General features: G+C 44.1%; 1 protein-coding gene across 1 annotated transcript; it reads left to right on the top strand.

Moving 5' to 3' along the window:
* Positions 1-27,408: 27,408 nt before the first annotated feature.
* RGMB (repulsive guidance molecule BMP co-receptor b) lies at positions 27,409-71,391 on the top strand. Its single transcript, XM_044275978.1, has 3 exons — positions 27,409-27,797; positions 45,374-45,882; positions 68,513-71,391. Exons 1-3 carry the CDS (start codon positions 27,698-27,700, stop codon positions 69,176-69,178), a joined length of 1,275 nt encoding a protein of 424 aa, XP_044131913.1. The 5' UTR covers positions 27,409-27,697; the 3' UTR covers positions 69,179-71,391.
* The last annotated feature ends 698 nt before the right edge of the window (positions 71,392-72,089 follow it).

Raw genomic sequence — 72,089 nt, 5'->3', positions numbered from 1 at the left:
ACATCCCCTCCCGCCTTCCCAGTCTTTACCTCCCCATTGTCTGTTTCTTGAGTCTCCTTCACCTCCACCCATGCCTCCCCCTATCCTCTCTACTCTCTTTGTCTTCTCCACTCTTGCCTTCCTTTCTTTGTATCCAACTTTCCATTCTCTCCCTCTCCTTACGATCAATTATATAGATTTTTTGGGGTAGTGTAATAATCAGCAACATGTGAAAAGTTACACAGATTCCCCTGGAAAGATTTGGTCTTGTTGTATCTTTCTCCATGGGATGACCTTCCTCTGAGCAGAAGAAAGTCTTGGTGCTTCACACATGGCTTCCGGAAAAAAAAGGGAGAATTTATTCCCTTTAAAATCCATTAATGCGTCTTGCATGTGTTTGAGCACATCCCAGCTGTATATCACTTTTGCTGTGTTCCCGACAGTCCCTAGGCAAAACTAAGGAAATGTAATGCGGCCACGAGATCATTGTTTTAGCAATATCTGCCAAGTGGCACAGCCTAAAGATGTGTTGAACCAATAAAGGGAAATAGAAAAAATATTAACATAGCTCGGGGTCACAGAGGCTTATTGCTCGAACATGGGTAGAGTTAATCAGCTAGAAGATTGTAAAATTATGTTTCTTTAATAATCTGCCCAGAGTGTCACAAAGAGCAATAGTGTAATTGCATTGTAAAAACTGTGTAATCTTGAAGTATAGCTATCAAAATTAATATTTTCTAACAGGGCAGTAAATGCATAATAACCATAAATATTCAAATACAAACACACTGAATGATTGCCAGCCGCTCTCCTCCAGATGCACTCAAGCTGAGTTGCTGCTGTTACAAATCTTATGACTCAACACTGCCCTCTGTTGTTTCTAGATTGAAAAAGCACGTCTATCCATTATAAAACAATGGATCAGAGCTCATTCCGCAATTAGATTTTTTAGGTATATCCAAACAAGATGGGGATAATTATACGAAATATATGGGAAAACTGTGCCGTAAATTATTATACTTTGTGAACCAATTAAAGAAATCCAGGGACACATGGGAGTCCTGTAAAAGCATTCCAGTTTATTTTCCATGCATTAAAAAGTCCATGTGCAGAATGCACAGTATAAAGGACTTTGCCTAAGGCACCATGCACACGACTGTGCCGTTTTTTTTAGAAATGCCTATTCTTGTGCGCAAAACGGACAAGAATAGGACATATAGGTTATAATTATTTTTGCGGGGCCATGGAACGGAGCAACGGATGCGGACAGCACACGGAGTGCTGTCTGCATCTTTTGCGGCCCCATTGAAGTGAATGGGTCCGCACCCGAGCCGCAAAAAATGCGGCTCGGATGCGGACCACAACAACGGTCGTGTGCATGAGGCCTAAGCCGTTGGTGCTGGACATCTTCCACTGTTGCGCTGTGTACAACCTGTGTGTTGGAAATGAAGAAATCCCAGCTGCTGTGTCTTTGTGAATAAGCCTCTTTTTATTTTCTCAAAGTAGAATGTCCTACAACCAGGACCGGTTTCGGCATACAAGCCTTTCTCAACAAATACATCCAAAACAGAAAAAATCAAGCTATATATAACATATAGTACCGCCTATCTAGGGACGTCTCCACCCATTCTAATGTGTGGTATTCAATTATTGATCAATCAAACTAATTAAACAAGGTGAAACAAAGTAACATCTTGAAACAAAGTAACATATAACTAAAATTTATATTCTACCTTATTGCAGAATCTAAACATTCATATTTATTCATATTTCCATCATAAGGCTGAGGTCTAGAAAAAAATGCATAAAAGTGTATATCAATCATCTATAATAAATATATTAAATCTGTTCACAACAATCTTATAAATGTATAACCTCATAGTCTCTGTTTAGACCCCTTGGATGCAGCGTATCTAAGGTGTGTATCCAAAAGGCCTCTCTTCTAAGGAGAAGTCTTTTGATATCACCTCCTCTTCTAGGTCTCTTTATTTGTTCCAACACTTGAAACCGCAGTTGTGCAACTGTATGTTTAAATTTTTCAAAATGATATGGAACCGGTAACATGAGTTTTTTTGTCCTTATATCGGATTTATGCTTACTGATACGATCCCTCACTGCCTGCATTGTCTCGCCCACATACAAAAGGCCACAAGGACATTAAGTACATTAAGTATATCACATTTGCTGAGTCACAGGTAAAAAAACCTTTTACTCCAAAGCTTTTCCCAGTATGTGGATGATAAAATGAAGGGCCCTTAATTATATGTGAGCACTGTAGACAATGCAGGCAGGGGGAAGTACCCATCCGTGGCGTGGATATCCGTTGTTGTTTCAGTATAGCTTTAGTACTACCTAAATCTGCTTGTACTATTTTGTCACGATAACTAAAATTCTTTTTATTACAAATCAAAGGTTTTTTTTTGAATTCCTCAACCTGCGGATACGATTTATTCAACAAATGCCAATGTTTCCTGACAATATTGTCAATGCCCACATTAAATGGATGGTGTTTATGTATCAAAGCTATTCTAGACATATTAGCCCGATCTTTTAGTGCCCTATCAGCCTGTATCCCTTCCCTAGCTTCATTAAGAACCGTCAGTGGATAACCACGTTCCAAAAATCTTTCTGTCATTTCTGCTATTCTTATGTTTTGCGTAATAGGGTCTGAAACTATTCGTTTTACCCTTTGATATTGCGATCTAGGAATCGCTTTTTTTAAGGACACAGGGTGGGCACTCTTAAAATGGAGAAGACTATTTCTATCAGTATCCTTGCGATAAATATCAGTGGACAAATGACCACCAGGGTCCTTAACGACCATAGTGTCTAGGAAACTCACCATATTGGTGTCACTAGTAACTGTAAAATGCAAACCATCAACAGCAGAATTGAGATGTTCCATGAAACTGGATAGGGTCTCACGCGGCCCCGCCCATATGCAAAAAATATCATCGACAAATCTTTTCCAAATGATAACATTTTTTTTAAATAATTCATTATTGTATACATTATTTTCTTCAAATGTCGACATAAATATATTTGCATAGGGTGGAGCCACGTTCGACCCCATCACGGTGCCACGCCTCTGTAGGTAAAATGTATCCATAAATAAAAAATAATTTTCATACAGGACAAGATGTAATAAATCAAGAAAAAATTCTTGTTCTAATGTCGTATAATTGGTTCCATTCAATATAGTTGAAACAGCTTGTATACCCTCCTGATGACTAATGGAGGTATACAAACTGACAACATCAATGGTCACCAGGAGGCTATCAGGGGGAACTGGACCTATTTCAGCGATAATTTTAAGAAAATGTGGTGTGTCCCATAAAAAGGATTTTGTAGATTTTACCAAAGGAGTTAAAACCTTTTCTAGGACAACCGCTGGAGGGGATAAAATAGATCCCACTGAGGACACTATCGGGCGTCCAGGGGGATCGATTAAGGTTTTATGGACCTTTGGCAAAATATACAGGACCGGAGTCCTAGGCGTATGATTTACCAGAAATTTACTTAAATGTTGATCAATGACACCCAAGATTACATAACGTTCAACTATTGCCATAATCTTATGTTTAATTCCAAACAATGGATCAGTATTCAATGGTTGGTATGTGGACTGATCTGATAACTGTCGCATTACCTCTTGTATATATTTCACTTTATCCATAATAACAATGGAACCACCTTTATCAGCGGGCTTAATTATCAGATCTTTATCCTCTACCAATAACTTAATCGCTCTTTTTTCAGAAACAGAAACATTATGTCTTAGGTGCAATTCACCCCTTTTAATAGAGTCCAGTTGTTCCCGTACCTCCCTGGTCACCAATTGTATAAAGGTTTCTACCGGATGATATGTCTTTGGAGGCATAAATGTAGATTTATTCTTAAGACCTAAGTCAGACAGACGTAGGCCAGATCTTATCTCCATAGATTCAGTATTAGGCTGTTCTCCAAGGGGTCCAGAAAAATGCGCTTTTAATCTTATTTTTCTAAAGAACTGTTGCAGATCAATGTCCATTTGAAAAGAATCAAAGTCCGCTGTTGGACAGAATGATTTTAAAAAAAGCGATTCCTAGATCGCAATATCAAAGGGTAAAACGAATAGTTTCAGACCCTATTACGCAAAACATAAGAATAGCAGAAATGACAGAAAGATTTTTGGAACGTGGTTATCCACTGACGGTTCTTAATGAAGCTAGGGAAGGGATACAGGCTGATAGGGCACTAAAAGATCGGGCTAATATGTCTAGAATAGCTTTGATACATAAACACCATCCATTTAATGTGGGCATTGACAATATTGTCAGGAAACATTGGCATTTGTTGAATAAATCGTATCCGCAGGTTGAGGAATTCAAAAAAAACCCTTTGATTTGTAATAAAAAGAATTTTAGTTATCGTGACAAAATAGTACAAGCAGATTTAGGTAGTACTAAAGCTATACTGAAACAACAACGGATATCCACGCCACGGATGGGTACTTCCCCCTGCCTGCATTGTCTACAGTGCTCACATATAATTAAGGGCCCTTCATTTTATCATCCACATACTGGGAAAAGCTTTGGAGTAAAAGGTTTTTTTACCTGTGACTCAGCAAATGTGATATACTTAATGTACTTAATGTCCTTGTGGCCTTTTGTATGTGGGCGAGACAATGCAGGCAGTGAGGGATCGTATCAGTAAGCATAAATCCGATATAAGGACAAAAAAACTCATGTTACCGGTTCCATATCATTTTGAAAAATTTAAACATACAGTTGCACAACTGCGGTTTCAAGTGTTGGAACAAATAAAGAGACCTAGAAGAGGAGGTGATATCAAAAGACTTCTCCTTAGAAGAGAGGCCTTTTGGATACACACCTTAGATACGCTGCATCCAAGGGGTCTAAACAGAGACTATGAGGTTATACATTTATAAGATTGTTGTGAACAGATTTAATATATTTATTATAGATGATTGATATACACTTTTATGCATTTTTTTCTAGACCTCAGCCTTATGATGGAAATATGAATAAATATGAATGTTTAGATTCTGCAATAAGGTAGAATATAAATTTTAGTTATATGTTACTTTGTTTCAAGATGTTACTTTGTTTCACCTTGTTTAATTAGTTTGATTGATCAATAATTGAATACCACACATTAGAATGGGTGGAGACGTCCCTAGATAGGCGGTACTATATGTTATATATAGCTTGATTTTTTCTGTTTTGGATGTATTTGTTGAGAAAGGCTTGTATGCCGAAACCGGTCCTGGTTGTAGGACATTCTACTTTGAGAAAATAAAAAGAGGCTTATTCACAAAGACACAGCAGCTGGGATTTCTTCATTTCTGATATATTGGAGGTTGCTCCTCTCCCGTGCAGCGTGCAACACAAAGGTGAAGTGCTGACCCATTTTCTTTTTCTACTACAACCTGTGTGTTGACCTGTGTACTCCAGGTCTATCTGTGCCCCCATGGATTGTACTGGGATGGAGAAGTGAGCTGACATCATACAACTTTTTGCTATAATAATATATGGGTTGGTATAAACTCATTCCCATGTGGCTTACAATATTTATCAGGTTATTCATCTGCTCCTGACATACAATCATATATATTTTGGGAAATCCTTTAGGATTGCTTTTATGTATTGGCTCAAAGGGAATTTTGTTGGAGGCTTTATAAACTAGGGCAGTGGTGGCGAACCTATGGCACGGGTGCCAGAGGTGGCACTCAGAGCCCTCCCTGTGGGCACCCACATCCTGGAATATGTCTGTGGTGTACCAATATGCCATAGACTTTTCCTGCCATTCTTCAGCGCAGGGCGCATTATGAACAGTGCAGGCAGCGCACTGAATGTAGGCAGGGTATTATAGCTAAATGATAAAGTACATGGAAGATACACTATACTGGACTGTAGTATTCAGGGTGAATTACCGTGTCGGCAACTGGGGTTGCAGTTTGGGCACTCGGTCTCTAAAAGGTTCGCCATCACTGAACTAGGGTATATTCACAAGAGGCAGTCATATTGGGGAAGAGGCATATAAAACCTACATAGATCCTCCAGCATATGTACCGGAGGTCCTTCATCACTATATAGAATATGGCCATCAATACTACAAAAATACCAACGTTATTACAGGTTCTCCTATAATCCCTTTGTCTTCTAACCTGTAAAAACAAGATGGTTTCAGCAGTACTGACCCTTCTGTCCAGCCACCGCCATGTTCACGTGAGCCTGGACTGGTGGCAGGCTCTTCCATTAAGGTCCTGACCAGATGTGGCGAAAAAGAAAACTCAAGCACATATCTGGTCAGAAACTCCTCGGAGCAGCCTTAAGCCAGTCCAGGTGGTCACGTGAGTTCAGCAGAATTGGCAGTGTGATGCAGGAGCAAGTACTGCTGAAACAATCGTGCTTCCACAAGTTAGAAGAGGGATGTTAGTAAAAGTCTACAGAACCTCTCAAGGCCTCTTGCACATGACAGTATGTATTTTGCGGTCCGCAAAAAATACACATGACATCTGTGTGCATTCCGCATTTTGCGTAACGGAACAGCTGCACCCTAATAGAACAGTACTATCCTTGTCCGTAATGTGGACAAGAATAGGATATTTTTTTGCGGATCCGAAATAGGGACATACAGAAATGGAATGCGCACGGAGTACCTTCCTTTTTTTTTGCAGACCCATTGAAATGAATGGTTCCGTATATGGTCCACAAAAAAAACTGAATAATCACAGAAAGAAAATACGTTTGTGTGCAAGAGGCCTTAAACAGATGAAATCCATGTTAAAAACACAGAAACAATCCCAGGCACAATATAGGAAAAGTATATATGGTACAAAAAGTAGAAATACATGGTGGCTGGTATTCTATTCATTACCATCTCAGAGCAGAGGGGGGGCTGTGGAGTAAGTCAATGAGGAGAGCACTTCACTGTCAAGCTCCGCCTCATGGGCACTTAAGGAGCAGAATCTGGCCGAATTAAACTTCATATTCTCATTACTCCCAATAATAAAATCTCTACAAAATGTATGTTTATATTGCTCTTCTCAGCCCCTACCCAGTTCTACCAAGTGCTGTCAACAGTTTAGCATGGTCACAACTGCTGACAGATTCCCTTTAAACTGTTTTTTTTTTTTTTTTTTAATTAAGCATATTGCTGCGGGTCTTATTTGAATGTCTGTAGTGAAATATAAAACCCACCACATACAAAGTGTTGGTACTTGGCATACTCAGGGTATAACATTTTTGGGGGGCAGTTTCCCCTTGAACATAATGAAATACACTAGGAACACATGGCCTTTTTTGCAAGCATTTAAAATGAAGCAAAATTGCAAAAAAAATAGTGTGTGTAAAGTTGACCATGCATTAGATAGTTGGTTGATGGTTGAACAGCAGCTGAACAAACAATCATCTGGTGAACTTTTGCTTTGCACACACGGCCATACAAATTTTAAGGCCCGTTTACACTACTCAATGGAGCAGTCGGGAAGGAAGAGTTACTTCCCAACAATTGCCTGCTTGTCAGTGGAGGAGACCACTGAATTTACATGGAGAAATCTCCTCCACAATATCACTAATGCAATCACTTGTTCCCATACAAAATCGTTGTTTGCCAGCAGCAGAGCATATTTAGACGGCACAATCTGCTGCCAGCAAATGATGATTTAGGTGTCTGCAGAAACGATCTTATTACCTGATGAATGGTCATTTTGCAGCACCTTTAGACATCGCAGTCGCAGCATTTCGCAGTGTGACACCATAGACTATCATTATAAAAATTGTCGCGCGACAAATGTCGTTGTGTAGCCCTAGCCTTACACTGGCAGGTTATCGCTAATGAGCTTTCGTATGAATGCTCATTAGTGATAATCTGCCAGAATATCAGGCAGTGTAAACGGGCCTTTAGTCCATTACAGCTGTTCAGATTGCCCAAACACATTAAGTGGGATCGGAAGATGGACAAAAGATCTTTCTGGGAACAATCTTTCAAAGAAAGATCTTTCATTCAACTACTGGATGAAAATATTAAAATGGACGACTTTTGACCAGGGGTGCACCACCAATGAGACCAGGTGAGGCAATCGCCCCAGGCAGAAGGGAAAGAGAGGGGCAGCCGAAGGGCCATGGGCTGAAGGCAAGGGTTAGGTCAAGAAATTGGCATTGGGGAGGAAGGGGCGCCATTTCAGTTATCGCCTCAGGTAGCAGAAAGGATAGATGCACCAATGCTTCTGACGATAACATTCAGTCATCAGTCGGCTAAATCATCATTCATTGTTAAATTTCAAAATATAAACCTTTGTTTTGGTTGAAATCGTTCATTTTGATTAATGTTAGACTAATGTATATGCCTATTATAGGCATCCTCTACAACTACTCCCCAACTTCTAGAATGATCTCCTAAATGAAGGGCATGGGTCCATGTAGAGACTGCTGGCAAAGGACTCCCCCCCCCCCCCCCCCCCCCCCCCAAAGTGAGGGATGCGCTTCGCCTCAGTAGGGCCATAGAGAGAGTTAACAGATTTTGCAATGTGAGGGATGACTGTGGGGGAAGGGCACTGGCAATGTGTATTCAAGTGGCAGAGACCATTCATGGAGATGAGATGGCACTTCACACTTACTGATAGCAAACCTCTCTAATCTGCCTTCACCACCACTTAATAAGATTTGTGATTTATTGTAATGCATTATTTAGAGGACATTTCCATAGGAAGCAGCCTGCGCCAGTACCTGAACTTGAAGCCTACAAAGAAAAACCCTACTAGTCGTCAGCAGAGCAGTGTCTTGTGAGCCCCTTCCCCCTCCCATTACATACACGTTGTCACTACATTCCTCTCCCTTTTGGCTTCAACTAAAACTGTGAAGTAATTAGGTGAAGACAGGCGGCAGATAATAGAGGCTGAAGGGCCCTGAAAGTGCCGAGTAAGCACAAGTGACATCCAACTTGTCTTTATATGATGTTATAGCAGCAGAAGTGGAGTGTACCACATCTGGTATTTTCTATCTTCTCAGCAAATGTCTTACAAGAGAAACAACCCATTAGAATAAAAAATACTCAGCCATAAGATGTGATAAAGCGGCCAAAATACACATAAAAACAACAATGCAATCACCAGCACCACGAGAAACGAAACTGGCTGATCGGAGAGTAAGTATTAGAAAAAAACTGACTCCCTGTGGCTTAGGGCTCATGCACACGAACGTATATTCTTTCGTGTCCGTTCCGTTTTTTTTTTTTTTTGCATACCATAGACGGAACTATTGATTTCAATGGGTCCGCAAAAAAAAACGGAAGTTACAGTGTGCATTCTGTTTCCGTATATCTGTATTTCCGTTCTGCAAAAAAATTAAACATGTTCTATTATTGTCCGTATTACGGACAAGGATAGTACTGTTCTATCAGGGGCCAGCTGTTCCTTTCCGCAAAATATGGAATTCTCATGGACGTCATCCGTATTTTTTGTGACATATGACATACGGGCATGTGTGTGAGCCCTTACGCAGAGGGGCAAATGACAGGATGAAATCAGGCGATGACGTCATACTGATGTCCATTCAGCTGCCCAAATTTTCCAACTTGGTCATGGGTTTATTTTCACCTTTTGTATATGGGTAGCTTAAAAGGGTTGTCCGAGATAATTCAAAATCTTGGACTTCAGGATAAGGCCTCTTTCACACTACCGTATGGCTATTTCAGTGTTTTGAGGTCCATTTTTCACGGATCCATTTGGTTTCCGTTGTGTTTCCGTTTTTCCGTATGGCATATACAGTATACAGTAATTACCGTACATAGAAAAAATTGGGCTGGGCATAACATTTTCAATAGATGGTTCCGCAAAAAAACGGAACGGATACGGAAGACACACGGATGCATTTCCGTATGTGCACCGTTTTTTTGCGGACCCATTGACTTGAATGGAGCCACAGAACGTGATTTACGGGCAATAATAGGACATGTCTGTGAAGGTTCTCATTTATCCAGGTCATGGTATATCTCTAAAGGATAAATCAAGGCAACTGGACGTACTGTAGATTTCTTGAAAACGTTTCACTCGTTCTTCCAACGAGCTTTCTCAATTCTGAGTGATTGTACAAGAATTCTCTGGGAATAAATATGTAACTGAATCAACATCTGGTAATTATACCCAGCATGGGGTCAGAGGTCATTATACCCAGCATGGGGTCAAAGGTGTTGATTCCATTATCCTAATTGGAGTCGGTAGGTGATAATGACCTCCCAGAAAAAGATGGAGAAGGAAGGAGAAGAAAGAGCACCAAGACTACCAGTAAGGGCGAGAAGCATGACAGACGCAAGAATATGGTTATCCCATATGTAGCTGGGGTGTCTGAGAAACTCAAAAGGATTTTTAATAAACATCACATCCCTGTCTGCTTTAAACCTAGCAACACACTGAGGCAACAACTGGTTCACCCCAAAGACCCAACACCTAAACACAAGATGGACAACATTGTGTACGCAGTCCAGTGCAATGAGGAATGCTCAGAACTGTATATCAGCGAAACAAAACAACAACTACATCAGCGTATGGCTCAGCATAGAAGACCCAAAACCTCTGGTCAAGATTCAGCCGTGTACTTACATCAAAAAGAAACAGGTCACACCTTTGAAGACAGTCAAGTACGTGTTTTGGATAAGGAGACCGATTGATACAAACGAGGCGTGAAGGAGGCCATATACGTAAAAATGGAGAAGCCAAGCTTGAATAGAGGCGGGGGGGTTCGACATCTATTGTCTGCCACATACAATGCTGTCTTGACACCTTTTTCTGGGAGGTCATTATCACCTACTGACTCCAATTAGGATAATGGAATTAACACCTTTGACCCCATGCTGGGTATAATGACCTCTGACCCCATGCTGGGTATAATTACCAGATGTTGATTCAGTTACATATTTATTCCCAGAATTTTTGTGCAGTCACTCAGAAATGAGAAAGCTCGTTGGAAGAACGAGTGAAACGTTTTCAAGAAATCTACAGTAAGTCCAGTTGCCTTGATTTATTCCTTACAGATAATAATAGGACATATTCTATCTTTCAACGGAACGGAAAAACGGAAATGCAGAAACTGAATGCATACGGAGTACATTCCGTTTTTTTTTGCGGAACCATTGATTGGCCACATGGCCTATGAGCAGTTCAGCTCTATTCAAGTGAATAGGCCTGGGCTGCAATAGCAACACAGCCACAGGGGAGTAAAGATCACGGTCGCAGAGGGTGTGGGGAGGGGGCTCACATGTAACGCGGCCCGGCATTTTCACTGTACTTAATGCCAGGCCCCGTCAGAGCGCTCATCTCACCTGCATAATATGCACTTCTCTAGTCTCTAGGCCTCCAGCATTAGACCCCGGCGCTGCCACACTAAAACTAGTCACACATTAAGCAGGTGGGTGGAGCCTAACCTATGTTAGTTAGGCTCCGCCCACCTGCTTAATTTGTGACTAGTTTTAGTGTTGCAGCGCCACTAGGGGCTGTGGGGGGCACTACTGGGAACATTACTGAGGGCAGTGAGAGACATTACTGGGGGCATTACTGGGCGATCAGGGACCAGGGGTGTGACAATTGCAGACACAGATGGTGCGACCGGGCCAAAGTTTGCCATGGAGCCCATAGCACTCTAGTTACGCCACTGCACATCCACAATACCTCTTCAAACAGCTGATCTTTGGCATTGTCAGGAGATAGACCCCTACTGACAGGGTTGCCAAGCGGCCAGTATCACACCGGCAAGGCCGGTAATTTAGTGGCCCTGACGGTGCCGGTGATTTTTTCCTACCGACAATTAACATTTTCCTACAAAGACTGCTACTAATGAGCGCTTCCATTGCGGAGCACTCATTAGTTCACCCTTTAACCCCCCCTTCCTTGTGTTAATAAATAAATAAAAAAACACTCACCTCCTCCATTTGCTCGCACTGCTGACTGGAGGACAGGACCTGTGAGGCATCATCACGCTGGAGCGCAGGTCCTGTCCTGCACATGCAGTCAGCAGTGAGCATTTACTGCAGCACGAGCAAATGGAGGAGGTAAATGCTTTCTTTTTTTGCAGAAGCAGAGAAGGGGACACTAATGGGGGGCATTATTCTTCCTGGGGGGTACTAATGGAGACATTATTCTTCCTGGGGGCACAAATGGGGGCATTATTCCTACTGGGAGGTACTGATGGTGAAAAAAATAACAAAATAACGTGGTCATAAAAGGCAGAAAGATGCTCAAAACCCCATATGCTGTTGCGCATATATAATCGGGGGAGCAAATCCTGCCCATATGATCAGTTGCTAACAGCAATCCCCAGCAATAATGTATACAATGGAGGATGCCAGCAGCGGACCACATGTACCACAAAAACATCCTACGCAGGAGAGCCAAATGTGTGGATGTAATTGGCTATATAAAGCAAACATTTACAAAGAAAAAATGCACTACAATGGAAAATGCAATATATGGCTAAACCCTCACACTGATATTAAAATGAGACTTTTGCCAATATATCGGAGCCCGCACACCTCATCAAGGTATCTCAAAGTGGTACGGGACCTAACGCTAACCTACCTGTGCCGTATGGGCAATTATAGGGGCCGTAAGGCCAATTACAGGGGCAAAAGGTCTGACACACAGCGAACAACTTTTAGTTACCTCCAGTGTGATATCACACATACAATGGGAGGAGGCTGTGAGTCCCACCTATTACTGACTCATGTGACGCAGGCAATATCAGTGTGAGGGTTTAGCCATATATTGTCAATTGCACTTTCCATTGTAGTGCACCATTTTTTCTTTGTAAATGTTTGAGGTACTGATGGTGGCATTATTTTTAATGGGGGGGCACTAATGGGGCAATTACTCTTACTGGGGGACACTAATGGGGGTATTAATTCTGGGGTGCAGTAATAGGAGCAATACTATTACTGGGGGCACCAATGGGGGTATATATATATTACTGGGGGCACTAATGGGTACATTATTAATGCTGGGGGGCACTAATGGGGACAGTAATAATTCTGGGGTGTGCTGATGGGGGCATTAATATCACAAGGGGGGCATTAATATTATTGGGAGCCACAGTATGACAGAAACTTAGCACCCCGTGTTAAGCCACACACCCACAACCACACCCCTTTGGGGTGTGACTTAACTTGTCCAGTATTTTCTGTTGGGAAAGGTGGCAACCCTACCTACTGATCAGGTATTAATGAGTTCTCCTGAGGACTGGTCACCAATATCCAATATCTTACTCCTATAAAATCCCTTTGAAAAAAAAAAAAGTGAGACCTGCTTCTCCAGCGCTATTCTCTGCAGCAATGGTACGGTACAACTTGCGCTGCAGCGGTAACACGCCTGGATAAGGGACATGCAGCCAATCACTGATCACTATCCTCAGCTGTAGACCACTGAGAACAGTGATTGGCCGCAGCATTCACAGGCCTTATCCATGAACGTCACATCCTTACCACATACCCGAGAGCCCCAGAGGTGGGATCTTCATCTGTCACGCACCTTTTTCAGCCATTTATGGTCCATCCTGTGTTTGATGATGGAATACCCCTGTAAATAGAGAAGTAGGATGGCTGCGTTAGACAAATTTATATTCCCAGATCAGGAGCATACATAGATTATCATCATGGGCGTAGCTATAGGAGGTGCAGAGGTAGCAGTTGCTACCAGGCCCAGGAGCTTGAGGGGACCCAAAGACCCTTGTGCCACATAAGAAGATGGCGGTGTTATAGTAAGTGCATGCTGGTCAATTTTTGCCTCAGGCAGCAGGAAGACTATGTGCTTCCCTGCCCCTGGGCACAAAGCACTAAGAGAAGGGGGGCCGAAGCTGAACTCTTGCACCAGGGCCCATGAGCCTTTAGCTACGCCCCTGATTAGCAGCCAGCTGAATAGCAGAGAGAAAATTGAACCCTCAACCCTATGCTGGTTTCTACCACTACACCCTATTCAGTCTTCTCATGTAGGAGGTTGGCATGATCCTTGGGGCATTTCACCCTTTGCCTTGTTTGCAAATCTTACAGTACCTGAATAGAGAGGGAATCCTGGACATTTTGGGGTTATTTATTGAGGAACTCGCGACTTTAAATTGGCCCAGGCCCCCTTTTTGACCAACCATGCAAAAATATTAAGTCATATGGCCAGTGTCGAAAAGTTTTCGATAGTTAGGTGTGTCGGGGGCAGTGCAGAGTTGGGGCATGTCAGGGGCAGTCCTGGCCCTGGCAATTTACTAGCATGTACGCCTGGAAATTGGCGTACATGTTGGCTGAAGCATGTACGGCTGCCTGGGGATTCGCCAAATGTATGATGAGTTGTACACCTCGTCATGAACTAGGCTAATCCTCCGGCAGAGCAAGGGGCAAACAAAGACCGCCGTAAAAACGCTGGTCTTTGTAAATGTGCCCCATTGTGGCTAATCTGGGAGTTCAGATGAGTGGCTTCCAGCGGCCAGTTACAATATTTAAAAGATTCATCTATACTGTACGTAATCTTCTTTTCTATTACAAAAGCAGATGACCAATCTTTATCATATGATATATCGGCGATATTTCACTATACTGAGCATTCTGCCGCTTCACAGTCTCATTTAGTGAACACTGGGATATCACTCACCAAAGCTATGACAGCAAGATAATCTATTTTTAATTTATCATTTTTAGATACCAAACCTCATGGCAATTATTCTTGTGTTCACATCCATTATAAGGTTATTACAGTGGGTTTATGAGGGATGACCTCTGAACTTTAAGAGTCGTTACTCGGCTATTAAATGGACATCAGAATATTGACATGAAATGCTGGACATTTGTCACACAGCGCCTTTCTAAGTAGCAATAAATGAGAAATGAGATGGTACTCGGCAGCATATTGGATTTTCACGTTGACCAAAACATAGTATAATTTATAATCCCAGAGCCTTGAACATGAACCACCAGAAGATCTAAGGACTGCAATGAGGCAAGAACGAGGTAGAGCGGCACCTAACCAGTTTGCCATTTCTAGCCTGGTAAACTAACCACAGACAGTTCAGCCACCATGTCCTTGTAAGTCCAGCTATACAATACCCTGCAGTGGAGAATACATGGTTGTAATCGGAGTAGACCCCCTCTATGACCTCTATATGCTCTACTAAGGCATATGAACAAAGGTTGACTGAACATCGGAACGCAATCGCAGTCAAAACTGACTGCAATTGAGTACCTACTCGCACGATTTTCCCTGATCGCAGACGCAACGCATGCGGACCCAATCCGGACACGCTCGTCTGCAAGGGGCCTTAGGCCTCTTTCACACGAGCGTGAGGCCTCTTTCACACGGGCGTCGCAAGATGCAGGTGCGTTGAGGGAAAATGCGCTATTTTTCCACGCAAGTGCAAAGCGTTTTAATGCGTTTTGCTCGCACGTGAGAAAAATCGGCATGTTTGGTACCCAGACCCGAACCCGGACTTCTTTGCAGAAGTTCGGATTTGGGATCAGCGTTCTGTAGATTTTATTATTTTCCCTTATAACATGGTTATAAGGGAAAATAATAGCATTCTTAATACAGAATGCTATGTAAAATGTCCACCCCTGTTTATACAGAATATGATATAATAATCCAAGGAGTGATCAGCTACACCCTGAATATACAGAATATGATATAATAATCCTAGTCATGATCAGCTACAGCCCTGAATATACAGAATATGAAATAATAATCCTAGTAGTAATCAGCTACACCCCTGAATATACAGAATGTGATATAATAATCCTAGTAGTAATCAGCTACAGCCCTGAATATACAGAATATGATATAATAATCCTAGTAGTGATCAGCTACACCCCTGAATATACAGAATATTATATAATAATCCTAGTAGTAATCAGCTACACCTCTGAATATACAGAACGTGATATAATAATCCTAGTAGTAATCAGCTATACCCCTGAATATACAGAATATGATATAATAATCCTAGTAGTAATCAGCTACACCTCTGAATATACAGAATGTGATATAATAATCCTAGTAGTAATCAGCTACACCCCTGAATATACAGAATATGATATAATAATCCTAGTAATGATCAGCTACACCTCTGAATAGAGAGAATATGATATAATAATAATCTGTATTTGTATGGCACCACCATATTTTTCAGCGCTTTACAATTCAGAGTATTCATGTACAAATCACATCACAAAATTACAAGGTAATATACAACTAAAAAACTAGGAGCGAGGGCTCAGCTCTCAAGAGCTTACAATCTATAAGATGTGATGATTTACGCAGTCTTTGGCTCTAACAGGCATTTAATGTTAGAATGGGGTTTGTGTCAAGATAGACAAAAGTAATACAAAACCATATAAAAATACAAGTGCAAGCATTCAGGACTAACATTCGGGGTGCTGCATTATTGAGAGTCCTTTCCCTGGTCCGTAAACAGGCATCTGGCAGAGAGAATATTAGTCTGTACTGGAGCACATTAAAAGGAAAAGGAGGCATTGTAGGTGGCAGATGTCAACACATTCCTCGCCAGCCCTGAATGGGGGCTATTATAAGAGGAGCACATAGCTGAGTTCACATGGTTTACTAGTGGCTTCCTCTTGGATGCTGGATAACATGGAGAAGCATTACTCTCAGATAGCTGCAATATGCCAGAAAGTTGTCAGTAAAATTAGATGCAAGACCACCCATAAATTCTGGTGTTCGCACTCCTCCACCACCACCAGGAGGGACTACAGAAACAACCGGCCGCTTCAAGATTTTCTGCATCTTATGTTACTTCTGTCTCATGTCCTAATGTGCAGGGACATCCCAATCTGTACCATTATTCAGTATATCATTTAAAGGGGTACTCCCGAACACACCACAGCCATATATATGCATGGGAAGTCTGTTAAAGGGTTTTCCAGGAGTTCCCCAGGATAGGTCATCAATATATGATTGGTGAGGGTCTGACTTCCGGTACCCCCACCAATCAGCTGCGGCCTCCTCGCAGCTACCCAAGCACAGTGCCATACATAGCATTGTGGCTATGCTTGGTATTTGCAGCCCATTCACTTGGAAGGGACTGAGCTGCACAAGACACTGGCCTAGGAAGAGACTGCGAGGCTCTCTGGAGCACCATGGCCTCTTCAAACAGCTGATCTATTGTGGTGCTGGGAATGGGTCCCCAACTGATCAGATGTTGACAACCCATCCTGAGAATAGGCCGTTAATATCAAACTCCTGGAATGCCCCTTGAAGTTTTCATCTACAAGCTCCAATTTTACAAACATCAGTAACAGTTCCTGGTTTACATATGGATGAAATATACGGTCTCTTTGTCAACGAGGCGTGTCTACCACACTCCGACTCTGTCAGACAGTGTAGGGACACCCCTTGCTAATGCCTGCTGTTAATTCACTCATACATTTCCAGGGTGAATAATAGAGGAACGGAACAATGCAGAGTTCTAAGAAAAGGAGCTGTTCTTTCATGAGGAACATAAGTAATTACTAACACAGACATGAATGGACATCTGACGAGTCCTTTTTAAAAGAAGATGTCCACTTTAGACAACCCCTATTCATCTAAGGGGTGGGCTCGTTTTAATTAAACAATACCCTGCGGCGATTAAAAAAGTGCAGCGCCTCAGCTATTCTAGCACGGTGGGGTGGTAAGATTATTTTTTACTTCATCTGTCTAAGGTGAGATGAAGGGAGACGCCCCTTCTAAGGGAGACGCCCCTTCCCGATACTGGAGCTGGCAATGGTGACACAAAAATTCCCTTACTATCCAGTGCACCAACCTCATTGTGCCACATTGCCTCCTCTCTGGCACAACAGAAGTTTCCCCTGAGTATGACAAACATTTGGGATTTCTGAGTGGGAATATAGCACCACAAGAGTGGCTACTTCCATGGAAAATCATGGACATCACCGGAAATATACATGTTTTCCTTGGACTATTCTATAGATCAGGGGTCAGCATAATTTGGGCCAAATTTATCATACAGCTCGTGGATGAGAGATTTATCAAAACTGGTGCAAAGGAAAATTGGACGTAATAAAACCCAAGCTAGCTGCATAGTGCGTCAGAGGATACTCCCGATCCTCACAAGTCCACTCCATGTACATGACACCACAACAACTTCATTTAAGGGCTCATGCACACGACTGTATGTACTTTGAGGTCTGCAAAAAAAATCGGATGGCATCTGTGTGATGTCTGTGTTGCATCTGTTATTTTTTTACAGATCCACTGTAATAATGCCTATGGACAAGAATAGGACATTTGCTATTTTTTTTTTAAGAATGGACATGGAATGCACACAGTCATTTCCGTTATTTTTCAAGCCCCATTGAAATGAATGGTTCCGAATACGGACCTGTAATAAAACCATAATGGAAATTGAAGAAAAATACGTTTGTGTGCATGAGCCCTAAAGTGCATTTACTTCTTCATATAAAGCGCATCATCACAGTTTCACAGCATAAATCCATGCATTATCCATCACAATTGAAAAAACCTTAGCGTCTGAATACAGTCCAAGACACTGCATTAGTACTTATCCATTCAAGGTGCCTGAGGAAGAGGTTGTGTAACCGCACTGCCTCGCCACCTGAACTGGCTCGTTAAATAGATATGTACTTATGGAGTGTCTTGGATAGAGATGGCCTTGCGATTCGCCCGGCGGTCGTTTCGCGGCGAACTTTGCGCTTTTGTGATTCACCGAACATGAAAACATATGGCGATCTCCGCCGGCGCCATATTATTTTGCATTGCGCCGAACTTTGACCCATGACACATCCATCAGGTGGGACAGGACAGACAATTGGGACGTTTCAGCACATGGACACACCCCCACCCTATCACAGAACCCGATCTGGCAGCCATTTTACATTCTGTGTTTTGCCAGTGTAGGGAGAGGTTGCTTTGTGGAGCAGGGACAGGCTGTTAGAGACACAAAACTCTAGCTAGTAGGGCCACAAAAGTCCTTTTAAGGACTGGTATAGGTGTGTTATCGATAGGTGTGATATACTGAGGGTGTGTGATATACTTATAATATACTTTCTAACATAGAAAGTATATTATAGTGCATTTGTATTGTGCAGCAGTTGTGTGCGGTTCTGCTGCAATACTGCAGGTATATAGAGGGACAAACGCTATTGGAATAACTAATTGCAACTGGTGTGATGTACCTGTTGCCCCAAAATAAACTGATTGAGGGGTGTGATATACCAATAATATACTTTCTAACATAGAAAGCATATAGTGCGTTTGTATTGTGCAGCAGTTGTGTGTGGTTCTGCTGCGATACCGCAGGTATATACAGGGACAAGCGCTATTGGAACAACTATTTGCAACGGGTGTGATATACCCGTTGCTCCCCCCAAAAAATTATTGAGGGGTGCAATATACCTACTTCCACAAAATACTGATTAAGAGGTTTGATATACCTGCTTCCACAAAATACTGATTGAGGGGATTGATATACCTGCTTCCACAAAATACTGATTGAGAGGTGCGATATACCTGCTTCCACCAAATATTGATTAAGGGGTTCTATATACCTGCTTCCACAAATTACAGATTGAGGGGTGCGATATACCTGCTTCCACAAAATACTGATTAAGGGGTTTTATATACCTGCTTCCACAAAATACTGTTTGAGGGATGTGATATACGTGCTTCCACAAAATACTGATTAAGGGGTTTGATATACTTGCTTTCACAAAATACAGATTGAGGGGTGCGATATACCTGCTTCCACCAAATATTGATTGAAGCCTTCGATACACCTTCTTCCACAAAATACTGATTAAAGGGATTGATATACCTGCTTCCACCAAATATTGATTGACGCCTGCAATACACCTGCTTCCACAAAATACTTAAGGGGTTTGATATACCTGCTTCCACAAAATACTGATTGAGGCCTGTGATATACCTGCTTCCACAAAATACTGAGTAAGGTGTTTGATATACCAGCTTCCACCAAATACTGATTAAGGGGTTTAATATACCAGCTTTCACCAAATACTGATTAAGAGGTTTGATACACCTGCTTCCACCAAATATTGATTGAGGCCCGCGATACACCTGCTTCCACAAAATACTGATTAAGGGTTTTGATATACCTGCTTCCACAAAATACTGATTGAGGGGATTGATATACCTGCTTCCACAAAATACTGATTAAGTGGAATGATATACCTGCTTCCACCAAATATTGATTAAGGGGTTCTATATACCTGCTTCCACAAAATACTGATTGAGGCCTGCGATACACCTGCTTCCACAAAATACTGATTGAGAGGTGCGATATACCTGCTAACACCAAATATTGATTGAGGCCTGCGATACACCTGCTTCCACAAAATACTGATTAACGGGTTTGAAATACCTGCTTCCACCAAATACCGATTGAGGCCTGCGATACACCTGCTTCCACCAAATACTAATTATGGGGTTTGATATACCAGCTTCCACAAAATATTGTTTAAGGGGTTCTATATACCTGTTTCCACAAAATACTGATTGAGGGGATTGATATATTTACTTCCACCAAATATTGATTGAGGCCTACCATACACATGCTTCCAGAAAAATACTGGTTAAGGGGTTTGATATACCTGCTTCCATAAAATACTGATTGAGGCTTGCGATATACCTGCTTCCACAAAATACTGATTAAGGGGTTTGATATACCTGTTTCCACCAAATATTGAGTGTAAAAAGTTGATGACGATGGATAACCCTCTTGTCCTTCGGCTGACCGCTGGCTTGTCGGAACCACTAGCACAACTACTGCCATATAAACTGGTGGACTCGGAGGCCTTTAGAAAATTTGTGGCCATTGGCACACCGCAATGGAAGGTCCCTGGAAGGAAATATTTCTCCCAGAAGGGCATCCCAGAGCTATATGGCCCAGAATCGGCAAGTGAATATGTCTCTGGCACACAGTGTCGGTGCCAAGATACATCTGACCACAGACATGTGGTCTAGCAAACACGGGCAGGGAAGGTTACATAATTTTTACTGCCCACTGGGTGAACCGTCTGATGGCTGTCAAGCATGTAACCCTTGGCTCCAGTGTGGATTTGGTGTTACCGCCAACAATTGCATGCAGGCCTGCCTCTTCTTTTCCTCCTCCTACTCCATCCTCCGTCTCCTCCTCGGCTGACTCCTCCTTTTCCACTGCTACCGCCTTTTCCGCTCCGCCCCCCAAGCTCCCCAGAACCTATTCGACGTCCCAGGTGAGACGTTGCCATGCTGTGCTGCAGCTGTTGTGCCTGGAAGCCAAGAGCCATACCAGTCCTGCACTGCTTTTAGCTCTGCGGTCACAGGCCGATCAGTGGCTAGCCGTGCTCAATTTGACACTTGGTACTGTACTGTGCGACAACGGTGGCAATCTGCTGAGCGTGCTGAACTTAGTCATGCAGCAATTTGTTGCCAAATACCCCGGGGTCCAGGACGTCTTGCGGCAGGCCAGGAAAATCTCCTGGCTTGCCTTGCTGGCGTTCAGCGGCGACACCACTTGCCCGTCAGACGTCTGATTTGTGACAGCCCGACTCGCTGGAACTCTACCTTGTATATTCTTGATAGGCTGCTCCAGCAGCAACGTCCTGTTAACGACTACCTGTACGAACTCTGCAGCAGGACAGGTCCTGGGGAGCTTGGTTTCTTTTCAACGCGCCAGTGGCTGCTCATGCGCGACTCATGCAGACTTCTGCGGCCATTTGATGAGATCACTAAACTGCTCAGTCGCAGCCAGGGCGCCATCAGTGACATTGCACCTTACGCATTGTGTCGCGTCACTGATCAAGCCGTCAAGGAGCAGGAGCCGGAAGATGAGGAAGTCGCAATGCTGAATGAATTCCCAGGGGGGCTACTCCATCTGAGACAAGTCAGCAGGAGTGTGAAGAGGAGTCAGAGGAGGATGGTGGCTGGGGGGAGGAGGTCCAAGAAGAGCAATCTTTGAGGGGGACCTTAAACTTTTCGGGAATCCCTGGTGTTCGTGGCTCGGGGAAAGAGACCGAGGACAACATTCTCCTGGGCGATGAGCAGGAGCCAGGCCGCTCTACCACTTCCAATTTAGTGCAAATGGGGGCCTTCATGCTCCAGTGTTTGAAGAGGGACCCCCGTATAAAAAGAATAAATGGCAAGGACCAATACTGGGTGGCAACGTACTTAGATCCCCGGTACAAACACAAAATGGCGGACATGTTACCAGCATCACAGAAGGCTGGCAAAATGCAGTATTTCCAGGCCTTGCTGCGAAACATGCTGCATTCTGCTGTTGCGGACGCTGATGGAGGAATTTCCACCCACAGCAAAACAGGTGCGGGTACAAATCCTTCTGAGCCTACAAGAAGAGGGCGGTTTGAAGATGTGTTGGTCACTTCGGATGAGATCATTCTTGAGGCTAACCTATCGACAGCTGCCCTCCGGATCCAGCCTCAGGGAACGCCTAGACCGACAGGTGTCCGACTACATCGGGTTAACGGCCGATGTGGACGCTCTGAGAAACGAGGAACCCCAGGACTACTGGGTGTGCAGGCTTGACCTGTGGCCAGAGCTGGCACAACTTGCCATGGAACTCTTGGCTTGCCCCTCGTCGAGTGTCCTGTCCGAAAGGACGTTCAGCGCAGCAGGGGGGATCGTCCACTCGCCTAGATCACAGCAGTATGGACTATCTCACATTTCTAAAAATTAATGAGGCATGGATCTCGGAGGAATTCAACACCTGTGACGACCACATGTAATTGAATTTCCTCATGCCAGCCCACACATATCCGCCACCACCCAGAGCAAAGAATGGTCCTTCTCTTATGTATATACAGCGGCATAAAAGGCCTTTTCTGTCAGGTGAATGCCTAATTTTTGGGGCCTGTACTCCAGTGGCCTACAGTAAAATTTTTAGCCGGTGACCGTCTATTGTACCTCCAGCCACATCATCACAAGTTCTTTTATGTCAGGTGAATGCCTCATTTTTGGGGCCTGTACTCCACTGGCCTAAAGTGAACATTTTCTAGGCTCCAGCAGGGCACATTTTTGGGAGCTTCCCTTTAAGACACATAAAAATGGGCCCTGATTAAAATTCATATTTTTTGTGGGAATTTTTGCCATTGATCCCCCTCTGGTATGTCACTGTCCATGTTATGGGACTATTTCTGCACTTCTAGTAAGTATTTGGTGGCTGCCAATATGACCTGAAGGGTTTTCTGGTTCGCCTGCCATTAAAGTGAATGAGGCCCGCTGCGAACACGCGGTTCACAATCATTTAATCGCGAATGCGCGTTCGCGAAACATCCCAGACGATGTTCGTCCATCACTAGTCTTGGACTGTATTCAGATGCTGCATTTTTTTCAGTTGCTATGGATAATGGATTTGTGCTGTGAGACTGTGATGATGCGCTTTATCTGAAGATGTAAATGCACTTTAAATGAAGTTGTTGTGTCCTGTATAAGGAGTGCAAAGGAATATTGGCTCAGTTGCCCATAACAACCTCAGCAGCTTCGAAAAATGAAAAGTGGAGTCTGATTGGTTGCTATGGGCGACTAAGCCGGTTCTCTTTTGCACCAGTTTTGATTTCCTCATCTTTAAATGCTTTTGACTAGAACTGTTCCTCCAGTTTTTTTCACATCCCCCCCCCTCACTGAGGTATTATTCCACTTTTTTGGCAACTTTTAAAATGTTGCAGCTGAATCTGGCATGCACCACAACAAGCCCACTTTTCTACCCACTGTACCAATGTGCTGAGGGAGACGAAACAATGGCGTGGAATAAAATGTGCGACTCTTTTCTGTCAGAATTCTGGCACAAAGGGAATTAACAATTTTCGCCCCCATAGTTGAGAGAAACACCTGAGAAAAACGTCCTGAGCGACGGGGCAGATCCATCCATCATCAGTGGTCCCGGAGAAGGGAGATCTCTGAGGGATTGGAGGAGGGGGGCGGGGGGGGGGGGCGGTGAAGAGTCAGTTATAGGTGTCAACCCTGGACTAGTAGCGGGTCAGATGACTCCTATGATGCTGTTAGTTGGGCCATTACATGGGCGTATAACAGAGTCCATTGTGTCAAACCATTCTGGATAGAACAGAACCATCATTGTTTTATGATGTATTATCATCAGTCCTGTATCATCATCATCATCATCATCAGTGCTGCATTATTATTAGCTCTGTATATTATTATCAACACTGTATATTATTATCAGCACTGTATATTATACAGTGGGGCAAAAAAGTATTTAGTCAACCACCAATTGTGCAGGTTCTCCCACTTATAAAGATGAGAGAGGCCTGTAATTCTCATAATAATTATACCTCAACTATGAGAGACATAATGAGAAAAAAAAATCCAGAAAATCACATTGTCTAATTTTGAAAGAATTTATTTGCGAATTATGGTGGAAAATAAGTATTTGGTCAATAACAAAAGTTAATCCCAATACTTTGTTATATACCCTTTGTTGGCAATGACAGAGGTCAAACGTTTTCTGTAAGTCTTCACAAGGTTTTCACACACTGTTGCTGGTATTTTGGCCCATTCCCCCATGCAGATCTCCTCTAGAGCAGTGATGTTTTGGGTCTGTCGCTGGGCAACACAGACTTTCAACTACCTCCAAAGGTTTTCTATGAGGTTGAGATCTGGAGACTGGCTAGGACACTCCAGGACCTTGAAGCCACTCCTTCGTTGCCCGGGCGGTGTGTTTGGGATCATTGTCATGCTGAAAGACCCAGCCATGTTTCATCTTCAATGCCCTTGCTGATGGAAGGAGGTTTTCACTCAAAATCTCACGATACATGGCCCCATTCATTCTTTCCTTTACACGGATCAGTCGTCCTGGTCTCTTTGCAGAAAAACAGCCCCAAAGCATGATGTTTCCACCCCCATGCTTCACAGTAGGTTTGGTGTTCTTTGGATGCAACTCGGCATTCTTTCTCCTCCAAACACGGCGAGTTGAGTTTTTACCAAAAAGTTCTACTTTGGTTTCATCTGACCATATAACATTCTTCCAATCCTCTTCTGGACCATCCAAATGCTCTCTAGCAAACTTCAGACGGGGCCGGACATGTACTGGCTTAAGCAGGGGGACACGTCAGACACTGTAGGATTTGAGTCCCTGACGGTGTAGTGTGTTACTGATGGTAGCCTTTGTTACTTTGGTCCCAGCTCTCTGCAGGTCATTCACTAGGTCCCCCTGTGTGATTCTGGGATTTTTGTTCACCGTTCTTGTGATCATTTTGACCCCACAGGGTGAGATCTTGCATGGAGCCCCAGATCGAGGGAGATTATCAGTGGTCTTGTATGTCTTCCATTTTCTAATAATTGCTCCCACAGTTGATTTCTTCACACCAAGCTGCTTGCCTATTGCAGATTTAGTCTTCCCAGCCTGGTGCAGGTCTACAGTTTTGTTTCTGGTGTCCTTCGACAGCTCTTAGGTCTTGGCCATAGTGGAGTTTGGAGTGTGACTGTTTGAGGTTGTGGACAGGTGTCTTTTATACTGATAACAAGTTCAAACAGGTGCCATTAATATAGGCAATGAGTGGAGAAGCCTCTTAAAGAAGAAGTTAGAGGTCTGTGAGACTAGAAATCTTGATTGTTTGTAGGTGACCAAATACCTATATTACCGAGGAACTTACCAATTAAGTCATTAGAAATCCTACAATGTGATTTCCTGTGTTCTTTCCCCCCATTCTGTCTCTCATAGTTGAGGTATACCTATGATGAGAATTACAGGCCTTTCTCATCTTTATAAGTGGGAGAACTTGCACAATTGGTGGCTGACTAAATACTTTTTTGCCCACTGTAATGCTTGTTATCAATATGATCCTCTGCACTGAATAGCACTATATAGTATCCGTACTGTATAATACTTATACTGTATATTATAATGTATAATATAACCAGTGCTGTATATGATTATCAGCACTGCATATTATAATATATTTTATCGTCACTGCTGTATATTATTGTTAGCTCTGTATATTATAATGCATATTATTACGCTGCTGTACTTATTATCAGTGCTGTATATTATAATATATTATCATCAATGCTGCATATTATTACTTGCTCCATATATTAACATAAATTATTATGATCAGCGCTGTATAGTATAATTAATATTATAACCAGTGCTGTATAGTATGTGCACTATTCCAGCCATTGCTCTGCCGCACAGTATGAGGAGCCGTGTGTACAGCGCTGTATATTATAGTCACTGGTGGGTATATGACTCTCTATGAGGAGCCGTGTGTACAGCGCTGTATATTATAGTCACTGGTGGGTATATGACTCTCTATGAGGAGCCGTGTGTACAGCGCTGTATATTATAGTCACTGGTGGGTATATGACTCTCTATGAGGAGACATGTATGCAGCGCTGTATATTATAGTCACTGGTGGGTATATGACTCTCTATGAGGAGACATGTATGCAGCGCTGTATATTATAGTCACTGGTGGGTATATGACTCTCTATGAGGAGACGTGTGTACGGCGCTGTATATTATAGTCACTGGTGGGTATATGACTCTCTATGAGGAGCCGTGTGTACAGCGCTGTATATTATAGTCACTGGTGGGCATATGACTCTCTATGAGGAGCCGTGTGTACAGCGCTGTATATTATAGTCAGTGGTGGGCACTATCACTCTCTATGAGGAGCTGTGTGTACAGCGCTGTATATTATAGTCAGTGGTGGGTACTATCACTCTCTATGAGGAGACATGAGTACAGCGCTGTATATTATAGTCACTGGTGGGTATATGACTCTCTATGAGGAGCCGTGTGTACAGCGCTGTATATTATAGTCACTGGTGGGCATATGACTCTCTATGAGGAGCCGTGTGTACAGCGCTGTATATTATAGTCAGTGGTGGGCACTATCACTCTCTATGAGGAGCTGTGTGTACAGCGCTGTATATTATAGTCAGTGGTGGGTACTATCACTCTCTATGAGGAGACGTGTGTACAGCGCTGTATGTTGTAGTCACTGGTGGGCATATGACTCTCTATGAGGAGACATGAGTACAGCGCTGTATATTATAGTCAGTGGTGGGTACTATCACTCTCTATGAGGAGACGTGTGTACAGCGCTGTATATTCGTCCACTACTGTATGAGGAGCCGTGTGTACAGCGCTGTATATTATAGTCAGTGCTGGGTACTATCACTCTCAGTATGAGGAGAAGTGTGTACAGCGCTGTATATTATAGTCAGTGCTGGGCACTATCACTCTCTATGAGGAGACGTGTGTACAGCGCTGTATATTATAGTCAGTGCTGGGCACTATCACGTCTCTATGAGGAGACTTGTGTGCAGCGCCGTGCACCGTCCTCTCCGGGCCCCCGGCCGCCCCGCTCTGGGGGTGACTGCTGGGCGGAGCTGTCAGAGGGGAGGAGGAGGAGGGAGCGGTGCGGCGTGAGGGAGACGCCCAGTGCTCAGCCTCCTCCTCCTCCCTGTCCGGCTCTCAGTGTGGACGGCTCCCGGGGATCTGTGCTCCTGTCGTGTGTCGCCTGCGCCGCTGCGCTGTCCCGTGTGCTCCGGGCAGAGATAACTCTCATCCTCCGCTCTCTCTCTCTCTCTTCCTCCTTATTGGTGTCTCCTGGAAACTTTCCCGCGATCGTTAAGGAAGAAAAGAAAGCGGCTGTGCCCGGCTCCCGGCGTCCTCCTCCCTGAGCGCTGCAGTCCCGCCGCTGTGCCCCCGAGCCCGGCTCTGCGACCTGGATGGATGGGTATGGGGAGAAGGGCCGCACTCTCCTGCCCCGGGGCTGACCGCCGCGGCCCCCTGCACCTCCTCCTGCTGCTGCTGGCCCTCTGGGGGGACACAGGTAAGAACTTCTGGCTACAGCTGGTGCCCCTAGTCACAAAGTATACCCATGGTACTGGTGTCAGTAGTGAACATCCGAACTGTGATTGTGCCAGAACCGGATAATAGGACCTTCCATTCTAAATGAAGCCCCTGGTACCAGAACCGGATAATAGGACCTTCCATTATAAATGAAGCCCCTGGTACCAGAACCAGATAATAGGACCTTCCATTATAAATGAAGCCCCTGGTACCAGAACCCGATAATAGGACCTTCCATTATAAATGAAGCCCCTGGTACCAGAACCCGATAATAGGACCTTCCATTATAAATGAAGCCCCTGGTACCAGAAACAGATAATAGGACCATCTATTATAAATGAAGCCCCTGGTACCAGAACTGGATAATAAGACCTTCCATTATAAATGAAGCCCCTGGTACCAGAACTGGATAATAAGACCTTCCATTATAAATGAAGCCCCTGGTACCAGAACCAGTTCATGTAAATAGCAATGATTATGCCCATGGTACCAAAACTGGTTGATGTCAGTACTGATCCCCCCCCCCCACCTGTAGTTATACATATGGTACTAGAACCAGACCATACCATTACCAAGCCCTCCTAAGAATAATGATGCCCATGGTACCAGAATCGGATGTTGTAAAAAGTAATTGTGTCTATAGTACAGAATCGATGCCCATGGCGAGCCATCAGTGATCGTGTCCTTGTCACCATGAGCTGTGGTACCAGAATAATCTGATCCAGTTCATTACAATAACAAGCTGTGTCCTGGAACCAAATGAATCAGGTAGATCTATAATGTGTGCCATGATACCATCAGATGCTACCTGTAGAAATGTCACTTACTAGGACAATGGATTGGACTTGTATACCGTTCTCATTGATGGTGGCCCGGCAAGTGATGGACTTGGTACTGACACAAAGGACTTGCTGGTCATGGATGATCAGTAGATGAAGTGTCATCATTTATCAAAGGAGATGGATTGAATCAGGGAAAGTTGTCATTTCTGGAACCCCAGGGATATAGGGACATGTGTGGATTATTATATGAATTTAACCATTGAGTGGCTAAGAGGATGAACCTCAAGCGGATGGATCTTCAGTACAAATGATAGTTGTAGTAGTGCTGTGTAGATTGAGTTTCCCCTCTATACTGTCAAGAGATTAACCGGCAAGCCCATGAATGAAGGCTCCATCTGTAGGTGAGGTCCATCGCTTCTCCAGGAGTCACGTCCTGCTTCTGCTCCAGGCCTCTATTGACCACTTCCCCTTTTATCCTAATTATTTATTGATGAAATGCCAACGTGTTCAACATTGTAAGGTTATATACAAAGTGGCATTCATTAAATGTCTCCCCTTTCAGGGCTAGGGCCACCAACTTTGCCTCCAGAGCCTTGTATAAGATTTTATAGAGTTTGACCAGAACATCTGCAGTCACAAGGGAAGCCAATTGTTTGACAGTGATGTTACTGTGGGACCTGTCTCATGTCATTTCTAGTTATCTCACCACTAGCAGTGCCAGGAATGGACTTCATACTGCAGGAAAGTGTCAACTCAATCCAGGAGCCAGTTTCACGTTTGACTGAGGAACGTTTATAGACCCAGAAATTTAGGTGCAAGACACCACCTGGCTCCTGGTTGTCCTCCAACCTTCCCATACATAAAAAGCTTTGATTATGGCCATGGTGTGACATCCCGAAACATGCAAAGATATCTAGGAGGACATTGTATCTCTTGTAGTGGCAGATGTTTGGGGATTTGTTGTCACAGCATCCTGTCAGTGCGTCTCTGAAAACCCCTGGAAGACATATGAAATTGATTGTTTTGTTGCTGTTGGTGAGATTGGACCAGTGACCACCTAAGAAATGAAAGAAGCATTAGATAGTAGTAACACAGGGGTATGGAGGTGAGTAGAGAATGTGGGGAATAGTGGCATTTTGATGGTGTGGAAACTTCTTTGTGTGTGAAGATCTGACGGTCCAGCCTGGCATGCCACATTACACTACCATGTGAAGAGGAAGGTCAGGAAGTGGTATCATCTTCTCGTATACATGGCCCTTGATGTGAGTCCTTTTCCTGGAGGGCAGTGTATTGATGTCTGTGTCCCATGGTACTTTATTGTAGAGCGTACACATGATTGTTGTGCTGTCTCGGCATCTGTGCCCTTTGTACTGCATATTGGAAGAGGTGTTGAAGTCTGCTGCCATTGCCTCGTACAGCTGGTGAATGGTCCCCAGAGATCTACTGTGAACATCTGTGATTTCCCCAAGGTGGCATTGCATCAGGAGGCCGGGCGGATGCTCCTCGAAGAACCTTTAATGGCTTTCAAAAGAGATATATGTGTCTGTCTATCTATCTGTCTGTCTAGTGGAGATGTATCATCATATACATTTCTTACATGTTTTATATTATTATTTATTAGATAAAGTGAGTTTTTTTTTTTTTCTTCTATGGACTTCCGTTTGGCCTGTAATCAGGTGCTGCCATCAGTCTATCTATCTATCTATCTATTATCTCTATATCTCTCGTATCTATCTCATATATATTATCATATACATTTCTTGTTATATTTATTAGGTGTTTTATATTATTATTTACTACACAACTATTTGGCCTGTAATAAGGAGCCGCCATCAGGCTTTGGCTCAGCCGCCCCCAGTGATGCCCTCCTTGGTCTGACCCTGGATGTCACTTTGATTGTCCCTATGTGTTGTCGCCGATCCACTCATTATCTGACTTGCATAAAATCTGATCCATTCTCTTCTCCAGAATGATGTCTTTTATTAATCTAATCTTTTGTATATCTTTTTACCTCGGTGTTCTCTGTATTGCAGACATGGAAGAGTTAAGTCCTCCTTGTTAGGTATATGATGTGTAATGATCCAGATGTCTCCCCCACCCCCCAATTCCTTTCCTGGTGTTTGCTGAGATCAGGTTTCCAGCTCCTACAAGGAGAAAGGGGAGCCTTGTGCTGATTCTGCTCTGAATGGGAGTCAGGAAAAAATTAACCCCTGCAAAACTGGTGTTCTAGTGCCCACTTATCAGCCTCTACTAGGTAGTGGGGCAGGGCATTTATAGGCTGGCATAGCAGGCTGGGTCTGGTAGGCACTGCCGCCACTCCTGAGCTTTGTGAAGCTAATTATGGCTGTAATTGTAACAACTGATGTGTGCAATGATATGTGGTTTGCAGCAGTAGAAGCCTGTCACAAGTAGAGGATTGGATTACAACCCCTATCCTACTTCCTTCCCTCTGGCAGTGAATGGTTAAGTTGGGGTTGCTCCGGTGAGGTTAGAATTGCATACTGGAGTTTGAGACATGCAGGGTCCACATATGTGATTTGACCTTTGCATAACGTCCTAATATTTGTGGCTTGTGACTAATTTGAACAGTTTGTACGGGCTGGATGGCTGAGAGGTGCTTTTGTTCAAGATCATTACCTTGAATAATTCCTGCAGTGATTAGTCGGGGAAAGGTTGAGGCCGGCTAATCTAAATCTGATCAACAAAGCCTGATTATCTATTAAATGTTTACATCTGGATTTCTATCAGCGGGTTATTAAGTAACCACATTGCCAGCTCACAGATTAGTCCTTTGTGACCATCACTCTGTAGAGTGCACTGAAATTGTTGGGCTACATGCACACGATCAGGATTGCGTGCGGATTTTCCGCGCCGTAGGTCATGTACATTGTATTCTATGAGAATTTGAAATTCTCAATGCACATGTAGCAGAATTTTTTTCCGCGCGGATTTTGACCTGCGGTGCGGATTTTAAAATCCGCAGCATGTCAATTTACTTTATTTTTCCTGACCGGATTTTCTTCATTCACTTAGTGAAATCCGCATGCGGAAAATCTGCACCAAATCCGCACCAATTAATGCGGATTGACCGCACAGATTTGCCTGCGAACACCTGCGGATTTCAGTGCTGATTCTCCGCACATGAATCCTGAACGTGTGCATGTACCCTTGGAGTCACGGATTGACCTGGTATCAAAGGACTCAATCATATAACACTTGGGCACTTCTGTCTAATGCTGGCCTTGTACACTAATGTTGGCCAAACCTACTGACAGTGGCGGGACCAGCTGACCATCTAATGTGTATGGGGGGCCAGCATCTCCCCACCTACAGTTCTATAGTTCTCATGGGAGGTAAGGATCAGGACCAGCTGACCATAATGTGTATGGAGGGCCAGCCTCTCCTCACCTACAGTTCTACAGTTCTATAGATCTCATGGGAGATGAGGTTCAGGACCAGCTGACCATCTAATGTGTATGGGGGGCCAGCCTCTCCCCACCTACAGTTCTCATGGGAGATAAGGATCGGGACCAGCCGACCATCTAATGTGTATGGGGGGCCAGCCTCTCCCCACCTACAGTTCTATAGTTCTCATGGGAGGTAAGGATCAGGACCAGCTGACCTTCTAATGTGTATGGGGGGCCAGCCTCTCCCCACCTACAGTTCTCATGGGAGATGAGGATCGGGACCAGCCGACCATCTAATGTGTATGGGGGGACCTGCCTCTTCCCTAACTACAGTTTTCATGGGAGGTAAGGATCGAACAGTTGGATTTCATATGTCCAATCCTTTTGTTATTGTGGAGATAAGCCACTGCTAGAGGTTTCTGGGGGTGCTTATTCCCCTCATTCAGATCATATATTTGCTTAGTTTAGTGCCTTGAAAAACAAGGAGACCGTACAAACTAGGGATCGACCGATATTGATTTTTTAGGGCCGATACCGATACCGATAATTTGTGAACTTTCAGGCCGATAGCCGATAATTTATACCGATATTCTGGGAATTTTCATTTTTGAAAAAAAAATTAAAATTCCCACAAATCTGCTGAAAATTAATGTTTATTGTTAATGTGTATTTTTATTTTTTTTGTAAATCTTTCTTTTTCATTTATATTTAATATTTTGGTGTTTTTATTTTTATTACTTTCTTTTTTTTTTTAACTAACTTTTAGCCCCCTTAGGGACTAGAACCCTTGTCCTATTCACCCTGATAGAGCTCTATCAGGGTGAATAGGAGCTCACACTGTCCCTGCTGCTGTGTGCTTTGTGCACACAGCAGCATGGAGCTTATCATGGCAGCCAGGGCTTCAATAGCGTCCTGGCTGCCATGGTAACCGATCGGAGCACCAGCATTACACTGCTGGGGCTCCGATCGGAGGAGCAGGGGAGAGGGAATCCTGTGGGGGGCGCACTGCGACTGGGGTGGGGGGGGCCCTATGCGCCACCACTGGTTAATACTGGGGGGGAGGGGGGGCGCACTGCGCCACCAATGCTTAATACTGGGGCGTTTGGGGGGGCGCACTGCGTCTGGGGTGGGGCGCACCACTGTTTAATACTGGGGGGGAGGGGGGGCGCACTGCGCCACCAATGCTTAATACTCTGGGGGCTTGGGGGGGAGGCGCACTGCGCCACCAATGTCTGATACTGGGGGGCCTGGGGGGGGCGCACTGCGCCACCAATGAAGCTTAATCTCTAATTTATTCATATACAGGAGGCGGGAGCTGGCTGCAGAATCACATAGCCGGCTCCCGACCTCTATGAGCAGTAGCTGCGATCCGCGGCACCTGAGGAGTTAACTACCGCAGATCGCAGCTACAGCTCATAGAGGCCGGGAGCCGGCTATGTGATACTGCAGCTCCCGCCTCCTGTATATGAATTAATGTGAGATTAAGCTTCATTGGTGGCGCAGTGGCCATAGCTCCTCCCCTCCTCTTGTCCCCTGTCCTCCCATTGGCTGGAGCGGCAGCAGCAGCACAGGGGGAGGAGACACTGCTCCTTCTCCCCTGTGCTGCTGCTGAGGGAACACGGAGAGCGCTGTCAGCAGCGCGATCTGTGTTCCCAGGACGTTATCGGAATATCGGCAAAATAAATGCCGATAACGTTCAAAATCCTGAATATCGGCCGATAATATCGGTAAATCCGATAATCGGTCGATCCCTAGTACAAACCCCATACAGATGTTGTCTTTGGTCTAATTCGAACCCAGGACCCCAGCTCTACAATGCACCAGTGCTAACCACTCAGCCACAGAGTTTCAAGGCTTTCTCTATTCTACTGTGAGACATAAATGACACGCTCAACTATAATCAGAAGTGAATGGAGAAATCTGCGCATGCACCGCATCCTCCCCCTGCTTTTTAGAGAAGGTCCCCTGGGTGAGACCCGCACCTGTCAGAGATTTATGGCATATCCTAGAGATATGGCACAAATATCCACGTGGGACAGCCCCTTTAAGCCATAACTTTAAAGGGGTGTGCACTATTGTTAAACTATTCCCATTCACCTCTATGGGACGGGGCTCGGTCCTGGTCACATGAAGACAGGAGCCGCCCCATAGAATGGGAACGCCATAGTTGTAATTACACTTCTCACTGCTGCAATCAACAGCGGAGTCAACCCCAGCCCCGATCTGATATTAATGACCTGTCATCAATAGAAAAAAAGCCTTTAAATGGGTTGTGTCACTTCAGTAAATAACATTTATCATGTAGAGAAAGTTAATACAAGGCACTTACTAATGTATTGTGATTGTCCATATTGCCTCTTCATTTTTCCATCCCATTATACACTGCTCGTTTCCATGGTTACAACTACCCTGCAATCCATCAGCAGTGGCCGTGCTTGCAAACTGAAGGAAAAAACGCTGGCCTTTGTGTACTCCCGTGGTCCCGGCCACCAGAAAGGCCACTGCTTTTTCCTATAAAGTGGAAGCACGACAACCACTGCTGGATTGCAGGGTGGTTGTAACCATGGAAACGAGCAGTGTATAGTTTGATGGAAAAATGAATCCAGCCAGCAAAGGAGGCAATATGGACAATCACAATACATTAGGAAGTGTCTTGTATTAACCTTCTCTATATAATAAATGGCATTTGCTGGAGTGAGAAAAGCCCTTTAAGTCACCTATACATTTTAGATCAAAGTTGGCAGAATCTGCCAATATATTTTTGGGGCAGCCTGACGGTCAACTATTGAATTTGTATGTCTGCTTTAAAGGGATTGTTCACTTTTGACAGCACCTTTTTGTTTTTAGCATATCCCTGGGAGTCCCAAAAATCATCTAAAGGAAAGAAAATCTGTGTATCATGTACCATGGCAGAGAAGATAAAAATTGAGTCCTCAGTCAGAGATACCTTTTAATGCTGAGTAGATGACAACAAATGGAGACTACTGTGTGACTCTTCAGATTCCGTCTTGTACCACGCCTCGTGAGGAGCTCTAAGTAGTCTTGAAAGTCTGCTGTTTGTTGTCCTCTATTCAGTAAGCCATTAAAAGGTATCAGCGCTTGAGAAATCTCAGTTCTTATCTCCTCCTTGGATCTGCTGTACTCTGTGACCTGATAACAAGTCTTCAGTTTCCTTGCAGCGTCACCATAGGGGAAATGAAACACTACATAGTGGCCCATGAAAATGGAGAGCGGTCAGTGTAATGCGTTGACACGCCGGGTCCTCCAGAGACACAGACTCTTTGTAGCTGCTCTCCTCCTGGTTAATTGCAGACCCCACTAATAACTGTGTAATCCCTGGGGCTGCATTCACACAACATCGAAAAACGGCCATGTGGCAGCTGTTTCCAGAACCAATTAAAGTCTAGGGGGCCATTCACATGGACAGGTTTTTGACAGCAATATCTGCAGTCCCATCTCTGGAACCTGCTCCTACTTCAAGAACGGGGCCTCGCTGTAAAAGAAGAGGATTCCTCCATTCACTGCACCTTTCATTTTTAAATTATTATTATTATATAGCGCTGACATAATCCGCGGCTCTTCACAGACAGACATTATCGTTACTCGCTGTCCCCAATGAAGAGCACAATGTAATTTATCTATCAGTATGACTTTGGAGTGTGGGAAATGTCCTATTTTTGGCTGTTTTCTTGGCCAGATTAAATCAATGGACCCGTTTTTAATGGCCGTTTAGACAGGAGTATGCATGTCTAATGACCATTAAAAACGGGCAGGCTATATAAAAAAAAAAGGCCTTTCAGGGGTTAAAAAAAGCCTTACCACTTGCACGCTGTGGGAACAGTTGCATGGTGACTGGTAGGCATTATTCATAATGGGGGCACTAGGGGGCCATTATTCCTACTGGGTGGGCATTATTCATAATGGGGGCACTAGGGGGCCATATTCTTACTGGGGGGCACTAAGAGGGGCATAAAGGGGGTCATTCATATTGGGCGTACAACTGGGGGCATTATTCATAATGGGTGTGTCAGCCACATCTCCCCTGACCTGAACTGACTGTATCATAGTCGGGGGAGAGACAAATCAGGGAAAGTGAATATTTTCTTTTGTTCTCCCGGGAGATGAGCAGACTTCACCCCTCTCCCCATTGATTACACATACATATTCAGCTCAGTATGTGTATAGGGGAGACAGGAGAGGTAGCTGTCAGCTTAGGCTTGGCCCCCGGCACCCCTGCCGATCAGCTAGCACCACTTTCCCTTTATAATTTACCAGGCACAGTTCCCCCTCTTGATAACGGCTTTGCCTGATATTGAAGCGCTTAGTCCCATTCACTTAAATGTCACTGTGCCACCGCTGAAAGGGATACAATGCATAATGTAATCTTTAACAGCTGATCGGCGGGGGGAGTGGGGAATCGGACCCCCTCCGATCTGATATTGATGACCTATCCTGAGGATTGGTCATCAGTATAAACCGCCTGCACAACCCCTTTAATGAATATAAATATATGGAGAAACGCTTGTTACCATACGCCATAAATATTTCTCCTATTAGCAGCCACTTCCTTTTGCTTTTGACTCTGGTTGTGCATTATTTATCGCTAACTTCCTTTGCATTGCCAACCACAGCAGAATATCTTTGTGTAGTGAGGTAGGGTACCCTGGCAGTCACCGGCTCCTGCGCCCATCAATCATTTCTGCCGTTCTCCATGAATAAGCTCTGATACCAATGCAACTGGAATATATAGGTTAGTGTCAGCGAAAAAGCTGTATGGAATCCCTATCATTTTTCTTAAAAAATAAATAAATAAAAAGATCCCACCATCATAGGTACATATTTTATCTGTAAAGATCAATTCATGCATTCAGGATGTCTTTCGTTCCGTCAGCATTCCGTTTTGTGACTGGACACAATACCGCTGCAAGCTGTAGTTTTGTGACTGGTCATAAAAGCAGAAAAAAAATAACTGATCTGGCGCTGAAAACAATGTAAGTCAATGGTGACGGATCTGTTTTTTGGGGAGCCTAAACAACCTAAAAAACTGGATCCGTCACCCATTGTCTTTCGAGGTATTTAGTGACGGATCCATTTAATTCTGGTATTGAGCTCCTCTGCCGGATCTAAGTACCAGCATTAACAACGCAAATGTGAAAGTAACCTTAGGGTTCAGGCCCCTCGTTGCTTTTCATATGAAACCCCTCTCGCCCGCCCTAGGTTCTTCCGAAATCCTGCGCCGTTCACAAGATTCGCCTCGCCTGCCCACTCCATTCCCCATTATGGGTAGAGGCACAAGGCACATGCGCATTAAACGCTCTTGAGCCTCTGCCCATAATGGGGAATGAAGTGCGCAGGTGCGGCAAATCTTGTGAATGCCGTTGGATTTCTGAAGAACCTAGGGCGGGCCAGAGGGGGGAAAGGGGAGGGGCTTCATATGAAAAGCGACGAGGGACCTTGGCACTAGCCGCTTGCACGCCGCCCCAGGGCACCTTCAGAACCTAATTTACATATTTAATAAAAGTGTTTTTTAGCGAAAATAAGCGACGGGCAGCTATACGGTAAGTAGCATTCCAATATGGGGATCATGGGGTTAGTGTTCTATAATGGTCATTTTAGGTGAAAGACTCCCTTTAATTTCTATGGGGCAACAAAAAATGCGGAGGTCACCTGTGTGTTTTCCGCATCCGTGTGGCTTAGCTGCAAATTATAGAACATCTGTTACAGAATAGCCATTTTTTCAGTGCCGTCCGTGAAAAGAGCTGACGTCTGATATTTCAGTTATTTTGCTTGTGTGATGTAGAGCAATATTATGCTTAGCAGAGGTGTAGTCGTCGAGCCCTTAAAGGGGTTTTCTAGGATTTTTATACTGATGGCCCATCATCAGGATAGGTCATCGGTATCTGATCGGTGGGGGTTCGACACCCGGGACCCCCTCTGATCAGCTGTTTTTGCGAAGGCACCAGTGCTCCTGTGAGCGCTGCAGCCTTCTCCATGCGTACCAAGCACAGCGCCGTACATTGTATAGAGGCTGTCCTTGGTATCACAACTCAGTAACTCAATTCACTTCAGTGGAGCATAGCACAATACTAGTGTTGAGTGCAAGGTTCGGGTTATCTAAGATTTCCGCTACCACGGACAATAACTTATGGTTCATGGTAGCGGAATCCATAACCGAATTCTTAGATAACCTGAACCTTGTACGCCGAACTTGAAAACACAAATTCGCTCATCCCTACACGATACCAAACACAGCCGCTATACAAGATGTACGCCATTGTGCTTGGTAAGCATGGAGAAAGCTGCAGTGCTCATAGGAGTGCAGGTGTCGGACCCCCACCAATCAGATACTGATGGCCTATCCTGGGGATAGGTCATCAGTATCAAAATCCCGGAAAACCCCTTTAACTGTGTTTTATTGCTTTTCCAAGGGATAGGTGATAAATGTCTGATCTTTGGTAGCCCTTCTGCTGAGAGCCCCACCAATCACTAGAATGGCAGTCCCAAGCACCCTATTCTTCCTCACTTTACCCATGTAACAGCCTCCCTTGACTGCGTCCTCTACTGTGCAGGCAATGAAAGAGTTCAGCCCTGGCGCAGATACATACAGCGGGATCTCCTTTTGATGCGATGAACGCTTTCAGCGCCTGCGCAGTAGTGGATGCAACCAGGTAAATCATGTGACCGCTGCCATCTTGGGTGTGTGTGTGTGTATATAGAAAGTGCTCATAGGCAATGGGAGACTGCTGCAGTACTCGGCGAGCCTTTTTAGCATTTTATAGGGTATTACGTGTTTGCAGAAAGCAGACCACCGTTTACGAACACTGTAAGGGGAAGTAAATGACACAACGCCTCTTCCGGGCATACTATCCCAATACTGATTGAGATAGATAAAATAATCCAATTACTGGTCAGCACTCAGCCATTTAGAAGCTCGCAGTGTAGGTAATGCATGGTGTTTATTTCACATTCACCACCTTGTCACTCAGAAAATGCTCAACAAACAAAGCATTAATTTCATCTTGTATGGCCAGAATGCACATTTAGAAGCAGGATTCCATTAGTAAGTGCAATCTATCCCAGGAATGATGAGAACGTATGATAAGCTGTATGACACCACAACCTTTAGTAAGAGTGATGCTCACCGCGTCCAGATAAGACGAGATCGCCATTCCACCTCCGGCAAAGTGGAGGCAGTATCATTTATTTTAGTAATGCACTGTACGACAGAATTTGCTTGATTCTCTGTTCATAACGTTGGCCACAGAATATTAAAGGGCCTCTATGGTTTGCTGTCAGGAGGGCCCCTGGAGCAGGGCACATGTGACAACTCATCTTGTTGACTTCAAAGTACAGCTATCAGGCTCCAAATGGGCTTTATCCAGAGTATGACAAAAAAAGACTACCCCCATTTCAGCCGTCGCTTTCAAGACTGTCTTTGTTTAATTTTTTTTACATCAATAAATCAAATTTGGTTCAATCTTGAAATTACATAAAATGCACCCTGAGGTCTCTTTCTCAGCAACACACAATGTTTCGGGGAAATGTCACCTTCATCGTGTGTACACACATCATTTTTAAATTTGCATAGTTGCTTAATTTATATTTTATTTTAGACGAGCACTCGGTCAATAATAGAAGGCTTGTTTGGCCGACAGTTATTCTTCGAGACACGTGCACACTCAGCTTGGCATATGTTCTCAATGGGGAGAGGAAAGCATGCCACTTCCAGACACCTCTGAAGACGGCTTATCTTCCTTGAGAGCAAAAGGATCTGGCATTGAAGTTCATCACGCCGGTTTTTTCTTTCTGCTGACATCATCTGTTGGGGGAGAGTTGGCACACTCCATTAAGCTGAGTGTATACATTATCTAATGTCCTACCAGCTGACCATCTGATGTGTATAGGGGCTTCCCAACTCTCCTCCATAGGCCTAGGTTGGGGAAGATTTGGGCTGTTGTTCTTCAGCTGCCTGTTTTAGCAGTGGCGTTCCCCCAATTCAGGACACATACCTGATTGCCTGAGAGGACGTTGGCCGAGCATGGAGTAAGATGAAGCTGTAATGGGGATATCCTCATCTGGAACACTGATAATATATCGCTAGGGTATGCCATTAGTGTCAGCTGCGGGTCCTACGTCTGGGACTGGTTTCTGTCTCTGGAAAGGGACCCCCAAAGTGAACAAACAGCAGCTGCCTATGCACGGCCACACTCGGTTTTCTGCCATTGGAGTTCCAAAAACAGCTATTTCCGGCAGTGCAATGGGGCCCTTTCTATTAACTCGCTTGGCTATTTTCGGAATTCCCATAGCGATGAATGAAGAGCATGCGGTGTGTGTGGGGTGCGCTCTCCTTCACTTCGGGGGCTCATTCTCTAGATAGGAGAGGGTCTTGCCTATCAGACATTGATGGCATAACCCAACACTATGCCCAAAAAGTTCAAGATGGGGATACCCCTTTAAGGTAGCCAAACGTCAAAGTTGACAAACCTGCGAATGTACAGTAATGTGTATGGTATCTAATGTGTGCGACCACTTTAACTGGGGTTATTCGGCTCAAAACTCCATTTTGTTTCATTAGAGTGTCCCACGGAACAGCTATAATCTGCGAGATAGTCAACTGCTTCTACCAAAATTAGTGTGTTCAGCCAACGTGACTTTTCTATGTGCGCAATTTGACTTTTTCAGCAATTGTGCAAAAATCAGCGAGTGGTCATATCCATTTGATTGACACATAAACCTGTATGGGGAACAGCAGGTTTTTGAATTCTGCTACAATGGGAGTAATTGTTCCTGTGGCACTTGTTGCCTGTCTGTGGGGGGGACACACACGGTGCGTATTACGTGCAAATTTTCATGGCGAAAAATCTGAATCTTAACATAGTACCAGCAGAGTGAATGGGATTTGCCAGAGCTCGTGTACACAGTGCGTATTCTGTATACGTGATTGACCTGCGGTGCGGCTTTTAAAATTGATTGTGTGGCTAGCGTATTGTGGTTCCCCCATAGACTTTATCTCTTTATTTTTTTTATTTTTTTTATGTGGATTTTCTTTATATAAATCCGCACCCTGTGCTCGTAGCCTTTAAATGGGCACTCTGTCGATTGTCTCCGTTAGAAATAATTGTAAGGTGTAAACCCACTCTAGGCCTCGCAAAAGTATTTTATTGCATAGCTTTGAGTGAGATGTCTGCTTGCCTAATAGCAGTGAGGGGAGGAAAAAACCCAAACTAGAACTGGAAATCAATGCAGAGCATTACCTACGTGTAATCTTATCCAAATGCCAGGTAGAGCCCTCTGATTTCAACAAAGCACTGCATGCATTTCCTGAATGAAGATTGAATAGAGCGTAGGCTGCTTACTCATATACTTCATGGCGGTTCTTGGCCCGCTCCCCCAGCTTGTTTTACTAAGCATTGCTCTGGCATTCTGTCAAGGTTTTTTTTTTTTTTTTTTTCCTATTAGGCACCCCGTCTAACCAAAGTGTGTGCTGTCATTATAAATTTATGAATAATGGATATTTCTGGGTGTAGGCACAAACAATCGACGTCCAAAGAGCAGCGAGCTAAAACCTATGTGCAGGAATTAGAAGGGTCTTTATATGGGATTTGTTCTAACGAGCCTTCTGCAGGTTTGGTGCACGTATCGTCACATCCCGTGTGGGCCATGTGTTTGACGTGTACGGTATATTACAAAAAATAAAAGTATATTACAAAACAACTTAAAGGGACACTCCAGGAAGTGCATACACTGATTTATGCTTGGTGACGGGCCTGGCGAGGGCAGTGCATGCCTACCTTTTGATGGCCCCTTTTGGCCCTGCAAAAATAAAATAAAAATAAGAAATACTTTAGCACTTTTATAATGTAGTGGCATCTGATACATTCACTACTGTGGTCCATTTTGCAGACCAAAGACGCCCATTCAGGTCTATGGGTCTGTGAAAACCAGGAATTGTGGATCCATTGCATAAAAAAAAAATATTAGGTTCAAAATGTTATATATAAAAAAAAAATAATAGTTTCAAGTTTTTTGCCGATGCCCACCAATGTAAAGAAACACTGACACCCTCTGAATGCAAACCTTTGTGGATGCCAAACCGACATGGACGTGTTACTGAGGCCTATACTGTAGGCTACATTAATGATTCTGTGTTAACTCTCATCCGACAGTTTTTAATTTTGGTTGAAATCCATTATTATTGTCGACTTTAGCAGTGTACATGTGCAGGGTATGAGAGCAGCCTGCCGGATCCTCTACTTCTTCACCGCAATCCCCATTGACTTTAATGAGGACCAGCTGTGATCTAGGTGTTTTCCGGCATAAATACTGGGTTTTGGCCCGACAAAAAACATAGCACGCACCGTTTTTTTTGTCCATCTCGCAATCTGCATTTGCGCCAGATCAGCCAACCAGACCTCCTTGGACGGAGGACACAAAAGCACGCAGCGTGCAAGGTCAGATTACAGACAGCCAGGGACTGTAAGTAAATGATTAAAGCCAGGTCCTCCCCAGCAGCTGATAACAGTGCCTGGGCTGTGTGCACTGCTCCCTGTCCCTGCACTTGGCAGACGCTCCCTCACTCAGCAGAGCTGGAGAATGCAGAGTTGGAACAGCGCAGACCAGGGAAGGGAGATCTGCCGTCTGCTCAGTGTATAAATGAAAGCAACATGTGGTAAGAGGACCCCTTTGTGCTGTAGGAGATTAACCCTATAGGGGGGAGGGCTCTGGTTACTGACACTTTTGGGGGGCTATTGTTACTGGCTAGTGAGGGCAGGCGGGATTAGCCTCAGGGTGAGGGCAGTGGTGGCCATCTTAACTGAATAGTGAAATTGCAGTTTTATGCAGACTAGTTGCTAAGGGCTGAATCTTATTAAATATGGTCAGTCTAATAGTAACTGATTCTGGATTATCATGTTATGGAACTTAAAATTAGGGTCTAAGTGTGACAGTTATTTTTTAAAGAGGACCTGTCACTGCTCCTGACACGCCTGTTTTAATAGCTTCATGCATTCCCCATGTAATAAGAATTCTGGAGCATCTGTTCTTGTTAATCTATGTTGTGCCATTCCTTTATTATTTTTACTAGAAGTTCTGAATGAATTGCTATTAGCCTGCAGTAAGGGTACAGAGGGGAGGTAACCTACAGTACATGTATAAAAGCATGATTTACATGTACTGTAGCAAACGCATCATGACCAGGTTACAACCACGTGGTTGTAACCTGAAAAGTCCAAAATCCCTCGTTTGTGGCTTTTTGAAGCCAAATGCTGGACTGTTTCCTAGTTTGAACCATAAAATCTATTGAGGGCCGCCAGCAGTTTTCGGCTTATGCTACTTTCACACTGGCGTTTCTGGGTCCGCTTGTGAGATCCGTTGCAGGGCTCTCACAAGCGGCCCAGAACGGATCAGTTTTGCCCCAATGCATTCTGAATGGATAAGGATCTGTTCAGAATGTATCAGTTTGCCTCCGTTGCGCCTCCATTCCGCTCTGGAGGCGGACACCAAAACGTTGCTTGCAGCGTTTTGATGTCCACCTGACGATGCGGAGCCAAACGGATCCGTCCTGACTTACAATGTAAGTCAATGGGGACGGATCCGTTTTCACTGACACAATATGGTACAATTGAAAACTGATCCGTCCCCCATTGACTTTTAATGTAAGTCAGGACGGATCCGTTTTGACTTAGACCTTTTTTGAAGAATAATGCAAACTGATCCGTTCTGAACGGATACAAGCGTTTGCATTATAGGTGCGGATCCGTCTGTGCAGATAGAAGACGGATCCGCACCGAACGCAGGTGTGAAAGTAGCCTAATCTGGAATCGGTCATATAATAGGTTAGCAGGGGGACTGGACCTGCAGACTACTGTGGCCCTACATTACTCCTATCAAACCTTCCTTCACATACTCACTCATTGTTTGACGGATGCGGGCTGTGAGACTGGTTACCTCTCGGGTTTCTGCAGACTCTCTAAATGTGACAGTTCTTGCAGGCACAATGTGCCGCTCTCCCAGCACTACCATTTTCTGGAGGAGGAACGCCCTCAATCAGGGGAGGCCTGCTCTGCAGCCGGTCTGTTTGTTTGGATTCTTTTGCGACCTTTGAAGAAGTGACAGCCTACAAATCTATCTTGTCTGATTGCGGCATACCTTGTTTTTCTTCCAAGACGTCTTGTGAAGGGCAGAGCAGACTTGAAATGTGATTTTCTCCAGGCTGGAGAACTAGGTGGTTCTGTCTGTGAGAAGTGTAGCTCGAATTTTCGTTTGCATAGTCTGAAATCTGATATTCATTATATATATTTTTTTCTTCCTCTGTATGTACATGGCTTGGAATATTAGCTTACCACCTGTGTTTTCCTGGCAAGGTTTCCCAGGCTGTAAAGTCACATCAGGGTGGTCAGACCTAATAGCCGCAAAGAATGTATGTTTAGCAGCATTCTTCTTCCAGCGGCCAGCCTGGGTTCCTCTGTTGTATAGAAATTATCAGACAGGGTTGTAAAATGTTTCGGCAGTGACTGCGATTTGGGGGAATCTGAATAAGAAACATGTATATTATCTATCTGATCTCCTGCAATGCAGGCTCTAAAATGTAGACTGAATGGAGATCCATAAATAGAACACGCTCTGTCGTAAAGAGATGGAGACCTCTGCAGTATAGGCCTGGAGTCCTTCAGTGAGAGGTGACGAAGTATGGCCTCTTGTCTATAAATGACCGTAGACATTTGACAGATTTTGATCAAAGGGGATCTGTCAGCAGGTTTGTACCCATGACACTATCTGACCTGTTACATGTGCGCTTGGCAGCTGAAGGCATCTGTGTTGGTCCCATGTTTATATATTCAAAAATAGGGTCTTAATATATGCAAATGAGCATCCAGGAGCAACGGGGGAGTTGCCATTACACCTACAAAGCTCTGCTCTCTCTGCAACTGCCGCGACCTCTACACTTGACAGGGCCAGGAGTGATCATGTGTACACTGCGTAACTGTGTCAAAGTGCAGAGGCTGTGGTAGTTACCGAGAAATGGAGCCTCTAGTTGTAACGACAACGCCCGCATTGCTCCTAAGGCTGATTTGCATATATTAACACTTCAATTTTCTCAGCAATTTGGGAACATATGAACATGGGACCAACACAGATGTCTTCAGCTGCCAAGTGCACATGTAACCGGTCAGCCAGTGTCATAAGTATAAATCTACAGATGCCCTTTAATCAAAATCTGTCAAATGTCTATGGTGATTTATAGACAAGAGGCCATACTGAGGGACTCCAGTGTTGTAATAAGTATGACTTGTATTCTATCTTTTGAAGTTTGTCAGTTCTTCAATGTGATCATTTATAATTTGCGCTTATATTTTTGTCTCCACCAGGTTACAGTCAGCAGCAGACCCAATGTCGCATCCAGAAGTGCACAACAGATTTTGTGTCTCTAACGTCCCATCTGAATTCAGGGAGTGATGGCTTTGACTCTGAGTTTTGTAAAGCATTGCGGGCGTATGACGGCTGCACACAGAGGACCTCTAAAGCTTGTCGGGGAAACTTGGTCTACCATTCTGCTGTGCTGGGGATCAGTGATCTTATGACTCAACGAAACTGCTCAAAGGATGGTCCTACATCTTCTACAAACCCAGAACTTTCAAATGACCATTGTAACTTCCACAGCAAAGTGACCGCAAGAGAACCAGGGCAGGGAGAGAAGCCTCAGCCCAATTACCTTTTTTGTGGATTGTTTGGAGATCCACACCTCAGAACTTTTAAAGATCATTTTCAGACTTGCAAGGTGGAAGGAGCTTGGCCACTAATAGACAACAACTATTTGTCTGTGCAAGTGACCAACGTGCCTGTGGTCCCTGGATCCAGCGCTACAGCTACTAACAAGGTAACTGACTAACAAGCTGTGACTTGCCTTGACTTTGTGGGAGGTGAGATGTACCTGAGGTCAATGGCACAACTTTGTCAGATACTGCCTTGTTTTACAGCTAACAGTAGTTACTTGATATATTACCATGAGTGATATGTAGTGCAAGCTGCCATTCATAAAAATGCTGCCCGCCGTTGCTCTACAAAAATCCTTATGTCCTAGCAACTTGAGGGGATCAATTCAAAATGGCTGTCTACAAGAAAGGCAAGGGAAATGAAAAAATAACATATCTGAATCATGTAGCATTGCATCATATTTAAATCTAGATAGCAAATTGAATTAATTTTTGCAGTCAATATTTGTTCAATCTGAAAGTTATCTACATTTGTGCCAACACCTTTAAGTTAAAAAGAGGAGAATGTGGAGCTCTGAATATAGTAGTATATGCAGGACCTTATATTCCAGTTCCTAAATTGCATGATGATCAGAAGGGGCTTTTCCTATGATATGTCACTCATGAGAGCACGTGCATGCATAGTTTGCTGTCCACCAGTTGCCAAGCATTGTTGGGACTACCCCTGTGATTTAGGACCTCTCCTACTGTAGGTGTGTACAAAATAGTAGACATTTGGTGGTCAGATATCAAGCACTAGCCACCAGGCCCCTGTAATTTATCGAACCTGGACTTAACGACATCTCTTCAGTCAGTTCAGAATTTTCTCCTTCCAGCTCTGGCAAAAGACGACATTGCGGCCAGCCTCGCGTTTTCCCTACATGTAAAACAAGACGAGCTTGAACTGGGATTGTTGTAGCACAGCATCTTTCATAGAGTTGGGGGTTCATGTGATAACCCCTTCAAAACTGCGTATTATATTTCAGACAACTTCTCTGTATTTAAACTAATAAGGCTCAGATCGATGGATATAGTCTGCAACGACCGGCTTCTGGTTGAAGCAAGGGGTCAATACCCAAAGGTGGATCCTGCCTAAACTATATAGATGTCATATGGCAATATAGGACAGGGCTGGCCAACCTTCGGCTCTCCAGCTATTGCAAAACTAAAACTCCCAGGCTGCCTACAACTGCGAATTGTAGCTTTACAACAGCTGGAGAGACTTAGGTTGGCCATCTATGATATAGGACTTATCTACAGAGTTTGATTTTGGTCCGTTTTCCTGCTAAATTTCCTTCACCTGTGTGAATGGGACGTGCAGAAACCCACATGTTTAGCTGTAATGCCTGTTGTGTCCGTAATTAACCATTTCTAAGTTTCCAGCAAGCCTTGTATCCTGCCATCACGTTGGCTCTTGAGTGATTCATATTGGACTACTGCCCTGAGAAACCTCTCACTTCAGACATGTACAAGATGGCTGCCATGAGACGGAAGAGCTATAACGCAGCTGCGTATAGTAACACCGTCTGATTTATCTACGTAGAATATCTTATGTTCCTTTATGTATATTGAAGTCTTCATAAAGTCCATAGTAATGTGAGGTTGTAATTCTTCTGGTGAGGCTGGAGAGTCAGACGGAGCCCTGGTGGCGGTGTCTGGACTGTGCCAGGATGTATAAAACTCTGCAGCTTAATGAACTTCTTAAAGAGCCTGGTGGCAGCAGAGGAGAGAAGAGCCTGTCCATGACTGGTCTCCTGTGAGCGCGGCGCAGCGGGGGGAGGGCAGGGACAGGGAACAGCCATTAATGAATAACCTGCTCTGTTATAGTATGTGCTCCTGTGTGCTGGTTACTAGGAAGGAGCTTTGTCACATACAACTTCATTATATATAGAAATCCTAATCACTGCTCCTGGACAGGGCACAGCCATGTGGACTCCTTAGGGTACTTTCACACTAGCGTTTTTGTTTTCTGGTATTGAGTTCCGTCTTAGGGGCTCAATACCGGAAAAAAATTATCAGTTTTATCCTAATGCATTCAGAATGGAGAGCATTCCGTTCAGAATGCATCAGTTCAGTCTAGGGCTGCAACGATTAATCGATGTAATCGATTATATTTGATAACTGGATTCGTTGTCGACGAATCCAGTTATCGAATAATCGCCGATTCGTTGCTATGCGGGCGGGCGGGTGGTCGCTGCATCTTTATTTTACCTTTTTACAATGACGCTCCTGTAACAGCCAGGCAGAGCGGACGGCGGTGTAACGTCACTCACTCACGTGACACGCCTGCTCCGCCTCCTTCATTCATGAAGTGGGCGGAGCAGGTGCATCACGTGATTGAGTGACGTTACGTCGCCGTCCGCTCTGCCTGGCTGTTACAGGAGCGTCATTGTAAAAAGGTAAAATAAAGATGCAGTGATTAGTCCGACTTATAAGCATCGGGGCCGGGGGTGTTATGGGGAGGGGGGAGGATCTGTCTATGGCACTGTTATGGGGAGGGGGGAGGATCTGTCTATGGCACTGTTATGGGGAGGGGGGAGGATCTGTCTATGGCACTGCTATGGGGAGGGGGGAGGATCTGTCTATGGCACTGCTATGGGGAGGGGGGTCTGTGTATAGCACTGCTATGGGGAGGAGGGGGGGTCTGTGTATGGCACTGCTATGGGAAGGGGGATCTGTGCACTGTTATGAGGAAAGGGATCTGTGCACTGTTATGCCCATAACAGTGCACATATCCCCCTCTCCATAACTGCGCCACCCACAGATCCCCCTCTCCATAACTGCGCCACCCACAGATCCCCCCTCTCCATAACTACACCGTCCACAGATCCCCCTCTCCATAACTACGCCGTCCACAGATCCCCCTCTCCATAACTACGCCGTCCACAGATCCCCCTCTCCATAACTACGCCGTCCACAGATCCCCCTCTCCATAACTGCGCCGCCCACAGATCCCCCTCTCCATAACTACGCCGCCCACAGATCCCCCTCTCCATAACTACGCCGTCCACAGATCCCCCTCTCCATAACTACGCCGTCCACAGATCCCCCTCTCCATAACTACGCCGTCCACAGATCCCCCTCTCCATAACTACGCCGTCCACAGATCCCCCTCTCCATAACTGCGCCGTCCACAGATCCCCCTCTCCATAACTGCGCCGTCCACAGATCCCCCTCTCCATAACTGCGCCGTCCACAGATCCCCCTCTCCATAACTGCGCCGTCCACAGATCCCCCTCTCCATAACTGCGCCGTCCACAGATCCCCCTCTCCATAACTGCGCCGTCCACAGATCCCCCTCTCCATAACTGCGCCGTCCACAGATCCCCCTCTCCATAACTGCGCCGTCCACAGATCCCCCTCTCCATAACTGCGCCGTCCACAGATCCCCCTCTCCATAACTGCGCCGTCCACAGATCCCCCTCTCCATAACTGCGCCGTCCACAGATCCCCCTCTCCATAACTGCGCCGTCCACAGATCCCCCTCTCCATAACTGCGCCGTCCACAGATCCCCCTCTCCATAACTGCGCCGTCCACAGATCCCCCTCTCCATAACTGCGCCGTCCACAGATCCCCCTCTCCATAACTGCGCCGTCCACAGATCCCCCTCTCCATAACTGCGCCGTCCACAGATCCCCCTCTCCATAACTGCGCCGTCCACAGATCCCCCTCTCCATAACTGCGCCGTCCACAGATCCCCCTCTCCATAACTGCGCCGTCCACAGATCCCCCATAATAGTGTCGTCCACAGATCCCCCTCTCCATAACTGCGCCGTCCACAGATCCCCCATAATAGTGTCGTCCACAATTTGTTTTAATATGGCCTTTGAACATAATTTTTCAAGTAAAATCATATAAACCTCTCTGTTTTGTAATTTTGTCGTTTTTCCCGATTAATCGTAGAAATTAATCGGCAACTAATCGAATTTTCAAATAATCGTTAGCTGCAGCCCTAGTTCAGTCCCTCTTACGTTTTTTTGGCCGGAGAAAATACAGCAGCATGCTGCAGTTTTGTCTCCAGCCAAAAAGTGTTCCGGCAAAATGAATCCGTTCTTTCCATCTGCGCATGCGCAGATCATTAAATCTGTGAAAAAAAAAAATACTGGATCCGTTTTTCCAGGTGACAACCAGAAAGGCGGATCCGGTATTGCAATGCATTTGTGAGACGGATCCGCATCCGGATCGGTCTCACAAATGCATCAGTTTGTGTCCAGATTGCCGGAGACAGAACTGCCTGCCAGAAATCCTCTACCGCAAGTGTGAAAGTACACTTAGTATGGAGTCGTACAGCTTCTGTCAAAGATTTTCTCAGATGTACCTCTGTAAATATAAAATCCTGGTATTCCTTCATGTGAAACCGGAGTCATAGAGCGGGACAGTAGCGTCCTCATGGGCCTGAGTGTAAGTTCTGTTACCGAGCCGTAATATGTGAATGTGCACGATCCCTTATGCTTGTGACAGTAGCCATGTTTGTGGATGGCTTTGGGGTGTCCATATAATCGGATGTAGGACAGTATTATACCGCAGACCCCTGAGCTTTAGAGGTGAACGTCCGAGGCAGCTCTGAAAGTGGTTGCTGGTGATATACTGCCTAACAACAACTTTTCAGACTTATTGTCAGACAACCAGGTGCAGACTGCCCATAGATCCTACAGGGAAATCTCCCAGTGGGCCATTGCCAGGGGGCGCCCAAGTATGCCAGCCGGGAACATAATTATCTAATGCTCTCAGCATTAATAAATGTAGGAGCCTCACCTCAGGCACTTATGCACCTGGCCAGTGGCCGCAGGAGCCCTTCTGAATTCAACTGTATTGTGTCCTCAGGACGATGATGCAGCTTCATACTGTGGTACAGGGGCACTATTTTGTGCTGTGCTGTACTGTGGTATTTAGTTGTGCTGGGGCAGCATTTTGTGCTGTACTGTGGTATTTGGTTGTGCTGGGGCAGTATTTTGTTCTGCTGCACTGTAGTATTTGCTTCTATAGGGGCAGTATTTTGTGCTGTACTGTGGTATTTGGTTGTGCTGGGGCAGTATATTGTGCTGCACTGTGGTATTTGGTTGTGCTGGGGCAGTATAGCAGTATATTGTGCTGCACTGTGTATTTTGTTCCGCTGGGGCTGTATTTTGTGCTGCACTACAGTATTGCTGGCCCCGCCTACTTGTGTTGCCCCACCTTTTGTCTGTTTGGACACCCCTACAACCTGGGGCCACTTTTTTAGTTTTTTTTTTTTCCAGGGCCACTTTAAGTTTTCAGTCCACCCTGCAGACAGCACATCATTAGTTTCTTAGAATTGCTAAAGAACTGATGACAGTCTGTGTATTAGTTGTGTGGCAAATAAAGGGTTATCCTCGGCGGCTGCTCTATCCAAGCCACTCTGTAGAGACTGAAGGCAGCATTCATGCTCCATGGGCTCGCCGCCCTTGCAAGGTGTGTGTCAGATGTAAACTCTGCGGCTCGGGCTGACTCGTACATTGTGTTCAGTGTGCAGGCGTGTTGTTACAGTGGGCTTTGTAACATGTTTCAATCTGTGTGCGCAGTTGTGTATCTTCATGAGGTTTCCCAGCGTCTGCTTCGCTCGAATTACATCACCTTCATACGATGTTGACCTTTTTGTGGGCCATGATGATGATGAAACCTATTAATTTACCAGGATATGCTTACCTAAAGTGATTATCGTTCAGATAAGGAGGGTACGCTTCTGTGAAGTATCTGCCGAAAACCATGTGGACCTGCAAGTCTGTGCATTTTTTATTTTTTTATATTAACTTTAATCAGAAGTCTTTTGTCATTTCTGGTTTTCTGTTGTGGTCATAGGAGCAGAAAACCGTAAATGACGAAGAGCTGGATCCATCGCATGCAGCACCCAGCAGACCTAGGTGAAATATAGGGTCCTTCTGGTTCCCTGCTGTCCATCATTTTACTTAAAAAATAGCACTGCCTTGGAAATTTTTCCTAGCAATGATAATGGAATCTGTGTCAGAGGCTGTAATTGCAGATGGAAGACAATCCATATAAACCAACGGCACTTGGGTGGTATCCTACTATTATATGGGCAGCTCTGATAGGTAGTGTCAGTATAAATCAATGATTGTGGTACTAATCCTTTCCAGTTTACCATACTATATGTAGCGCTTCCAATCATACACCAGGCCCATTCCACGAGTGGGAGTTGAAGAGTAATACAGACTTTTGCGTTACTGAACGCCACCATCTGCGTGCCCCTGCCACGTGGGTGCCAGCCTTAGCGGCATATCATTGGCCTTTTATAGCTTGCCTTCTCTTAGGTTTTCTATGTAGAGGAGCAGTCTGTAAAATAACGTAATTAACTTCTTCTGATGAAAGCCAGTCTCCCTGGTGGGAAGTCGAAAACGTAATTAGAATATTGGAAGCTATTGATCTCGTGTCTGAAGGTAATTTATGGCCGTTTTGCAATTAAACATATTATCCAGCATCACCTCCATGCTATGTACGAAGCAAAACCAAATGCCTTTCATTGCTCATTGGTTCAGAACAAGACCTGCATGTTGTGGGATCCACCGGCCGGAATGAATATCCTGCCCGCTCACCACGGGTATGGCTTGGCCTGTCGCATAACCCTATGGATAGAAGCTGCCTGTATACAGGCTCATGCACAGGCCCTGTATTGCATTTGCGTCGACTCCCTACGATTCTTAGGAATTTCATGTTCTGCCCTTTGCCACCTTTGTGAGGCACCATACCCTTTCCTAGTGGCACAGCAGTGCATTAGGCAGACGTATTGACTCTGATAATAGGGAGATGCTTATGCTGTAATATATAACATAAAGCTGATATGCAAGTCCCAGTATACTAAAGGAAAGCTTTAGGCTTAGTGAAAATTAGGAAAAATAACCCTGTGGGTTTGATGTGGTTTAGCATTTCTCCCACAAATTCGGCTACAAAAGGATTGGCAGACAATAAGCTTGATTCGCTCGGCTATTGTTATTCTCCAGCAATCTATACAAAAAGATTATAGAGAAGTAGAAACCCTTAAACGGATATTCCGGTTTATCCCCCATCTGCTGAATAGGGTATACCAGATCATGGGGAGTCTGACACCTGGGACCCCCATTGATCATAAAAACGGGCCCTATGAGCTTCTTTTGAATGTAGCCACAGTTGAAGGAAAAACACAATGCAACAGCACTCAAATAACACAAATAACGTGCAATAATGCCATAGAAAAGATTCTGGCGCTTGTTTTGTAAATTTGAGATGCATGTGGAACCTGCACTCCCTGAATTTTATGGTGGCCATTAAGGCACATAACAGGTAGCATTGAGTGTTGGGTTTCCGTCTTATAGAGATCGCCTTGACGCCGGCAGACGGGCCCAAATAATTTTGTACAAAATGTATTTGCCAAGAATCTCAAATATACAAAATAAGCATAGCATTAGCACCAGAATATTTTCTATAACTATGGCATTATTGTACTTGTATTTGGTTTGCAGAGTGCTGTTGCATTGTGTATTTTTTCTTTGTGTTTCTAGCCATGGCGCTGTGCACCTGCGCATTGGGGTGTGCTGACTGACCCCCTTTGTTCTTGTAGTTGTACTGCACAATAAAGCTTGGATGCCTCCGCTCCATTCAAAGAACACTATGGGACTGCCAGAGAGTGCTGTACTCTGGCATCTAAAGCAGTCCTGTGCAGATGAATTGGGGGGGGGGGGGGGGGTCAGCAGTCAGACCCCCACTAATCCTGACTTTTAGCCCCATGGGGTAATACCCCTTTAAACGTTTCTTCTTTCAGTAGCCATATACTATTCACACGTCAGTGTTTTGGTTGGTGATTTCCATCAGTGATTCTGAGCCAGAACCAGGATTGGAGCCTCCACAGACATAAGGTATAAGGGAAATATCTGCTCCTGTTCTGTGTTTAGAACCACACCTGGTTTTGGCTCAAAATCACTGATGGAAACCACTGACCGAACACTGACTGTGTGAATGAGGCATAAGGGCTAATGCATACGAACATATTTTCTTTCCGTGTCTTTTCCGTTTTTCTTGCGGACCGTATGCGGAACCATTCATTTCAATGGGTCCACAAAAACCCCCTGAAGTTTTGCATTCTGTGTGCATTCCTTTTCAGTATGTCCTTTCCACAAAAAAGTAGAACATGTCCTATTATTGATAGGACTGTTTTATTAGGGGCCAGCTCTTCCGTTCCGCAAAATATGGAATGATTTTTAGCGGATCTGTGTTTTGCGTACCGCAAAATACATACGGTCGTGTGCATGCGTCCTGAGGGATTGAGAAATCCCGTTTGCATCCCTTGCTTTTCCCCTATGCCTTGCATGAAACTTTGTGAAGTCTATAAAGTATAGGACCTTATCCAGCGCCCTCATTACATTTACAAGAGACTGTCTTATGCCCCCCCCCCCCCAGTGATTCCTTAAGTGCTCTGACAAGTACATTTTATGCCACAGTTATTTTTCAAGCTTGCAGTATGCCAAGAGCCACCTGCTTTGTCATGAAAACCAAGGACTTTTTTGTAAGAACTTGCAGGATGACTGCTGATCTTCCACACGTGGCTCCTGAAGCCATTTATCGGACCCGCAGAGTGGTCATATGACCAGGAACGACTCCCGGGGATCGGAGGGTGTTTTAAAAGATGAGTTATGTATTTTTTAATTATTGTTTTCTGACCCTTTACTACCTGCCCATGGAATTTTTATTCTAATTGACGACCCCTTGATATTCCCTCTGTTTCTTTGCTCCCAAAAGGGGCAGTTTAAAGGCGCAGTACATGGCGGCGTGGAAATTTTTTAACCAAACCAGCGCCAGCACGTTTCACAGCGCTTTACAACTGGGGAATAAAAAATAAGGAAAATGACAAGTAATCAAAATGTAGAAACTAATAAGATAAAAGGAGAGGGGTCCCTGCCCATAAAAGCTTACAATCTAAATGGAACAGGAGAAGTAACACAATAATTACATGGTGCTGTCTCCATCCTGGGGTCAGGCCCTTGTGCTGGGAAGGGTGATAGTAATAAATCAGTATTAGTATATCCAGTTTCTGAGCCATTACAGGAATAAAGCACTGGGTTATTAGGGGACCTGTCCCCTCTCCTGACATGTCTGTTTTAGTAACTGCTTGCATTCATCATGTAATCATTTTATATGACTCCATTTTGTGCCATTCCTCTGTTATTCCTTCTAGACGTTGGGAATGAATTGCTAGCCGTTCGCAATAAAGATCCGACTGGGTGTTACCAGTTGCGAGTGTGTCCCTGTATAGTCTGACACTGGCAGCACTGATTGGATAATATCAGACTGTGTAGAGACAACCCCCCCCAATCTGGTAATACCCAGTTGGACCTTTATTGCAGACTGCTGACATTTTGTTTATAAACTTCAAGTAGAAAAGGTAAAGGGACAGCGCAGCTTGGAGTTATAGGAAAAGATGCTCCGGAATCGTTATCACACGTAGTTAGTGAAACAGACACGTCAGGGGAGGTGACAGGTCGTCTTCAAGGGCAGGACGTTCTGCAACTATATCGGCCTGTCTTTGGGCTGTGGACTGTGACTGTTGTCATTTATGTAGCGTACGCCTGCCTGTACATATAAGGATTTAAGGTGTTCTTGAAGGGAATGTGTGACCCATCTTTTTTTCTGCTAGTTCAAACCAGATACTGACGCATCCTTTTCTTGTAAACTGAGTTTTTCTGTGTATAGATTTTTTTATTTATTTATTTTTATTCTGTTTCCTGAACATGATTATGGTGGCAGCCATCTTACCACCTGAGCTGTTCTTAAAGCGGTTGTCCGGGCTCTCTTCCTGTCCACTGCTGCAGTCTATGGTCGTTGCCATAGACAGCAGCTGTAAACAGGAAGAGAGAAGGCACGTGTGCACTGCCCGCACAGTCTCCTCATACAGCTGATCGGCAGGGGTGTCGGACCCCCGCCAATATAATATTGATGACTTCTCCTGAGGATAGGTAATCAATAGTAAAAGCCCTGAGAACCCCTTTAACAGCATTTAGAGAGATGCTTTACAGCTGCCACATGGACACAATGGACTGGACGTTACTCATTGACTTCTATGGGATAATTTTCTAGGCATGCTCTAAGACCTGTGCAGAGGTCAGGAGGGAGTAGATACTGTATTTTTTGCTTTATAAGACGCACCACAGATTTAAGAGGAGGAAAATAAGAAAAAATATATTTTTCATCAGACCGCAGATCGACCCCCAGAAATATCAGGACATCAGATCAGGCCCCCACATCTGACCCCCTTATCGGGACATCGAATCAGCCTTTCATGTCAGAACCCCATCAGACCTTATATCAGCCCACATAGTGAGACCCCCCATCAGACCTCAGCCCACATAGTGAGACGCCCCCATCAGACCTCAGCCCACATAGTGAGACGCCCCCATCAGACCTCAGCCCACATAGTGAGACGCCCCCATCAGACCTCAGCACACATAGTGAGACCCCCCCATCAGACCTCAGCACACATAGTGAGACCCCCCCATCAGACCTCAGCACACATAGTGAGACCCCCCCATCAGACCTCAGCACACATAGTGAGACCCCCCCATCAGACCTCAGCACACATAGTGAGACCCCCCCATCAGACCTCAGCACACATAGTGAGACCCCCCCATCAGACCTCAGCACACATAGTGAGACCCCCCCATCAGATCTCAGCACACATAGTGAGACCCCCCCATCAGATCTCAGCACACATAGTGAGACCCCCCCCATCAGACCTCTGCACACATAGTGAGACCCCCCCCATCAGACCTCTGCACACATAGTGAGACCCCCCCCATCAGACCTCAGCACACAGTGAGACCCCCCCCCCATCAGACCTCTGCACACATAGTGAGACCCCCCCCCCATCAGACCTCTGCACACATAGTGAGACCCCCCCCCCCCCCCAATCAGACCTCGGCACACATAGTGAGCCCCCCCCCCCCCCCATCAGACCTCGGCACACATAGTGAGACCCCCCCCCCCCCATCAGATCTCAGATCAAAATAAAAACCATCTCTTACCTGTCCTGTTCCGCGGCTCCTCTCTACCTCCGGCAGAAGTCGCATTCCATTGTTTTCCGCCGGCGCTGCACACAATGTCCTGAGGCTGTAAGCGGTCAGGACAGTGAAGAGCCAGTCGGGAAGACAGGGGAGGAATGAAGACCGGGAGGGTGAGTACTACAATCGCTTGCGGCGCTTCACTCCCTACTCCCAGCACCTAAAGCATACTAGTGAGCGCTTCCATAATCAAAGCGCTCACTAGTATTCACTTTATAAGACGCACGGCCATTTTCTCCCACTTTTGGGGAAAAAGGTGCGTCTTATGAAGCGAAAAATACGGTAAGCTGTGATTATCGCCTATTGTGAATGGTGCCTATACATATATTCTAATACCGATTAATGAGCTGACTTCTGTATAGACCAAGCAGTGGCTCCTTTTTAGACTTTTTGACTACTGCAAACACTGCAGAATTTTAGGATTTTTTTTATAGATAGTAACATGGAAAATTAAAAACATAAACATTTTTTGAAATATGTTTAAAATAAAAACTTGATTTAAACAATTGGTCATTTTCTGTTGACACATTCCTTTTTAAACTAGGATTTTCACAGATTGGGTTTAGCACAGGAGACGGTCTGCAGATGGCAATGAGGAAACTTACTAGAGGCTGGAGAGTGGTAGGTCATCTTATAAAGGGCACAAGTAGATGGGTGGAATAGTGTGTGGCGGCGCGGTAGATTTACTGGCATACATCGCACCCATTATGGAAGGACACCGTTTTGTTACCAGATGCGAGCTCTTTGTAAGTAACAATGCTGCTTACCCACCCACCATACAAATCATTTAACGGAAAGCAAGTTTTAATGGCAATTAAACTCTCATCATGCCAAATGACTTATATAAACCACATGACACAGTTTGAAGCTCATTTGCAAATTATATTGGCTCTAAATGGCGAGTCGTATCCCGTTCCCAGGTCCCCGGCACATGTACACTGTTAAGGATTTATAGCTTATACTCAGACGTTTTAATTGAGCACCCTAAAGATTTCATTTACCAGATGGACGCGAGATACCGACAGCGGCTCTGCCGAGCAAAACAAGCCATTTGCACATACGGGTTTGAAAACACACTGCGCACTGATAGATCTCTCTGGAAGGAGTGATTGCATTACATGGCATGCTAATAGTAACATATGAACAGATGTCTTGCTTTAATGATCCTAATTGAAGAAAATGATCTTTTCTAATCATCCTGGGATACAGCAGTTCTTTTACTTTACAGCTGGCTTCCTAACCCCGTTGTGATGTGTAAGTAATTACAGAAAAAAGACGCTCATTGGAACTTGTTGATCACTTATCCAGTATGGTAATTATGGCCAGATGGAGAAGACATTTCCTGATATTTAATGGCCGGGCAGCGTGTCTACACCGTTGTCAGAGGCTCTGCGTATGCCGTCATTCACAGGGGGATGAGACATAGGGGCTTACAATCCTTATGCCTGTCTGTAAAGGGGGGTTATATAAGAATAAACCAGACGCAAGAGCAGCAGACAGTGTTTTGCGGTTATGATTACCGTCGGAGATATTGGCATCGTCCTATGTTGTTGCGGTAGCCATTTTTGCCAAACGGTAACAGAAATGTTAGGCCATATTGATTAGCTTCTCAGAAACCGATAACAATATCACCTTGCTCTTAATAGGCCAAACTGACAGAATCGCGTCCTCAGTTTCTGAAAAATGATAGTGGCGACCGATATTGCTGTACTTCCCTTAAACGGGTTATGCACCTTTTGGGAGGAGGAAGGGGGGGGGGGGCAGACCTGCAAAGGGAAGCGGCTTCCGGGTACTTCGCTCGACGGCCCCTGCTGCTCCTCTGGGCTCCCTGGATGTGAACTTCCTGTTTGACACCGCCACAGCTAATCGCTGGCTGCAGCGTTGACCTGCTCTCCTTGCGCCATGACATGGCCATATACAGGTCATTCTCCAAAAATTAGCATATTGTGATAAAGTTCATTATTTTCTGTAATGTACTGATAAACATTAGACTTTCATATATTTTAGATTCATTACACACCAACTGAAGTAGTTCAAGCCTTTTATTGTTTTAATATTGATGATTTTGGCATACAGCTCATGAAAACCCAAATTTCCTATCTAAAAAAATTAGCATATTTCATCCGACCAATAAAAGAAAAGTGTTTTTAATACAAAAAAAGTCAACCTTCAAATAATTATGTTCAGTTATGCACATAATACTTGGTCGGGAATCCTTTTGCAGAAATGACTGCTTCAATGCGGCGTGGCATGGAGGCAATCAGCCTGTGGCACTGCTGAGGTGTTATGGAGGCCCAGGATGCTTCGATAGTGGCCTTTCTTTCAACTTTCTCTTCCCAATATCCCACAGATTCTCTATGAGGTCCAGATCAGGAGAGTTGGCAGGCCAATTGAGCACAGTAATACCATGGTCAGTAAACCATTTACCAGTGGTTTTGGCACTGTGAGCAGGTGCCAGGTCGTGCTGAAAAATGAAATCTTCATCTCCATAAAGCTTTTCAGCAGATGAAAGCATGAAGTGCTCCAAAATCTCCTGATAGCTAGCTGCATTGACCCTGCCCTTGATAAAACACAGTGGACCAACACCAGCAGCTGACATGGCACCCCAGACCATCACTGACTGTGGGTACTTGACACTAGACTTCAGGCATTTTGGCATTTCCCTCTCCCCAGTCTTCCTACAGACTCTGGCACCTTGATTTCCGAATGACATGCAACAGTCCAGTGCTGCTTCTCTGTAGCCCAGGTCAGGTGCTTCTGCCACTGTTTCTGGTTCAAAAGTGGCTTGACCTGGGGAATGCGGCACCTGTAGCCCATTTCCAGCTCACGCCTGTACACGGTGGCTCTGGATGTTTCTACTCCAGACTCAGTCCACTGCTTCCGCAGGTCCCCCAAGGTCTGGAATCGGTCCTTCTCCACAATCTTCCTCAGGGTCCGGTCACCTCTTCTCGTTGTGCAGCGTTTTCTGCCACACTTTTTCCTTCCCACAGACTTCCCACTGAGGTGCCTTGATACAGCACTCTGGGAACAGCCTATTCATTCAGAAATTTCTTTCTGTGTCTTACCCTCTTGCTTGAGGGTGTCAATGATGGCCTTCTGGACAGCAGTCAGGTCGGCAGTCTTACCCATGATTGCGGTTTTGAGTAATGAACCAGGCTGGGAGTTTTTAAAAGCCTCAGGAATCTTTTGCAGGTGTTTAGAGTTAATTAGTTGATTCAGATGATTAGGTTAATAGCTCGTTTAGAGAACCTTTTCATGATATGCTAATTTTTTTAGATAGGAATTTGGGGTTTTCATGAGCTGTATGCCAAAATCATCAATATTAAAACAATAAAAGGCTTGAACTACTTCAGTTGGTGTGTAATGAATCTAAGATATATGAAAGTCTAATGTTTATCAGTACATTACAGAAAATAATGAACTTTATCACAATATGCTAATTTTTTGAGAAGGACCTGTATAAGACACGGGGAGCAGGTCACTGCTGCAACCAACGATTGGCTGCAGCAGGTTCAAACAGGAAGAACACCACTGAGTGTTGAAAACGATCAAAACCATGTATTCTGGCACATAAATGTCCGGTAACAAAATCCCCAAAATATTATGTATATAAAATAATAATAGTGTACCTCAGGGCATGAAAGCAGCAGCATTATCAGCCAATACTACTTGGGCAAGAGTATACAGACAAGGCCGTAAACAGGCCAAACTACTAGCAATAATACAATGATGTTAGATATTCGTACCCATAATAGAAGAGGCCCAGTTCCACTCGAATTTCGCCACCAAGCTACCGCGATCATGTATGAATGAACGTGGTATCTGAGGGGTACAATGATGGGGAGAGGTGCAATCACCAATCCCTGTCATTGCACCCACCCTTACTGATAAAGAAATGCGCTTCGTCACAAAGCAAATTTTTGGGGGTAAAATTTGGCGAAGCAGCCGAATCGAATTTTCCAATAATTCGCTCATCTCTAGTGGTAACCTCTGTAGAAAGCACATAGTAGGCAAAAGTGAGAGGACGGGTGTGGAGAGTTGACCCTCATGAAGCTCATTCATCTTGTTCTATGGTCCCACACACTGGAAGCAGAGCGAGATCTGCCCCTATGTTTCACTTCTCCTCACTTGACTGCTCTCACGTTGCAGCCTGTTTTCATCAGGGCTCGAGAACTTTATGTAAACTTTTCCATCATGCTTTGTGCCAAGTTTAAAATTAAACTTTCTCCCACTATGCTCCCCACAATCCCTGCATTTTCTGTTCCTTTATTTTGTTTCACAGCCCTGTAGGATCCAAAAAAGTCTCTTAGCGGCAGAGAGGCAAGACTAACAATGGTGTGAAACTGACAATTCGGAGAGGTTTACAACATTGCAGTGTGCATGCTTACAAAAACACTGCCTTGTGCGGAGAGTCTTCAGAAGAGCATTACCAGTCACATTTACTTTGGGCAGGCGTCAGTTGACCTGTTTTTCACACTTTCTACATTTTCCAATGGCAAACATAAATACGGTTGTGTGACTGGTCTGGGCTCAAAACCTTCAGATTTACAAAAGGTTTAAAGGAATTGTAGGAATTTAGAGCTCATTTGCTGGTGTAATTTAGTTGCTATATTAGGGCATCTGACATTGAGCACAGGCCCTGAAACATTACTTCGCTTTGTACCTTGATGTTACTGTTTTCACAGCTGGTTAGAAGCCAAGGAGCAAATTGTTTAAAAATGGATGAGTGCAGCAACTCGTCCGGGAAAGAAACTTAACGTAAGTATCGAGGTTTTAAATACACAGCAATTCTGTTTATTAATAATAAATGACCTGGGGAGGGCGCAAACGTGCCAAATATCTGAACATCCGTCTCATGATCAAGGACTCTACAGGGGTCATGTAAGAGGGTGTCAGCATCTAAGCAATAGAAAGCCAATCCTGGACAATTTAAGGCAACACCTCTGTAAGTTATCGTATGGCACTTGGCTACTCCCATGTTACACACACAAAACTGTGTTATCATCATGGAAATATGGCTCCTTCACCCAAATTTAATTCTTCTCGATGCCATCAACCAGACTTTTTGTAAAATTCTCTCGTCATCATGGAGATGCGGAGCAGTTCCGCGCCTTCATCAAAATTTTAGGTTTTTTTCTGTGGCATCAGCAGTACTTTTAGCTATATGCCATCAGCCAGTCGTTTTGCCAGGGGTGTGTAAAAATGGCTTAGTCATCATGCAAATGTGGCACACGGCTTCATCAAAATGTATTTCTGCTGTATGATATTCGTTCCTCTGGCCAGCTGTCCATTGTTTTGTGGTTTTGTAGCTACGGCTCTTAAACAAGGCCATTTTGTCTCCATGGTTACAGACTACAAAGACACTCGGCGTAGTCTGATGCTGCATTCATGTGTTAGGCTGGCCATACACATTAGATGTTCGTTAGCCGGGTGAACGACCAACCATCTACTGTATACAACAGACTTTCTAATTCTCCCCCCTCTTCTTAAGGTGGTCAAACACTTTAGATCAGCTGACTAAACATCTAACATGAATGGGGTGTCCCAACAATTGCCAGGTGGGATGAAGGATCAGACATGTTGGAACATGCCTGATCCTTTTATTCTCGAAGAAAATAAGCCCGCACCAGAGTTGTCTGGCTTATTCCCCTCTCCCCTTTGAGGACACGTCTGAGAGGATAAGGTAAGGATAGCTGTTGTCCGAACAAGCGTTTGGCTGACAGTTGTGTGGCCTCCTTTTCTCACTTACAGACAGTAGGGAAGGAGGCAGATGTAAGGTTATACATATATCTGTAGGCTACTACTACAAAGGGTAATCTGAAGACATATAGGTCTGAATTGGTTGCGTGTTCAAAATTATAGGATATTTGTAGACCATTTGCAAAGTTGCTTTGCTAAACAGTGCTTACTAAGGTTGACATAGCCTTTAAAGAGGACCTTTCACTGCTCCAGACATGTCTGTTTTAATAGCTTCATGCATTCCCCATGTAATAACAATTCTGGAGCATCTATTCTTACGGCTCTATGTTGGACCATTCCTTTATTATTTCTACTAGAAGTTATGAATGAATTGCTATTAGCCTGCAGTAAGGGTACAGAGGGGAGGTAACCAGTTGGGGGTGTGTACCTGCACAGTCTGAAAATGGCAGCACTGATTGGATAGAGTGAGTCTGTGCAGGTACAACCCCCCCCCCCCCCCCAACTGGTTACCTCCCCTCTGTACCCTTACTGCAGGCTAATAGCAATTCATTCATATCTTCTAGTAAAAATAATACAGGAATGGCACAACATAGAGCCATAAGAATAGATTCTCCAGAATAGTTATTACTTGGAGAATGCATTAAGCTATTAAAACAGGCATGTCAGGAGAGGTGACAGGTCCTCTTTAAGGCAAAGGTGCACAATCTTTTTTTGTTCTGGGTGCTGCATTGTCACATTGTCCACAAAACAAAAATGCCAATAGGCGCTTGTTTATTTTACCCTATTATACAGGCCAATGCCAACTGAATGGGGATCATGATCATCAGTCATTTCTCCCTTATTCAGTTCTATTGATTTACCCAGGTAGATGGGTATGCTGATAACCAGGCATCTTTCATTATAAAGATTCTTAAAATTTCTTTACCTTTCATGATAAAAGATGCAAATCAGCTGACAAAAGAGCGTTTGTTAATTTTTCGGCAGCACAATTATACAGGAAAGTTATCAGGAGTGAGCACTTTTTTGCCCAGAAAATCATGCAGTGTAATAGGGGCTTAAGTGACGACATTTCCTTTCATAGTCCTATTCATAAATGATCACTTTCCTTCAATGCAGAGGAAGGCGCTCAATATTATTACCACCGCCTTCTGCCCCCCATTTATAGGTTATATCTGTTTGACCGGTGCCCTGCAATAACCAATAAGCAATTGGTTAAAGGGGTTGTCCCATGAAGCAGCTGTCCTCTAAGCTGCAGCAGAAAGGATACATCCCATGAGCATCCTTCTCACATTCTAGGACAGGTTGCTGGTGGCCATTTTAAATCATTCTTGGAGAACCCATTTATTGGAACCTGAGGATTTTCAATAAATATGGGTCTTTTTTTAATTAATAAAATCTAATATCCAGGAATAAAAGTTCAGTTTAGGAAGACTGTCTGAAAAAACAATTTCAATTGTCTCGAAGCTGGTGTCTGCCCTAGTAACTTGGCTGTGAGGTTAGTGAATATGGTTTGCAATGCTCTATCTGAATCTGCGTGCCGTGGTGTAACAGGACGCTGGCTGATCGCTTCCATCAGGCGGCTCCCAGAGGAAACGACGGGATATGTTCATCCATTAACTTAAATAGAGATGACTTAAAAATGCAAGGTGCCGGTGGTTATTTCAGGCACATTGGCTTCCTGGCTTCTCAGATTCTAAGTGAATTTCGGTGGTACTGTCACAGAGGGTACTATGGATGGGGAGATACTGAGGAGTCTCGCTGAATATCCACCGTTGTGCTCTATAATATTTTCAGTAACGCACATCTATGGGGAAGGGGTTTTGAAGGTGGCCATTTTAGACATCATTTGTATCTGTTACTGCTATGCTTGGTTTTGTATATGGTTTCGGAGCTTGTATATAACCATCACGTAAGATACAAATAAACAATAATAGCAATAATTATTCACATATGACTTTGTGTACCTTAGCTGTTGTAAATTGTGACCAGAAACTCCACCCTTATGTGTACCACATACATGCGTGGTAACAATTCTTGTCCTAGTCCCACCCCTGCTTCTGGCTTCATTAGATACTAACCTGAAAGGTCCCAATTTGTAACCGGATAGTAATAATTAAAGGATAATTATACCCAACATTATTGAACTGTTCAAATGGTTTGCATTATCAAGAATGTCAAGAAAATACAGGTATTCAACATTAGGGCATATGGTTTTAATAGGGAGTACACTGGGATGCCCCTCTAGTCTCCTGCACTAACTGATTCAACATGACCTTCTACTGCATGGTCACCCAGTGGGGAAGGGGGGGGGGGGTAGAATTATAGGACCCTCGGCTAGGGATCGACCGATTTATCGGATTTACCGATATTATCGGCCGATATTCAGGATTTTGAACGTTATCGGTATCGGCATTTATTTTGCCGATATTCCGATAACGTCCTGGGAACACAGATCGCGCTGCTGACAGCGCTCTCCGTGTTCCCTCAGCAGCAGCACAGGGGAGAAGGAGCAGTGTCTCCTCCCCCTGTGCTGCTGCTGCCGCTCCAGCCAATAGGAGGACAGGGGACAAGAGGAGGGGAGGAGCTATGGCCACTGCACCACCAATGAAGCTTAATCTCACATTTATTCGTATACAGGAGGCGGGAGCTGCAGGATCACATAGCCGGCTCCCGGCCTCTATGAGCTGTAGCTGCGATCTGCGGTAGTTAACTCCTCAGGTGCCGCGGATCGCAGCTACAGCTCATAGAGGTCGGGAGCCGGCTATGTGATCCTGCAGCTCCCGCCTCCTGTATACGAATAAATGTGAGATTAAGCTTCATTGGTGGCGCAGTGCGCCCCCCCAAGCCCCCCAGTATCAGACATTGGTGGCGCAGTGCGCCCCCCCCAAGCCCCCCAGTATCAGACATTGGTGGTGCAGTGCGCCCCCCCAAGCCCCCCAGTATCAGACATTGGTGGCGCAGTGCGCCCCCCTCCCCCCCCCCAGTATTAAGCATTGGTGGCGCAGTGCGCCCCCCCTCCCCCCCAGTATTAAGCAGTGGTGCGCCCCCCTCCCCCCCCACCCCAGTCGCAGTGCGCCCCCCACAGGATTCCCTCTCCCCTGCTCCTCCGATCGGAGCCCCAGCAGTGTAATGCTGGGGCTCCGATCGGTTACCATGGCAGCCAGGACGCTATTGAAGCCCTGGCTGTCATGATAAGCTCCATGCTGCTGTGTGCACAAAGCACACAGCAGCAGGGACAGTGTGAGCTCCTATTCACCCTGATAGATCTCTATCAGGGTGAATAGGACAAGGGTTCTAGTCCCTAAGGGGGCTAAAAGTTAGTTTAAAAAAAAAAAAGTAATAAAAATAAAAACATCAAAATATTCAATATAAATGAAAAAGAAAGATTTACAAAAAAAATAAAAATACACATTAACAATAAACATTAATTTTCAGCAGATTTGTGGGAATTTTTTATTTTTTTTTTCAAAAATGAAAATTCCCAGAATATCGGTATAAATTATCGGCTATCGGCCTGAAAGTTCACAAATTATCGGTATCGGTATCGGCCCTAAAAAATCAATATCGGTCGATCCCTACCCTCGGCTATCAGCCAGGTCAGCTTCCTTCAAAGATGGGGTTGTGCCTTTTAAATAATTTTTGTTCTGTTTAGGAGCCGGTGATGCAAAAAAAAATTGGTCCCAGTGAAAAATCAGCAACCTTTCTGCTGTTTATAAGATGTGATATTTTGTATTGAGAATTTCACTTTGTCAATTTTAGTACATTGATGATTGATAGATTCGAGAGATGGGTGGATAGATTCGAGAGATGGGTGGATGGATTAAATGGATAGCTTTCTGGTGAATAAACACACGCCTTGCTTTGGATGTGCTGTAGAATTTTTTATTTTGCGATAAGTTGGTGGATCGCCTCTTCAGCCTCTGGCACTCCACTCCTACTGAAAATACTGCGGTGCTGCCCACTATAACTTTTTTTTTTGGGGGATAGACAATAGATTAGATAAGATGGATAGATTAGATAGAGAGAGAGAGATTTGATGGATCGATAAAATAGATATAGATAATCTCCACCCTTACAATGAAATTATTGGAGATCACATTCTACCTTGCTATTACGTCTCCAGCCATCTGGATGAACATTCAAGCAGCATGATTGTTCCCCATGTGGTAATTTAGAAGAACTCCTTTTACCTGATTTATCTCCAAGTATAAGCCCCGTGTCCATGTTAGAACGTGTGTCCTGCTGCTGTCAGCTAACCTATATTTCAGCAACAGGAATACACTTGAGAGACTTTTATGAGTCACGGCTGTCAAACAGACAAATTGCTCAGCTTTGTAGGAAGAGTTGATTCTCTAATTTAGAGCGCTAATGTTATGATTGTGGCTTGCCTAAGGTACTTATTAAATGGAGAGACCTGTCATTTGCCTCTCATTATGACTGCTCCTGTTAGATTGCTTCACTCTCCCAAGTGTTGAGTAAACCTGAGGAGAATGTTGCAGGTCTTGTATCTTCAGTGCGTGTGGAGACATTCCCGTAGGCTTCTGTCTACCTAGAAATATACCAAGTTTGCAGATCTATATACACCTGTTAAGGATGTTGTCATGGACGTTCCCGCGACAGGTGGCAGAAGATCGGTGAGACTGGCAACACGTGGTTTGATCTGACGTGTTTTCCGTTTGGATCAAATGACGTCTGTGTTGTTTCTGGTGCTTGCCACACCTTCTTTCCCCAGGTGTGGCTATTAGGGTCATTTTACCTTCTCTATTTATAGTTCCTTCTCCCACAATGTTGTGCGGTTTATAGCTTCTGTTTGGACCTTTGGATAGATTGTGGTTGGATCCTGGTGCTTTCATTGCTCTTTTTGAAGTTAGGTCTTTCCTTTTCCTTTTGTATTTTGTTTGGGCTCTGTGTGTTGCATTTCCCTATTGTTTGTATTAGGCCTGAAGTAGACTCCTGTTCGTCCTTCCTTTTGGAGGAACAGGTAATCTCGTTCCTGCCATTAGTACCAGTGTCCTATAGGGCTTGATAGGACTCTAGGTATGGGAGTGCATGAAAGTGCAGGAAAGAAGGAATATGCATGTAAATCCTGATTTAAATACTGAAGCAATACTGATGACCATACTTTTGGTATACTATCCGGAATAGGGACGGATTTCAATACGCTTGTGTGAAAGCGGCCAAAAGTCCATACTATTTTGTACATGCTGGGAAGTGTGAAGGGCAAAGTGAATGAAACATCTGGTAAAGCAATCAGAGCTTGAACCAGGTAACCAATGCACTTAGAAATTTGCTACTGAGTTGCAATATCTTGTGGGACCATCAATGTGAAGAATATGAGCTATGATGAGCAGATCTAAAATAAGGGGATTCATCACAGACACAATTCTCATGGTAGCTCTTCTTCGATTCAAAGGAGTTTAAGAATAATGAGCCACAATTCTAAAATAATTACAGTACACACAAATATAACGCAACAGCTCCAGTGGTCCTCCATTGGCGTCTATCGGTGATGCCAGTAGTACAATAAGTAATTATTGTGGTCACATGCTGTTGCACCTCATTATCACTGGTAGCTTTCGATAGATATATTAGATAGATAAGATAGGTAGATGCCAGATAGGGGACCTATACAGCGCAGAAGCTCCAGTGGTCCGCCATTGGCCTCTATCAGGTGATGACCAGTAGTACAGTAAGTGACCACTGGGGCCACTGATTGTGGTCACATGCTGGTCCACCTCTTGGTAGCATGTAAAGACCGGTAGGTGATTGCTGAAGCATCTGGTTTGGCAGGGTTGAAGAAGTAAATAATGTTTTTTTTTTGTTTTGTTTTTTAGAACATTTGCTGGCCCTGTTGGACAGCCCCTTTAATGTTTGTAGCTAGGGACGTAATTGCCACCACTTGGATTGCAGCTTCTGTGACCACTACTTTGTCTTTGATAAAATCTAGTTTTCATTTTACAAAAATGTAACTTATCTATGTCTTTTCTGCTCTAGATAACCATAATATTCAAATCTTACCAAGACTGCACAGATCAGAAAGTGTACCAGGCTGTGACGGATGATCTGCCTGCAGCGTTTGTGGACGGCACAACCAGTGGTGGGAATAGTGACCCCAAAACTTTGCGGATTATAGAGAAAGTCAGTGGAAAGCATGTTGAAATGCATGCCAGATACATGGGGACAACTGTCATTGTGCGACAGCTTGGAAACTACCTAACTCTAGCAATTCGAATGCCGGAGGAACTGGCTATGGCTTATGAGGAAAGCCAAGACTTGCAACTGTGCATGAATGGCTGCCCAACCAGTGAACGCATTGACGAGCGTGGACATCTACCCCTCCCTGTGACCAGTAACAATTTACCCAGCTCATCATCTGGACATTTGCGCTCAGCATACACACTGGAAAGTGCCATTGCCAAATGTCTTGAAAAGTTCCAAGTGAGGCACATCTATTTCCATTCTTGTGTTTTTGACTTGCTCACAACCAGTGATGCTAACTTTACGGCGGCAGCTCACAGTGCTTGGGAAGATGTGAAGGCCTTGCATCCCAAAAAAGAGCTTTGGATAATCTTTCCAACGAATGGAAATACGGGCAAAACCCCTGCTTTGCCTGCTATCATTTTGGGGCTTGTGTGCTTGGTTTTTGTTGCTCTTTTGTAGAAGTTTTTCTTGTGTATAAAAAAAAATAATTGTAAAATATATATTGTTATAATATATTGAGCAAGGATAACAGCATATATGTATATACCGTGTATATGAAGGGATGTTTGTCTCGGGATGCCCATGAGATTGTACATATTGTGTTCTTGTTTATACTTAAGCTGGATGTAGTATTGTTTTATTTTGTCTTGTTTTGTTCTTTTAGTTTTTTTTTTTCAGTTGTACAATGTTTTATATGTTTCTTTTAGAAAGCACTTTATTTTTTATAAGATATTTATGTGTCTATACAAGTGAGATACGATATGTGTGAATGCACACTTACTAAGCTCTTTTCCTGTATTGTGTTGATACCTAAGAAAGTTTTCTATTGTGTGACTTGGCAGGTTAGACGTAGTTTCCATGCAATGGCAGTAGGGTTGCCATGGTTTGTCATGGAATTCTTCTAATGGCTCATTGGAAAGAAACCATACGAACGGCTTTCTCTTCTGTCCTAACAGCCCACATGAAAGGTCAGTAGTGATTGATTAAACTGTATGGCACTGTTCACATAGGTATGTGTTAGACGCTCCATAGAACAAAACAAATCTAGAGCTTTCCGGTGTCGTAGTTGACCCCCTCCATCTTGTTTGCGGTTCCTAGTGTGAACAGCCCTATAAGCCATCTTCTCAAACGTGGTATAATGGAAAAGTTTTATGTGAAAAACAGAAAAACCCTTCCAATTCCAATACTGTCCTCTGTTTTACAATTGATCCTTCTCTCATGCAGGCCCCTGTCCTTACCGCTGTAAATCCTACATTCCTGTAGAAAGGAGTCTACTTTTTCCAAACACAGTTTCACTCCTCCAGTTAATTGAACTAAACTACATTGCCTGTAGAGACGAATGGGGCTATTTGTTGGGAAGAAGACCCTATGTTTTGTTATGCTTTTTAATTTTGGGTCTAAAACATATAAACCGCTAGTATTTTACAACCTAAAAGCAATGCACGATCTGTATGTCTCCTACAGATGACCATGTTTTAGTGATTTTCTTATTTATTGTCCTTTTACCATAAATAGCGGTCGACCTAATGTTGGTTATGATTCAAGTGAGATGGTGCCTTTCCCATCCTGTACCCAGAATTATAAACATTTATATTGCTGTTGTGTCCTATTAAGTCATTATTAGAAGCTGTTCATTTATACTAAGGCAGGAAGAAAATGTTCATTTTATAAATTGATTCCCTAAATTTGGCTGCCCCCCAATCCCTGCTGCCGGAGACAGATGCCTCAGATTTCCTCATTATAGGGCCACTTCTGCTCAGAAATTATATTATTTTAAGATATTTGCACAAAAATGTAATTGTGCCTATGGGTCTTTGGCATTGGAAAAACTGATTTCTAATGATTCCATTTTGAGTGTATGACCTATAGAATATATATCGGATCCCATTACAGCTGGCTGCATATTCTGTTAAGAACACATTTGGGATGTTGACTTTACTGTCTTTCCTTACTTTTCAGAACTGTGAATTAAATACAAACCTCTTGTCCGTTCTAGTTATGACCGCTTGTGTGAGCAATAAGCCTTTTTAAATATTGCTGTGAATATACTGCTATTCTGAACAGTTGCCTTTGTTTTCCCAAAAACCTGTGCACCTAAAAAGTTAAGTGTTGAACATTTGGAGTGGGAGTCATAGGTAATAGGTAACCCATATAATGACTGGCTCAAAAAATATCCCCTCCTCTGCCATTTTCCTCCAAAGATCAAGAATGTAGGATGGACTTGGTTGACTTTCCTCAAAGGATCCTCCATTATTGGGTGGACGCCTTTTTATAGTTTTGGTTATTCCCGTTGGATGTTTAAAATACTAACCATAAATAGCACAATGTCAGCGTAGTTAAAGTTTTACATTTTCTGTACGGTTTTATTAGATTTAGCAGAAAGATCCTACTTTGCTAATTTATATCGCTATACACAAGTCGCCAGTAATTCTTCATCAAAGGTCATTCACAATCTGTAAAATGGAGACAGATCACAAATAAGCTTGAACCTTCAATCAGGTTTTTGTGTTTTTTCTCTTTGCCCTTTCTATACGTTAGTCTTTATCGGAGATTTACAGTATAAAAAATCCAAAAATACCATCTGTTATACTCTTCTGTAGTATCTATTAGATGCCCTAGAAAAATGTGGGGCCCTAAAAGAACAAATTTTTCTGGCTCCCACATTTTTTTTATTTTTAAAGAAAAGTGTCTTGAAATGGGTTAAACGGTCCTTCTTATCCAATCAGCCAAGAGGGACAAGCTGTTTGACATAAAGTAAATGTCCTCTTATGGCCTTCTGCTGAGGGTACTAGCCTATTGTTATCATGGTTCCTAGTAGATACTCTTCTGTAAAGAGGTCTGTTTTTCGGTGAAAAGTATTTTTTCAGATCTCCTATGTGAATTAAAACCACAGCCGGCCTCCGATGCTGAACTGTCACACCAACCATATGACTCTTGCTGATGGATTAGTGCACATTTCTACCAAACTTCATTTTGTAATCTCATTATGGGAAAAAAAGGCAGTGACTGAATGCTCTTACGTGCCCGGAAAACTTTTAACTAACTTATACATCTTTCTCTTAGTTTAGCACTTCTTAGTTTTTTTTCACTCTTGGCCCAGTTCTGGGAATTGAGAAAATGTTTTTTGCACATGTTCTTGAAGGCTGTTGTGGCAAATAGAGCTTTAGATAATGCCAAACATATGGATATTTAGAACTTAGTGAATGCTCTCTGGGGAGAGCTCAAACCTTTGAGAGGATGTGCTCGAAATGGCTCCCCCTCTCAAGCTTGGAGAAACCCACAATGTGTCTTTTCAGAAACTTTTAGATGTGGTTCAAAGTTATGCCAATAAGTATCTGTTTGTGTAAGAGTGACTGTGCATTGTGTAAAT

Source organism: Bufo gargarizans, chromosome 1, assembly GCF_014858855.1.
Source record: "Bufo gargarizans isolate SCDJY-AF-19 chromosome 1, ASM1485885v1, whole genome shotgun sequence".
NCBI classification, from domain to species: Eukaryota; Metazoa; Chordata; class Amphibia; order Anura; family Bufonidae; genus Bufo; species Bufo gargarizans.
The sequence above is the reverse complement of the archived record's forward strand: the minus strand, read 5'-3'. Positions and strand labels throughout refer to the sequence as shown.

Bases quoted from the DNA above. Each gene is read 5' to 3' on its own strand.
- RGMB (XM_044275978.1), top strand. From the start codon at position 27,698: ATGGGTATGGGGAGAAGGGCCGCACTCTCCTGCCCCGGGGCTGACCGC. The intron at 27,798-45,373 runs GTAAGAACTTCT...TGTCTCCACCAG, and splicing joins GGCCCTCTGGGGGGACACAG to GTTACAGTCAGCAGCAGACC. The intron at 45,883-68,512 runs GTAACTGACTAA...TTTCTGCTCTAG, and splicing joins GCGCTACAGCTACTAACAAG to ATAACCATAATATTCAAATC.